This window comes from Mauremys reevesii, linkage group 6 (genome assembly GCF_016161935.1).
Source record: "Mauremys reevesii isolate NIE-2019 linkage group 6, ASM1616193v1, whole genome shotgun sequence".
Taxonomy (NCBI): domain Eukaryota; kingdom Metazoa; phylum Chordata; order Testudines; family Geoemydidae; genus Mauremys; species Mauremys reevesii.
The window spans coordinates 60,492,536-60,564,624 of record NC_052628.1 but is presented as its reverse complement, the minus strand read 5'-3'; the positions used below and the strand labels follow the sequence as shown (position 1 = coordinate 60,564,624).

General features: G+C 42.8%; 1 protein-coding gene across 2 annotated transcripts; it reads right to left on the bottom strand.

Moving 5' to 3' along the window:
* Positions 1–23,054: 23,054 nt before the first annotated feature.
* Positions 23,055–55,285, bottom strand: FAM174A (family with sequence similarity 174 member A). 2 transcript variants are annotated; one of them, XM_039545755.1, is made up of 3 exons: positions 54,985–55,285; positions 29,991–30,125; positions 23,055–23,637 (listed from the first exon to the last, which is right to left on the bottom strand). In XM_039545755.1, exons 1-3 carry the CDS (start codon positions 55,248–55,250, stop codon positions 23,634–23,636), a joined length of 405 nt encoding a protein of 134 aa, XP_039401689.1. In that variant the 5' UTR covers positions 55,251–55,285; the 3' UTR covers positions 23,055–23,633. The 2 variants fall into 2 exon arrangements, with proteins under 2 accessions (XP_039401689.1, XP_039401688.1); XM_039545754.1 differs by lacking the exon at positions 23,055–23,637 and adding an exon at positions 27,657–28,165.
* Between the last annotated feature and the right edge of the window lie 16,804 nt (positions 55,286–72,089).

Below are 72,089 nucleotides of genomic sequence, written 5' to 3'. Positions count from 1 at the left end.
CAAAAGTGATCCTTGAATGTCTAAATAGAGGAATATCCATTAGGAATATGAAGGTTATATTACTTCTGTATTTGTCACTGGAGTGACCACTATTGGAATACGTGTGTCCAGTTCTGGTGTCCATACTTCAAGAAGGCTTTAGAAAAATTGGAGAAGAGCCAGAAGAATGATTAAAGGACTGGAAATCATTTCTTATAGTGAATGATTTAAGGAACTCAATCTATTTACCTTATCAAAGAGAAGGCTGAGGGGTGACTTGGTCAGTCTTATAAGTATCTACATGGGGAGCAGATATGCAATAGTGGGGGGGTTGTCCTATCTAGCCGAAAAAATATAAGAAGATCCAATGCCTTGAAGCTAGATAAATTTAGACTAGAAATAAGGCACAATTTTTTAACAAGTGCAGTAATTAACTATTGGAACAATTTATGAAGGTCTGTGGTAGATTCTCCATCACTGACCATTTTTAAATCAAGATTGGATGTTTTTCTAAAAGAGATGCTCTGGTTAAAACAGGAATTAATTCAGATAAGTCCTATCGCTTGAGTTATGCAGATATCAGACCAGAGGATCAAAATGGTTCCTTCTGGCCTTATCCATGAATCTGTAAATCTCTGAAGCAATTCTAGACAGAACCATCTTTGTGTTACATGTAATTGTTCAGAATTGCTCTACAGCTAAAAACACACATTAAAAAAGATCAATGGAATACTTGGAGCTGCATCATCAATTCAGGTGACCCCACTTGCATACAACTCCAACTGGCATAACACTGGAAGATAAGCAGTAAGATTGCAGTTTTGTATTCAAGTCTCTGTGGTTTCATATCCTCAGTGCACGGGTACATATTATTAAAGGGAAATAAACACATGAGCAATTAAATCTCAGTTGCATTTTTCTGTTGAGCTTCTCCAGAATCATCTCTTAACATTTCACGTTAAATAGCACAGTTATGTACAGAGTACTCTCAAAGGGATTTAGTGCATGACTATGATCAGGGATGTGACTTTGTAAAAATGGTAGCCTGAGTTTCCTGTGTTTTTCTTCATCACTGACTTCACCAACAGATTTGCTCATTTTATAAGTAAAAAAAAAAAGTTTGTTTTTTTTACAGCAAGCTCAATTTCCCATCCACAAAACAAGCTGTTCTTTCTGCTTCATATATCACTACCAGTGATCATAAGGAGAAAAATTCTGGAATCAAAATTTTAGCAGACTATTCGCTGCTACAGAAGGAAGGACAGTGTACAACTTGCTCTTCAGCAGCTATATTAACTCTGAATTGATAACAGTAAACAATGATTTTGTGAGCAAACTAAGTGAATAAAGCTTAGAAGACTCCTGAGGGCACAGATAAGTGGAAGTAAAGAATGTGCCTTGTTCAGAACAGTACCTCTCTGACCATGCCCACACTTTGGTGCTTCTAAATGACATTCTAAATAATTTGTACAAGATTTAGTACTAGTGGGAAAGGATTCTCAAGTGTCACACACACAAAAAAATGCAATTTGAAGAAAAGGAGAAAATAAAGTGAAACAAAGTGTTAGAACTCAGCAGCACAGTGGGAGATAGAGGAAGAAAGACTAAATAGAGTATAAGGAAATGTGGAAAATGACTGTCTTGATCTCTTTCAATATCCTTTCCTTGTATTTAACCTTTTAGCTTTTCAAATTCATTTTGACAGTCAGTGTATTTCTTTTTCTAAAAAAAACCCAACAAACCTCTCCATCTTTCCAGTGAAAAGGAACATCCCCTCCCTCTACCAGCCAGGCCCTCCTACTGAAGTATGTCTGTACCATGTCTAATAGCAAGGCTTATAATCAGCGGTGCAGCAACTAGAAAATGACTCTAATGTTAAGCATAAATGTGAAAAGTATCCAGGTGGTGCAGTATGCTTTTTTATGTCTGCTTTATGCCTGGACTTTGAAAGCACAGTATGAAGTGGCTGCAAGCATCTTGGCCTGCTTTCTACTTACTCGGATATTGAACAGGCTGAGTTTTATCCTAACAGAAATAAAACCAAGGAAAGACATGTGCAGATTATTGCTTTGAGTTTTCATGCTTTCGTCTCCTACTGGTTTTCTTCCTTTCCATTCCAAGGCTTTCTGCCTTAAGTGTCATATCCTCAGTCAGTTCTCTTCACTCTTCTCCGGCTCCCCTTCCCTCTGGCCTCTGTCTCAAGGAACTTGGTGCACCTCAGGATTTTTTTCTCTCAGTCCCATATCATCACTCTTTCACCTGTCATCATTATTTTGTCTTGTTACTCTGCTGTTACATTTTGACTGGAGGCTGGAGGAATTAAAATGACACTCCAACTCAAACTTCACATGCCAGCCCCAAAAGGCTAGCTACACTCATACTCTTACAGAAATTATTTCAAAACCTTCCATTCGGATTCATGTGGAACTATATGTCCCTTATTTATTCATACAGCAATCAAACCATGTTTCCCATTAAAATGTACCACTTCTAAAGACGGGCCTGAAGCAAAACAGAAGAGATAACACACCTCTGGCACTGAGGGAATTGAAAACCTTATGTTACTCCAGATCCAATTTTTTCAATTGTTCCTGGTCCTTATAATGGATCAAACCAGAAACCCAGACTGCAAACACCTCAAACTTTGGCAAGCTCAAAATCCACATGTGAATTTTGTAGTTTGAGTCCTCTCTACAGCATATAGTCTGGTCTTAAAATAATAGAAGTAAACAATGTACTTAACAATACAATACATAGTTTTCAATGGCAATATTCTTTAGATATATTAGAGCTGATAGAAGTATTTGTTTCAAATATTAGCCTTTATGCTGAGCTGTACTGTGTTGGCACAAAGACCTAAATTTGAGCTCTCTCCTCTTATAGGGGAATTCTTACATACTGTCTACAGCCTCTACCCCACATGCCCTGCTGCTGGCAGTATATCGGTGGAGCTCCCTTCTCCCCAGCAATCCCTGGCGGCTGTAGCAGTCTTTTATGTGGTTGGCAGTTGGCACAGATTAGAGCAGCCTTAGAAGGAGAGGTGCTTCTTCGGCATCAGTACTGGGGAAGCTGAAAGGACACCTTTGTGACCCTCTTCCTTTGTGCTCCTTGGCTGCAGCTTATGATCTATTCCCCTATATGTCATTAGTTTAGCCCTTTTTTCCTGTTAGCAAATGATTTGTGAACTGATCCTGATTTACTGCATACTGATGAACAGTCATCAGTCTATGGATTGCAACCTTCATTTTGATTCTGTACTATTAATGAATGATAAGTGATTGTTTGATGACTGAAACTATTTAAATCCAAGAATACAAAATATTGAGTGACAAACCATGAATAGCACGTACTCCTACTCATGTGCTATTATTTCTGGTTACATTAAACTCCAGGAATGTTTATAAAGAAAACCCATGACCTAAACATTTGGGTGAAATGAACCGTATTGGTGTGAATGTTTGTTAATAGTGAATAAAAAGGCATGAACGTAATCAACCAAACAGCCGTTTATGATCTGAATGATTTTTGTTACTACTCTTACGATGTTTGACCAGCTCTGATATCAGTTGTTTCTTTCCTGAAGCAAAACTTTTAAAATTAAACATAAGACCAAGGTTCAAATACAGGAGCTCTAGAGGGAATATCTACAGTAATTAGCTTAGTATTTCTAGGGAGAGGTGGGAAGAATTCTTGTTCTGAATGTTTACAGTTCCAGTTCAGATTTAGACTATAGGGTATATATTAAAGCAGATCAGAAATTTAATTGTTTAATACACATTGACTTACACAGGGAGGAGATTGAATATTACATGGCAGTTTAATACCTTGCGGGGTCTGGCTAGAGTATTATTCAAAGCAGATCAGAAATGTAATTGCTTAATACACATTGACTTACACAGGGAGGAGACTGAATATTACTTGGAGGGTCTGGCTAGTTTCTTAGGGTTCAGCAAAAGGAAGAATGTCACATCAGGATGTTAGCTTGAGGCCAGTGAATAAATCACATGGGATACAGAAATATATGGGGGAAGCAGCTGAGAGGAAGTGTGTGGGGAGTGCAAGGCTTACTAGATGCATCAGTACATGTGTGGCAGAAAGAGGAAGGGCTTAGTGGGTGCTAAATGGTGAGAAAGGAGAAGAAGGAAGAGAGCAGAGGAGAAGAAGGAAGCAGGATTCCTGCTGTGGGGGAGGATTAGAGACGAAAGCTCAGTGCCAATCCTCCAGGAAACAGTATTACGACACTAAACTTTAATGATCTAAGTATTCATAGTAGTATCACTATAAACAGCTAAAAGTCTTTTTGCTGCTTTAAAAATGCAGAGTACAGTCATTGTTTATGCTGCGTTCAATCATTTTATTATTGTTTTGCAGTTTTTCTTTTGTCATCTTTCTCTTTCCCATTCTAGTATTTTAAATGGGTTCTGTTCATTTTCTCCTTCACTGTCTTTTTAGGCATGAACAGAATGCAGCAATGTCATTTTGAGATTGCAATATAAGGCACAAGAAGGAATCATCCCATGCGAATCAAAACTACCTGTTTAGCAATTACATCTGAAGTAAAACCAAGCATGTAGAACTAATTGCTCACTACACCTCCAGGTATCAATAGCGTATGTTTCCTGCAGTGCATTAAATAAGAGTGTAACAGTCTGTTGTGTTTATATATTAAATTACTGAGGGCACTGCTACAAAAAATGAGGTTCTGCTGTCTTCCTGGGTTGCAGAGTCACTGGAGACCCTCCTAGTTTTGATGAGACATTCCCCCTTTCTGCTAACCACACAGAAACAGACAGAGATAGGTGACCAGGATTTTCAGAGATTAGTGACTTTTGGATGCCTCAGCTTTTGCCCAACTTAAAGGGTTCATCCTTGGCTAACTGATGCAAAGTTAGTCAGGGCACAACTTTAAAGGAGCCATGGCCCCATACTCTGCAACTTTCTCTGCAGGGTAGCTCAGACTAGGAGAGGAAGCGCTCTGTAATTACCCACAATCTAAACACCAGTGACTGAGAAAGGGCCTCTGTGGAAGTAAAAGAAAGGATCTTTTCAAGCCAATTAAGGAGACCTCCCAAAGCAGGCTGTTCACATGTGGTTACAGCCTCCAACAAGAACATAGGAGCTTGCTCTGGGTGGGAAGATGGATGGCCCCCAGAGGTAAAACTGATTAGACTAAACATTATAATGGAACAAGTCTCAGCAAGGACAACACAGAACTCAAAGGAGTTTGAAAGGAAAAAGGAAACACTCAATTATTTAAAAATACATATGACTTACCCCTTCCATACCCCTTCTTTGGAAATCATGATATAGGTATAATGCAATTTAGATGTCATTGAAAACAAAAGAAAAGAATTATCAACATATCTATTCTTGTAATGTTTGCAATAAAGAGTGTTTAAAAAAAAGATCAGGATGGTATAAAATTACATGAGTATTTCTTCCCAAGCCAGGTTCCTGTAATATGTTTACTATTTATTTTTTCTTACCATAAGAACCACTCTCATTGTGGCCCAAGCTTCTAACCTCTGAATTTGCCGACATCCTAATGATACATGAGTGCCACAACTGATTTCAGCTGTCACCAGGATATCAATTCCTTAAACCCACCTTCTAGGGGAAGAAGAATAGTCTTATGCTTAAAGCATAGGCCTGTATCCCAGAACAAGTTAGAGAAGTTTAAGAGACACAAAAAAGTAACCTCCAAAGCAATAATAATTACATCAAGGCAAGGCGGTTTTTCTGCACTTGTGTACAGGCCTACAGCAACTCACCCAGAATACGTCTAAACTCCAGACAGGCAGGGTTGGCTGTTAATTCAGTTATTCATCACAATGAAAACTAGAGGAATCAATATGCCTTATTTAAGATATCTAAAATACTGATGATATTTAGGTCACGAAGCAGCAGCACATATAAAGGAAAAGTAACATTTCATATTATCACATGATAAGGAGTCACAACACAGAGGAATAGGAATGCTTTATAAAGCAGCAAAACACAGTGGGGATGCAAATTGAAGGGAAAGGTCTGGATCTCAATGGCACTGCTTGTGATAGTTCTGCTTTGTTAAATTTCACATGTGTATGTTATAAAGTTAACAATTGCAGAAGCACACAAAACACATTGTTGAGTCTCACAGCCTGAGCAAATAAATAAAAGCTACACAGATAAGTGGATTAAAGACACCCACTGCAACTTTATTAGAGGTTTAACTTAGTCTGATAGAAAACTGGCCTCTCCCTACCAATACTACTGCAAGACATATCAGTGACCCCTGCCCCCATCAGCTGAAGACTGAGTACCACAAATGGCAAGTTCCATCTACAAAAAGTGCCTCATAACGTAGCCCATTACTGAGGCTTGTCCATGTCACTCACATAAACATTATGGGCCAGGTCCCTATCTGGTGTAAATCAGCATAGCTACATATAGTCAATTGAGCTATCCTGATTTACACAAGTTGAGGATATTCTAGGCCAGGGATCGGCAACCTTTGGCACGCGGCCCACCAGGGTAAGCACCCTGGCGGGCTGGGCCAGTTTGTTTACATGCTGCGCCTGCAAGTTTGGCCGATTGCGCCTCCTACTGGCTGCGGTTCGCCGTCCCAGGCCAATGGGGGCTGCAGGAAGCGGTACAGGCTGAAGGATGTGCTGGCCCACATTTGTTTAGTTTTTCCCTCCTCTCCATTCTCCTAGTTCAAAACTGGATTTTAGACTACTGGGCTTAATGTTGTCTTTCCACACGGAACTTGTATACCAAAACTGGAAAGTCATAACATGAGGAATATATGCATTTTCATGCTAGTACAGATCAGCAGTCCATCTAGTCCACAGCAGAGTTGTGTCTGTGAAACATTGACATTAGTAAATGTTTTTGTAGAGTCACACTATTTATTAAACTGTTTCAGTTAAACCATTGTCTAACTATTTTAGCCCTAATTAAGAGTCCTCCCTTCCTATTTCAGAGCCCATTGTGTGAGGTATGAAAGGAACTGTTACACATTTTAAACGTGTCATACAAACAGAATTAAATCAATCATGCACTGAAAACATACACAATTAGGTTTCTCTGAGAGACACATCATCTCTGCATGTTGTATGCCCTAACAGCTTCCACAATCTATTCAGTGAGGCCTGCGTGATTCAGCATTGAAGGCTCTTCCTGCTGAATATGAAGTTTGCTTATAATAAATAATATGAATCAAATCATGTGATTCATGGGCCAAATTAAAAAGCTGACATTCATGGATGGAGAGATGATAAATCTGCAGCTTCTACGTTCAGGAGCACATGAGTACCAGCACAGCTTATTTGGCAGTAAAAGTCATGGTGATAACACTTAAATAATTGATGACAGCATGGTTGTTTGTAAATTCCTAATCTGCCATTTGCAATCATACCTAAGAAAATCCATTGATCTTCTGTGAAAATTGCTTTCTTTCCTGAGTTAATTGTATCGTTTATAATTCATTGTGTAGCAATTTGAGAGTCCTCTTAAAAGAAGGGCTCTCTGTGTATCTGAGGTATAGTAATGTTATATACAGAATATGCTTCTGGGAATTTCCAGAGTAGTGGAGTTGTGGCTTTTTGTGCTTTTAATGAGGTGCATTCATATTGTTCCTTTAGAAGTCATGTATGGATCTGAGTGCAGGCACTCTGCATAACATAGGATAAAAGTGAACATTTATAGTACAATTTACTTGACTTTTTTATGAGAAGTAGCACAATCCCATTCTGAGTTCCTCACATTGTTTTCCCCCAGTTATCCAATTGTTAGATATTCTTCACACTCAGTGCCTCCACCAAGTAGCCAGGTACATAAACTAACAGATGTTCCCTATGATCTGTAAGACATTACTCATAATGAAGGAAGAAAATCAAGGGCTGACAGATTATAAAGCTAAACAAGCATTTTATTCCCAGAAAGGATAAGGGAAAACAAAAAAAAGGAAAGGGAACAGACAACTTCATGCTATCAACAATTGCACAACAATAAATGTGAACTACTCTCAAGTTAAGTAAAAAATAACTAAAATGCCCCCGAAGTGTCCCCACAGGACTTGCTGGTTGATGGCGCTGGAGCAAAATGAGAAGGGCTGGCATCTCTTGCGTGAAAACTGACAAGTCACCCTTTCAGATGAAGGGCTTCCTTGGCTGCATTAAACTCTGGCTGTCCCTTGGTATAGGGGAGGCCTAAGAGGCAGGGTTGGCAGGTTTGTATAATTTTTGGTGGTGCCCAGAATGGGTCCGAGTCCCACCCCCGACACACACCTGCCTTGTAAGCCAATATATATTTTTAAAAATAATATAAAAATGGACTGGAAACAGTAAGCATTTAACAGTTTCCCTATATTGCACAATATCAGTATCATAAGAAAATTTTAAATAAGAATTTCAACTTTATTAATACTCCTTTGAATAAGGAACCAGCCAAGCACACTTGGATCAATAACCCTCAAAAGCAAATACTTTCTAAAATTAAAACAAAATGTAGCCCCTTCTTTTGCAATGTTCTTCAGGAGGCAGAAAACATTTTTCGTCGTTGTTTAGTGGAGGATGGGGCTGCCCCTTCCCCAGCGTGGGGCAGGAGTGGTGACTGGGCGGGGGGGCAGGGTGTCACAAGTTCAACACTCACCCAAGCCCCAGCTGCTCAGGTCCAGACACCAGGAACCTCCTCAGAGTTGGAGTCATCTACTGGTGGGTGCTGGGAGAGGGGGGCTGCCATCACGTGTGTGTCTTCTCCCCTCCTCCCTCCACAGGCACAGCAGCCGCCTCAGCCTGCTACCAGCACCACTCCCTTTGCTGAAGCCAGCAGCAGCCAGTGAATTAGCGCAGCGCGGAGCAGCAGGGCAGCCCAGGGCGAGGGCAGGGATGCTCCAGGGGAGGTGCGCGGGGGCAGCAGGTGGGGCCAGGGGAGAGACCTAGCCCCGAACATTGGTGGAGCCAGGCCCCCAGGCCCTGAATATTGCAGGAGCATGGGCACCACGGGCCCATATAACTCGCCGCCCCTGCTAATCGGCACAGTTGGCAATCAGTCCTTCCAGGTGTAGCTGAGTCTTGAGGTTCATTTTCTCATTTGTGTAGCTGGGGGCTCTGAATCAGACTCAAGCCCTGTGGCTGAGAGAGAGACAAAATAGCACCTCCCTTTCTGCTGCAGGGAGCAACACCTGGGCTGCTTCTCTCCAACCCCAACAGCTCTGTCCCCACAAACACTGTCCCTCTCCATGTGCAGGCTGCCAAAGGCCTGTAGTTTGGTCATGTGGGCTTGTCACTTGGTATCCGGTCCATTAGCTATTCCTCCCAAACAGGGAGTCTGTTTAGGCTCAATTTGCATGTTGGGGCAGCCTAGCCATGTGCAAGGCTATCCTGTTTTGCAGTTTTTTGCCTCACTCATATGCGAATTCTGGGGTAGAGGGGTTCCTTAGCAGTACCTGAGGGCAGAATGGGGTCTGATATGTTCAAATATGGAAGAAATACACTCAAGCAAATCAGTGCAATGGAAGTGTGGTGCTCTGGGAATAAATCAGTGTTGTGTAGTGAATTAGGCTGTTGTCTATAAGACCTCTGCCTTATTTGTTGTAGAAGTTGGAAGGTGTGTACCTATGGAGTATGTGGGAACGTGTGGGCCAAGACCCTTCCAAAACATAAGGCCCACCCACCCTAAACCAACGGAGAGGAACTATTGAGCTCAGGCACCAAATGATTACTTAGGGCAACAATGAAAAACAAGGAATGGGAGTGGAGGTCAAAGGTTGAAAATTATGGAACCAGAATGGGACACTCCAGGCAGTGCCTGCCCCTCCTCAGAAGCGTCTAAGGTGGCAGTGGACACTGTCCACAAAAACTGCACTCGGTGACATGATTTGACAAGAGACTAAAAATACACACCACAGTCATGGAGTACCACTGCCCCCACTCTAGCTTCCCTTGTTGTGTGATGGATGGCCATCTTGGCCAGTGCCAGGAAGAGGTTGATGACTTCGTGGGACCATGGATGGGTGTGCTGGGATAAAAACAAGAGGAGTAAAGTGCAGCCAGAACCTCAGTAAGGGAGTGTCAGAAGGAGATAGAAGAGGGGCTGCAGCCTGATGCACACTACTTCAATGTGCACCAGGGTCTCCCTCTTGCTGCAGAAGGGACAGGTATCAGGGGGCTCCATAAACCATGCCAGATACAAGCTATGGAGGAGCTGCCAACTACTATCCCTGGTGGGACGTGGAACTAGAGTGGAGTACAGACTGGACCACTAGGGTTTCCTGCTTTCTGCAGGTGGTAACAATACTACCTGTTGGTGTCGGGGCAGGACATGAGGGCAAGGAAGTGGATGGTATGAAGCATAAGCATGATATTGTTGAAGATGGTCCTGCCTGGGACGGTGTAGGTCTGGCTGAGGTGGAGTCACCAGGCCAGAGTTAAAGGAATCACAAGGCCAGGTCCTGTAAACAAGAGTCATTGTCAGAGTCAGACTGAGATCGTGGTCGGAGATCAGAGAACAGAGGCAGTACTGGGTTAGAAGTGAGAATCAGGAATCAGGGTCAAAGTCAGGATGTAGTCAGAAACCAGAGATCAGGCGATGACCTTGTCCTGCTTCTCCTGACACTCTTTGCAGGGGCATGGATCTAACTCCAAAACCTTCCACTCCAACTGCTCTATTATGCGGCATATGTACAAGGGGGCTAAGTTAAGGTTGCACAGGCTGTCATGTACTTCTTGCATGTGGTAGGTTGCAGGGTTTCTACTAGCAGGTCAGGTTTCTGCATCAGATATAAACTGGTGACAGAGCTTACTTTTCAAAGAGATACACACCAGATGGGTTCACTATTAAATCCTTGAATGATCTACCAGGTGTGGCTAAGGTTAGCTTAAATAAGATATTTTACACACAGCACCACCTAGTGCCTTAACAGTATAATACACTTTAGCATTCTATTACATCTGCCTCTAACTTCTACGTTCCTATCATTTACAAAATATACACTATCACGTCAACTTTGAAGTCCAGTACATATCGGTCTGTTAAGTGCCTCTGAATCATGCTGTATTTCTAATTACACAGTTCAAATGTGTAACAACTTGGCCATCTGGCTGTCCATTAGTTGCAATGAGTTTCAATGCATTCCTATCAGGAGTTGTGTTGATCTGAAATTCAGAAGAGGAAGAAATAGTTTTTCCTGCTGTAGGATTTCCTTCACTGTCTGTACAGTCAATGGCTGCCAGTACAATAAAGTGGGCTGCTAGTAGTATGAACAAAATAATATTTCATTCCCAATGACAAATTCTGCTGCAATGAATTATGGCCCATTGTCCATCACTAATTGTTATGGAATACCGAAATGACCAAAAGTGCACTTTAGTTTCTCAATAACACTGTGAAATATTATGTCTTTCAAGTATATTATTTCTATATACCAGGAAAACTAGTCAACAGCAATCAGGGAATACTGTCCTCTGAATTCATACGCATCTGCAGTTAGTCTCTCCCAAGGTCTGGTAAAAAAATGCACTTTCATAAACCTCATTTTTTTATATAAAATATGCATCAAACATAGGCAGAACACTTTCACAGGCATTTTTGTGACTGTGTTCAGTAAAGTCAAAGGATTCAAAGTGATGCTCTTCCTGTTTTCCCTGTAGCATAAATTAGATTCCTGAATATCTCCAGTTTCCTGGTGGAGCTTTGTAGCAATTTGAAATGTTGCAAAAATACTGCTTCCAGGCTGTCCATTGTGAAGGTTTATCAAAGTTTATGTTCTCTGGGGCATGCTGATGGGATCCTGCAAACTTTGTTGCTTTGTTCCTTCTCTTTGCAACCGTTGTTGCTTTGTTCTTTCTATTTGTTCTTCCCTGGCTCTAGTTTGCTTCTGACATCATGTCATTTACTTCTTGTAAGCAGAAGGTTGCAGGGCTTCTACTAGCAGGTCAGGCTTCAGTATATGGATATAGACTGACTATAGAGCTTAGTTTTCAGAAAGATATACACCAGATGTGTCTTCCATAAGATCTTTTAATGCTTTCTTAGGTATGGGTAAGGTTAGGTTCAATAAGGTATTTTACACACAGCACCACCTGATCGTTGAACAGTATAATATAGTTTAGCATTCCATTACATAGATTATCTTAATTTGGCGCGTGTGTGTGTGTGTGTGTGTGTGTGTGTGTGTGTGTGTGTGTGTGTGTGTGTGTGTGTGTGTGTGTGAGAGAGAGAGAGATTTACATACATACACTGACATGCTTTCAGGTTTGACTTCAGTGTGTCTTTATATTTGTTATGTTATATATTTGCTATATTATATTTGCTATATAGATATGTTAGTACAGAGAGTGAACACCTGATTGTCTCTGTGCTGCTTCCATAAGAGCCTATGGTGTGGTTACCCAATAGTCAGTTTCAGGTGAAAGGACTGCTTGTGTATGAGAAGTTTTTATTCCAGATCAGAAATGAGTACAAACTGAGAAACATCTTCAGTTTTGGACCAACAAAATATTGTTACTCAAAGCAAATGTACAGAAACAACAAAAACCCTAATAAAAATCCCCATAAAATAGGACCAGAGAACATCATGATTAATAACTATGAGGACCAATGAGAACAAACAGAGACATACTTTCACACACAGAGAGAAGTACCTAGCCCACCAAAAAACAACCCCACAACACCCCTCCCCCCAAAAAATCCAAGCAAAAACCAGAGTTTGTTCCCTATCAAATCTTTTGGACACTATGGATTCTTACTGATCCAATAAGTATGCCGACCCTCCCTTTTCAGTTTATATTAATTACAAACTCAAAACAAACAAAAGCTCCCTAGTAAACTAATTTCTGTTTCAAGAAATCAAGTAACATCCTTACCAGCAAACAGAAGCTGGTTAAAATTTTGCTGTACTCTTGGCACAGGAGACAATAAGGCCAAACACTCCAAGTGCCTGAATTTTCAGCATCGTATGTGGGAAATTAAATATGCAGCTGCCATTTTTAAGTTGAGAGAATGATGCTTATTTTACTCTGCTAGAAATGCATACAAGAGCACCCATCCTACTGAACATGCATTGTGTATAGAGTTTGTCAACTGTCAATGTAAGAGTATTTAAAAAACACTATGGGTAAATGCGAGGTCAGAAACATGCATGAATCACAAACAGTTACATGTGGGACAGACAAGATTGTCCAGGACCATTACAGGCTGTTGTATCCTTGCTTTGCACTCTTCACATTTTTCACATAAATGTTAACATGACTTGCTTCAAAGCGGTTAATAGAGACATGACAAATCTGCTGCCACCATACTCTGTTGTGGGGTGTTGCTTATGAGTTGCTGGGTCCAATCTGACATACTTTCAAGCTTGACTTCAGTGTATCTTTTTATTATTTGTACTGGCCACCGTGAGAATGAATGTCTTGCTATAGCTGACCATAAAATAGGGCTTTGAATATTCTCGAGCTGGCCTTGTGAAAAAGATGCACAGGCCAACACAGCTGAGCTAGAGATCCAACAATGATTAAGGATTTTGATATTGGGACTCTTGTCCCACCATTTGACCTTGCAAACAGACGGAAGGCAGTAAGTATGGATCTCACAACCCTATAGAAGCATTGGGAACACAACTCTCCCACAGACATTTAGCTAAGGGTACATCTGTACTACCCGCTGGATTGTACTACCCGTTCGATGTATCAGGGATCGATTTATCACGTCTCGTCTTGATGCGATAAATCAATCCGCTAATCGATGCCCATACTCCACCTTGGCAGGAGGAGTAAGCACAGTCGACGGGGGTGCTGCAGCAGTCGACTCACCGCCGTGAGGACAGCCAGGTAAGTCGAACTAAGATACTTCGACTTCAACTACGCAAATAGCGTTGCTGAAGTTGCGTATCTTAGTTCGAACCCCCTTCTCCTCCAGTGTAGACCAGCCCTTAGTGCTTGTTTTAACACTGCTATCATTCTATAGGTGGTGAGACAGCATTCCAAATGCAGAGCTGGCCTTGGCCATACAATGGGTAATCTCATAAACAACTGTGGTATTCTGTGGCAGCATACTCCCTAGGTAGCAAAACTTCCCCATGGACTTCAGAGGAGAGTTACCTATCTAATTATTAAGATCAACATGTACGTCCCTCAGAATAGGTTGGTCCAGTTCTTCCATTTCCTTTAGGCTAATTGTGAAACCAAATGAATTTACTGCACAAGTAAAGTGATCAGTTAAAAACTGAATATCATCTATCATGTGGGCAACCAGTGCACAAACATCAACAAATAACAAATTCAGACAAACAGACCAAACTCCAACAGAAACTCATGGAAGTATTTCCCTTAGCTATAGAAGCCTCAGTGGAAGTTGAGACAGACTGGAAACATTTTCAAGATACAACCTATATTCTGGCTGCTGAAGTTCTCAGCTTCGTTAAGAGGAAACATCAGGACTAATTTGATGAGAATGACCTGAAATATGTCAGCTCTTGAACTCATTGCATGCTACCCATCGAGCATACAAGGAAGCCTGGGAGCTAGGAAGGCTACATATCTATTGAGCAAAACAGATGATCCAGCCCAGACTTTGAAAAATGAAAATCTTGTGCTAGGAAAAGAAAGTGGTGGAGTTACAACTGGAAGCAGACCAGACACCGAAAGCTTTTTTACTGGCCTTTGTGCTATCTACGGCCACAGATTCAATGGGATAACCCCTATATGCACACTGGACAACAGTCAACTCTTAACTGACAAAAAATAAATATTTTCCCAATGATGAAACATTTCAGTTAACTTCTTAATCACAATTCCAACTTTTCTTCCACAACAGCTATTAAAAAGAAGACCTTGCAGTAGCACTATCATATGAAAGACCATAAGAGCAATCAAGCAGATGTCACAAGGGAAAGCATCTGGACAGGATGACATTTCAGCAAAGATACATATGCAGGGTGGCTTCCACATTGCCAGGCACCTCACCTGGCTCTCCCTGCATTATCTGGGACCAAAAGTCAGTACCATCAGTATTCAAGGATGCCAACCTTGTCCACCTCTATAAACATAACAGTGATAGGGCAAACTGTGGTAAGCACAGATTGCTCTACTCTCTCTTGCTGGGAGAATTGTTGCACAGGTCAGACTGAATAGACTTAACACCCATCTTATGGAAACTATCCTCCCCAAGTCTCAGTTGGATTTCAGTCTGGACAGGGCACTTTAGACAGGGGCGGCTCTACGTTTTTGGCCGCCCCAAGCAGTCATGCGCGGGAGGCGCACCGGAGCCGCGGGAGCAGCGGCCCTCCCGCGGGCATGACTGCAGAGGGACCGCTGGTCCCGCGTGGCTCGGCTGGACCTCCCGCGGCTCCGGACGGGTCGCGGGTCCGGCGGCTCCGCTTGAGCTGCCGCAGTCATGCCTGCGGGAGGTCCAGCCGAGCCGCGGGACGAGCGCCCCGTCCGCAGTCTTGCCTACGGCAGGTCCAGTCGTCCCGGGACTCCGGTGGACCTCCCGCAGGCATGACTGCAGCAGGTCCGCCGGCCCAGCCTGCCGCCCCCCCCCGCGGCAGGGGACGCCCCCTAGATTTTGCCGCCCTAGGCACCAGCTTGTTTTGCTGGTGCCTAGAGCCGCCCCTGACTTTAGACATAATCTTCACAGCCCATCAGCTTCAGGAAAAGTGCTGGGTGCAAAACCATGGTCTTTATATGGTGTTTGTCAACCTAACTAAAGCTTTTGGCGCTGTAAATCATGAGGGACTCTGGAAATGTTTGTTCATCTTTGGATGCCCTGCAAAGTTTATTTCTATAATTTGGACCTTCTATGATGGGACGATGGACAGACAGAATATTTATCCGGTTCCACACCGATGGGAAGTTGTTAAATCTCCAATGCTTGTGCTCATGCAAAAGTACCAGATTTACTCAATACGGAGCATTGACTATTCAACTATATTAAATGTGGGGCACGGATCTATTTTCATATTGCAAGTTTTCATTTAAATACACTTGCTTCAAAATGGGTCAAAATTCCATAGTTTGTTAAATTGTTTTGCTTTAAGCTTGTAAGTAAATACAATGAATAGAAATGGAAAGGAGATTGTGTCTGTCTACGTACCTCCAGAGATAGCTGCATTCCAACAGTACAGCTGGTATCCCACAAACCAGAAATGATCTCAACGAAGTTCTTGAGTTACAACAGTAAACCTTTTTGTTTGAACTATCCCAGTCTTCATTTTGTACCTTTTCCCATTAACATTTGTTATGGTGGTTACAACATTATATAAACTTTTATCCACTTTCTTACAGTTGAACTCACTAACTGGAACCTGACAGTCTACCCCAATTCTACAATAGTGCTTAAGCCCCATTGAAGTAAATTGGACTTAAGTATGTGCTTAAGTGCTTTACTGAATCCAGACCTAAATACTGATTAGCTGATGAGGTTGCAATATTGAAAATAATATTGAGTTATTGCTGGTGTGGGAAGCAGAGTTATTTTGAAGTTAACTAAAGCACATCATTTGCAACTAAAAAAGATTTCTCCTCTAAATACACCAGGTTGAGTATAGAAGAATCCATCTTAACTAGAGCTGTTAGAGAAAGAATTGAATACTTCTGGGGATTGATAATGAGATATAAAGCCTTTCATGTCTAAGTAATCAGTTCAAATCAAGACCAGCTGACAATGAAGGTGTTATCTGATGGCTGTTTGGGGTTATATCTCTGTGAACTGAATCTGGGTATCTCAGACTAGTTCTTTGTAGATCGGCTTGGCACAATTTGATTTTGATTTTTTAAAAATAATGTTAGTAGATAATGTCAACAGCTTTTAAAGCATATTTTTCTATTATCGTAGATTTAAATTTTCAGTTGCACAAAATTATGGGTTTTAATCAATTTTTGATTTTTATCAATTTAAATGACCACAGTTGCAGGAAATTATGAGGTGGTCAGACAACTATTTAATGACGATAGATGTTGAGATTCAAAAAGTTAAAGCTTTACAACAGCTAAAACACAAAGTATCAACATCACATGTCAAAATATACAAAATAAATATCCTTCAATCAAACTATAACATTCTCAAGCAACATTTTTCTTACTTTGCCTATCCATACATTTCAGTTATCAACGGAAATGTTTTTTAATCCGTTTGTGTGTGCACAGTGAAATCTATGTCTGCTAAATTAAAATCTAAGCCTTCCAAGTTTATTATTTGTAGGCAATGTATTTATTTTATCAAACAAGAGAATACCATCAAACCCACAATGGGCACCCCCTTTGGTGGGCTCAACAGAAATATCAGGGCTGAACATGTGTAAAGCTTAAACTACCTTATCATTAGAGGTCAGCGCTATGGTATATAGTGCAGCGTGGGGAAGCTTGATCCTATTCTGCTCAGAGGCCTTCAGGCTACAGGGCTGTCAATCTGGTCCTTTCCCTGCACTAAATTCACTTTAAAAAGTCAATGAAAAGGAAGCCCAAAGATATAAACTACTATCACCACTGTAATTTGACTAAGAATAGATTTAGAGTATCAGAGGGGTAGCCGTGTTAGTCTGGTTCTGTAGAAGCAGCAAAGAATCCTGTGGCACCTTATAGACTAACAGATGTTTTGCAGCATGAGCTTTCGTGGGTGAATACCCACTTCTTCGGATGCAAGCAGTGGAAATTTCCAGGGGCAGGTGTGTATATATAAGCCAGCAAGAAGCAGGCTAGAGATTGATCTAACCTCGTTATCTCTAGCCTGCTTCTTGCTGGCTTATATATACACACCTGCCCCTGGAAATTTCCACTGCTTGCATCCGAAGAAGTGGGTATTCACCCACGAAAGCTCATGCTGCAAAACATCTGTTAGTCTATAAGGTGCCACAGGATTCTTTGCTGCTTCAATAGATTTAGAGAAACACTCGACTTTGATGATATGGACATAGTAACTTTTGCAAACAAAGGGCTAGAGTCACAAGAGGACTTAGGCACCATTCGCAAAAAGAAGGTAGAGGGGGTGCAGGTGCTGCCACCCCTCTCCCCAACAGCTCAGCAGTTAGGGCATTCACCTGGGATGTGGGATACCCAGATTTGTATCTCCACTCTGGAGCAGACACTTGAACCGTAGTTGTTCCCCTTCCCAGGTTAGAGCCCTAACCACCTAGCTTAGAGCCACTCTCTCTCTGCCTCAATGACTGTATAGGCATATACTAGCAGCTGGAAGCCTGTGCTGTCACACAGATAGAATTCATAAAGTCCTGTGTGTAAAAAAGCCAAAAATTGCTGAGAACTAAAAAATGGGATAGTAACAGAATGTGAATCCCAGTGATGGCTGAAGTTGGTGATATTCTAAACAAAAACACTCTGCCATTCTTTAGCTGTTTCCATCTCTTCACATTGAAGTACCAGTAATTATTCTAGGCTTTGGTGTGATATTGTGATGCATGGCTTGTGTTGTGCTGGGAGAGTTGTGTGGATTTGTGTGAGAGACAAACAGGGTGTGTGCTGCCATGAGTGGCTCTGTGCATTTGGGGTTATGGGTGCTTGTTGTGTTGTTGTGTGGGTGGTTGTGCTGATTTGTGTCTAGGAAGTTGTGCTGGGATATTTGTGTAGATGACAATTATGCATATGGATGTGGCAGGTGGGCCAGGTAATCCATCATTTGTGCAATCTCCTTCATATAGCCAATGAAATTGGTGCATGCAGGTTTGCAGTAGAATAGGAGTGGTAATAGGTTGAGTTACCTCTGATATCACAATGGTCTAGGACAGTGGTTTTCAAACTTTTTTTTCTGGAGACCCAGTTGAAGAAAATTGTTTATGCCCGTGACCCAACAGAGCTGGGGATGAGGGATTTGGGAGGGGCTCAGGGCTGGGCCAGAGGGTTGGGGTGCAGGAGTGAGGGCTGTGGGGTGGGGCTGGGAATGAGGGGTTCAGGGTGTGGGAGTGGGCTCTGGGCTGGGGTAGAGGTTTGGGGTGCAGGAGAGGGTAGGGCTCTGGGCTGTGGGTGCAAGCTCTGGGGTGGGGCTGAGGATGAGGGGCTTGGGGTGCAGGAGGGGGCTCCGCGTTTGGGGGGGCTTAGGACTGGGGGTTGGGATGATGGAGGTCAGGACTCTGGGTGAGGTCAGGGATGAGGGGCTTGGGGTACAGGAAGGGGTTCCGGGTTGGTGGGGGCTCAGAGGTGGGGTGGGGGATTGGGATGCAGGATTGGGTCACGGACTTACCTCCAGTGGCTCCCGGTCAGCGGTGCAGCCCAGGTGCAGAGAAAGGCTTCCCGCCCGTGCTGGCACTGCGGACCACACTGTGCCTGAAGCAGCCAGCAGCAGGTCCACTCCTAGGTGGAAGGCAGGCACCGCCTTCCCATCCCCAACTCCGCCAATGGGATTGTGGAGCTGGTGCTCAGGGCAGGGGCAGCATGTGGAGCCCCGTGGCCCTCCTGCCTAGAAGTCGGACCTGCTGCTGGCCACTTCCGGGGTGCAGCACGGTGTCAGAACAGGTAGCTGGGCAGCACCGCTGACAGGACTTTTAACATCCCGGTCGGCGGTGCTGACCAGAGCGACCCAGTACTGGGTTGCGAGCTGCACTTTGAAAAACGCTGGTCTAGGACTTTTGGCTTAACAGATTACATGCCTTAATGTAGCTGTATTCTACATAGATGTAATTCACAAAGTCAAAATGGCTACGAATTTTAACACTGGATGGAAACAGACAATTAATCCCAGTGATGATTCAACCTCGTGATACTGAATAAAGAAAGCCCTCAGCTGTAATTTTAGCTGTTTCTTTCACTTCACACTGACCTCTACAGACATAATAGGTTTCAGAGTGACAATCCTGTAACCATATTATATAGCTACAAAGTGCAACAGCTCAAACATCAAAATACCGCATAGCTTCTTAGTGATTAAGGCACTCACCTGGGAGACTGTTGGGTATAAGTGTGTGGAATCACCATTACCCTACCTGACCCTCTGCTATGTGAATGGCATCTAAGTTCCCTTATAAATCTACTGCCTTCCCCCCAACACACATCAAAATGTTCTGTACATGTCAAAATTAACTGTTTTGACATTTGCTTTTTTCACCCTTCTTTCCATCTGAAACAATTTGCTGAAATCAACATGAATTCATGAAGTATTTCAGTAGACTCAAATCTGCATTTCTCAGCCAAAAAAGTTTCAGTCGAAAAATTCAGCCCAGGTCTAACTAGAAGTAGAAGAGCATTTCTCCCCATGGAGATTTCTAGAAATACTGTAATGCAACAATTGGAGAAAAAGCAGGCATTCCTATTCCATTAAACACACTGACTATTTTCATGTGCTTTCAATAAATATCACTAGTAAATCTCCATATCACATTGAGACACCATAGCTATTCATATGGGCAGATTACTATCATTGTTTAACAGTGCGATTAAGTGTAATTTTTTTTTAATCGCTTGACAGCCATAATTAGTTTGTTTGCACTCTTTAATTATGGACTTCAGCTCTGCTAGCTACATAATTTGTGTGCTCTTAAATGAGGTCATAGATTCCAAGGCCAGCAGGGACTATGGTGATCATGTAGTCCAGGGGCCATTGACCCACAGAAAAAACATCAATCGCAGCCCACACACAAGTAAAAAGCAAGGGTCTGATCCAAAACTGACTACCCCGGTCTCTGGATCAGATGCTGTGATGCGGTTCTCACCATTAATCAGCCCTACCATCCCCTGGTGCTGTTGTGTGGCTCTTCTCTGAATTTCCCCCAGTTTGTCAGTATGTTTCTGGGGGGCCGAGAGCTGAGTGCAGAATCCCTGCGATGTTGGGGGAGGTGGGAGAATAGGACTCCTCCCCAGAACTGGACCGAGAGGGGCTGTCCTCTCCCTGCTCCGGGGTGGTCGGCCCAGTGGTGTAGCCAGGATGGGACACTTGGGTGGACCCCGACTTCAGGTGGGTGGGCAATGACGGGGGGAGGGGTCAGAGGGATTGGGGCCACCTCCTTCCCACCTCCTCCAGCTGGCCTTGCGGAGGGAGATTGACACTCTGGACAGGGGCCCTCTGGGGCACCAGGTGCACACCCAGCTCTGAGAGGAAACACCGCTTTCCAATGGCAACAGCTCCCATCCCACTGCCCCATGCCGGGCCTGGCTCTCCAAGCAACAGGCCTTTTTTGAGCATTCCTCTGCCGCCGCTGGGATGCTGCTCACTCGCTTGCCCTCCTCCTCCCCATGGTAATTTAGCCACTGGGCCAATTGGGGGGCCCTGGAAAAATGGGCACTCCTGTGCCCCCACTTGCTCTGACCCCCTGCCCAGTGCTCCTGCTGGGGAATGGGGTCAGGATGAGGGGCTTGCCCCACTCTGCCCACCTGGTGCTCCAGCCAGGGAGTGGGGTGGGGGGCTTGTGGGCTGGCAAGCCCCAGCACCTCCACCCTGCTCTCCGGCTGGAGTGCCAGGTGGGCAGGCGGAGTGGGACGAGCCCCCCACTCCGCAGGCCAGATGAAATTAAGCAACAGGCCGGATCCAGCACAGGGGATGTAGGTCCCCCACCCCCGATGTAGTCTGACCTTCAGTATAACACAGGCCATAGGACTTCCTCTGATAATTCATAGATAAGATTTTCTAGTCTAACATCCAATCTTGATTTAAAAATTGTCACTGATGGAGCATCCATCATAACCCTTGGTAAATTCTAACAGTTATTTACTCTTGCTGTTAAACGTTTACACCTTATTTGTCTTGCTTCAGCTTCCAGCCCTTGGATCATGTTATACCTTTCTCTGCTAGACTGCACATCCCATTATTAAATATTTGCTCACATGAAGAGACTTACAGCTTGTAATCAAGTCAGCTCTTAACCTTTTCTTTGTTAAGCTAAATAGACTCAAGAAGCAGCTCAATCTTTCACTATAAGGCATGTGTTCTAATCCTTTATTCATTCTCATGGCTCTTCTCTGAACACTCTTCAATTTATTAACATCTTTCTTGAATTGTGGGCATCAGAACTGCACACAGTATTCCAGCAGCAGTCACACTAGTGACAAATACAGAAATAAAATAACCTCTTTACTCCTACTTATGATCCTTCGATGCATAAACACAGGAGTCTTATTAACCCTTTTGGCCACAGCGGAGCTCATGTTCAGCTGATTATAACCACAAACCCCAGAGTCACTTCTTCCCAGGATCCAGTCCCACATCCTGTATGGCCTACATTCTTTGTTCCTAGATGTATACATTTATATTAATCATTAAAATGCATATTGTTTGCTTGTGCCCAGCTTACCAAGTAATCCAGATCGCCCTGTATCAATGATCTACCGTCTTTGCTATTAACCTCTCCCCCAATCTGTCTCATCTGCAACCTTTCAGTGATAATTGTGTTTTCTTCGGGTCCCTGATAAAAATTTGAAATGGCATAAGGCGAAGAACCGATCCCTGTGGGACCCTACTAGAAACAGGTCCTTTCGATGCTGATTCCCAGTTTACAATTACATTTCAAGACCTATCAGTTAGCCATCTTTCAATCCGTGTAATGTGAGCCATATTAATTTTCTATCATTCTAATTTTTTTTTTAAATCAAAATGTCATGAAGTACCAAGTCAAACGTACTTAGATTTCTGTAAGGAACTACATAAACACTACTACCTTTATCAACCAAACTTGTAATCTCATTAAAAAAACATCAACTTAGTTTGACAGGATCTTTTTTCCATAAACCCATGTTGACTGACATTAGTTATATGCCCCTCCTTTAACTCTTTACTTACTGAGTCCTATATCAGCCACTCCATTATTGGAATATCTTAAAGAAAGGATTACAGGCTTAAATAAAGGCTTCCTGCTCTACCTTTGTTGGGTGGCTTTGAATACCAAGGACCAGATCTTCAGCATGTGGAAGTCAGAGTAGCTTCACTGATGTCAATGTAGCTATACTGATTTACATTAACTGAGAAAGTGGCCCCTGGAGCCAGATTAGCCACTCTGTTACACCAGCATTATGTCAGTATGACTGCATTTGTTAGAGAAGCCAATGAAACCATTATCAGTCATAACTGGTTGACTAGAATGGCCATAACATTTCCGTATTTCTCAGGATCCTATCAAAGGCAACTTTAAAACCTGCATAAATAAAGTGTCATACAAAATGTTAGGAATATTGTAAACATTTTATTGGTGCACTTGGCAGTTTTAAATAATGTTTACATACAGCAACTCACATTCATTTAGTTAAAAATTTCAAACAAAAAGAGGCAGTAGTTTGGCACAGAGCTTTTTCAAGATAGGGAAAGAATCTCAACTAAACTACAGAAAATCTAGCCATACTACAGAATTCACGCATACGTAAGATGATGTTGTTTAAACGGACTTAAAATATTACATTGGCAAAAACAAGTGAACATATTCCAGATTGGTATAGAAAAGTATACCATACATATACACAAATAGGGAATTAAAATAAGCAGAAAATACCCTGTTTTAAAAGGGAATCTCTTTTCCAAATAGTTTTGAATGTTAGTGTACACCCCTCTGAATTTAGAGTATTTCTGTATATACAAAGAGGTACAACAAATTGTTATAGTATTTATTGCAACAAACTAAGTATACCATAATATACATAATTTTAATACCCCCCCGACCCTGTTGATATATTGGCTTCTTATTCCTCCTGCATAACCTCCTCTTTCTGTTGATTTAAGATTAATTTTTCTCAATGAAAGGCACATACTTATCTGCAACAGAAGAAACAGAGGTGGTAATCTTTAAACACATACATTTTTAAACATCTTTAAAAACAAAAGATATTAAAATAGTTTTGCTCTGACTAGTTAAACTTGTCCAAAAACCTGATAACTTCTGGTACTGATAAAAGGAGTCTGCCTCATACAGAATACTGCACACAGAATACTGTGTGCAGTTCTGATGCCTTCCCTAGATCTGTTATACTGTATAATAATGAAATAGTGCATTTTGAAGTATGATTATTTCTCCATGCTAGGTTTATCTTTACAAAAAGAATAGTTTAAAGACTTAAGATTCTATAGTATGTACTGCACAGTATGTATTGTATTTAAGAACCAAGGATTTGTCAATTTGATTTCTTTTAAACTCTAATATTGGGTTTCCACAAGTTTCAAATACACCGAGTCTGATTACTTTCAATCCAAACATGTTCACTATTATGATCTACTGAAATGCCCTATTTCTAGGTAATAATGGCTTTTTTTGTTTGTTTGTTTTTTCTTTGATTCACAACTTCAGCAGTAAACTTCATGGCTGGCTCACATCAGGATGTTTCAGCTGCACAAAGCAGATGCTTGCTCTTGTAAATCTTGTTGATGAGGATACTCTGAGGGTTATATTCTAACCTCTGGGACTTTTGTAAGTAATATGAATGCCAACAAGTATTCTCTAACGCAAGTTGTCAGGTGTTTGTTTTACACTGTGTTCTGTTATTTTAGAGAACTAGTGTGGCAAATCTTTCTGAAGGAGCAATTTACAGCTTTGTATTTTAGCTGTTCTGTAAAATAAGATAAAAACACCTACTTCTTCATGACATTTGTCTACAGCTATCAAAGTATCCCACAACTGACTGTTATCGGGAACATGGTTTCAGTTTTCAGTACTGCTGGCTGGCTACTTACGTATGTCAAATTGCAGTTCCAAATCATCCTCAACTAACTCTACTGGCGTAACCATTTGTTTCAGTACACAGTTCCAAATTGCCCTCCTTGTTAATAAGGCCTGAATGCACAAACTCACATACCTTTTCTTTAGTCTCCTTCTACGTAGCACCAGCCTCCCCACAGTTATGTCACACAAACTTGACATAGTGAAAGCACCTAAACCTTTGTAGTTCCTCCCAGCTAGAGCTAGAAAAACTTGTAGGCAATCTTAGCCTCAGGAACACCATTTATTTTCAAAAAGTTATTCTTTCTTATTTCTCTTGTTCACTTCCATTTTTTTATTTTAAATTAGGCAACTACTTAACTCTAATTTGTTTCTGGACAGTTAACAGATGCTATACAAAATGAAATCATACGTCAGTCACTAGATTCTTGCAATACTGAAGTACACCTACATACATTAGAGCCAGAGAATCATCCTTAAATATGAAATTTTGTTTCTTTTATGTTATAATTTTAATTTCACATGTGGTAATTTGTTTTTACCTAAACAATAAAAAAAAAGAATCAGTCTGTAAAACAGAAAAGAGTTTATCCATTAAAAAAAAAGTTTTCCTGTTCAATCTAGGTTGGAGTTGCAGCAGATCTCTATGATAAAGATTTTGTGCACATCAACAGCACCAATGATTAAAAAAAACTTTGGAAGTAAAATTACACCAGTAAGCCAGATGGTCAGATGCACCAGGCGCCTTCTCTACAGGCATTTGCAAGATTCTCCTCCCTCCCTAAATCAACTCTCCAGGCCTTTAAATCCTTACCTGCCATTCCTTTAAGAATAATACAGATCCTGATAATCATTAAAACATACTGATTGAAAAGTGATGAGTTTCAAAAGATTTAATTAATTACACCAGTGCTTTCCACGAACCTACCAAAAGTCTAACCAGAGTCAACATGCTCCTAATCATGAAATGACTTTTTAAGTATCCTACACCCAGGTTTCAAATTTCTGCACTAACCCTCCAAACAATGCCACTGAGCAGCAATGCACAGTAAAATACTGTGTGTAAATGGCAATGTTAATTTAGCAGCAACTATTTGAAATTTTACAGTATACAGATAACTCAAATGGTTTACCTGAACAAACAATGGAGGAAAACATTGCAAGACCAAAAAAAAAAAAAAGAGGGTGGGGGGGGGGGGTAGAAGAGAAGGAAGAGGAGAAAGAGGGGTCCTAATAAGCTGCTGAACCAACCTTTTGCAAAAGGTTGAGAATTTCTCTACTAGGTTAAATAAATTGTGCAGTATGAGAGAATGCAGAAATCATTTGAGTAACATAGATTTTCAAGATTAATCTTTTCTTATATTATTGACTGGATGAAATTGGAAGCCCCTGGAAGCCATTTGCCTTAGCTTTTCATCCTGAGATGGTGGCTCAAGGCACTTGAATAATGAATTAGGACTTTGTAGCTCTTTCCTTTGCAAGACACATAAAAGAACAAGTTCAGTTCTCTGCAACACTTTTACCTTAATATTTCTTAAATATGAATGTTTAGCAGGCTATAAACTTTTGGAGATATTATTTATGCTATGTCTGTGTTGTGTACATAGTACAACTATGATTTTCTAAATTGGTTAACTGAAACTCTAGGTAAGTGATACTCAGACTGAGGCTCATGAGCCGCAAGTGGCTCTTTAATGTGTGAAAAAAAATGCAAAAGACATGATATTAAAACAATCTATGATTTAATTATTAGTAAAAGCATCCTGATTGGTTATGTTATTAACCAAGTATAGTTGATAAAATAATAATACTTGGTCAGTTATTGTGCTGTAAGAATAATAGATAGATATAGTAAATGAAACAATTCACACTATCGTGGCTCTTTTGGGTAATGTTGATTGCTCATTTGGCTCTTAGGTCTGAGTATCACTGCTCTATGTTAACTTAAGTTTGATTAGGTTGTCCAGAGTTACTCTATCTCAAATCACTATTCTTGCAGAACTCAGACTCTGCAACCTAGTAAGCTCTTGAGGTTTCAGCCTTGTGGAGTAGAGCAACTCTACAGAGCAGACAGTAAGCTGCAGTCTCCTCTTACAAAAATGGAAGCAAGCACCTGTGATTTGCAAAACAGAGCATGAGCATGATATCACCATGATGCTGGTATATAATACAACAAGTATAGGATGGGTCAAAATCCCTTAATCCACGTAAGAATAAGAGTATTTAAAAAAAAAAAAAAAAAGACTAAATAAAGACTGAAGACAGACAAAACTGAAAAGAAATTTTGCTTTGGGCATGAAAACAACAGATTTTTAAAAATAAATACTTTTCTACCTACGTTCTGATACTGTTCCAGTCACTGTGGCACCTAAAGCACTTCAAACTGTGAAGTATATAACTGATTTCTAAGTGTGTATCACTTTCCATTGCATTGCTAGTATGGTGCTATAATCATTGTTTTACCATGGAGTAGTCACATTTTGTTACATTTTCTTATAAAAATGCCACCTCAAAGTAGTAGTGCGAATTTTACAATGGATAGTCTCTTTGTATCAAACAACTGCATCAAGGCACAACTCTTACTTTCAGATTCAGTATATGGTTGGTTCCCATAACCACCACTATTTTCTTTAGTTTTCTTAGATTCAGAACAAAATGGCTGGTTCTATTTTGTGGTTGAAGCATCTTAAAATCTTCAGCAGCAAGATATGTTCCCCATTGTGTTACTTGTTGAGAAAGTGGATAAGGAAAAGTTATTTACTTATTCCCATAATACAAGAACTAGGGGTCACCAAATGAAATTAATAGGCAGCAGGTTTAAAACAAATAAAAGGAAGTTCTTCTTCACGCAGCGCACAGTCAACTTGTGGAACTCCTTATCTGAGGAGGTTGTAAAGGCTAGGACTATAACAATGTTTAAAAGGGAACTGGATAAATTCTTGGTGGCTAAGTTCATAAATGGCTATTAGCCAGATGGGTAAGAATGGTGTCCCTAGCCTCTGTTCATCAGAGGATGGAGATGGATGGCAGGAGAGAGTTCTGTTAGGTTCACTCCCTCTGGGGCACCTGGCATTGGCCACTGTCGGTAGACAGATACTGGGCTAGATGGACCTTTGGTCTGACCCGGTACAGCCGTTCTTATTTACATTAATAGCTACCAGAATATATAGCTGTATAAGCAGATATATTAAATGTGGGTAACAGCTGTCTTTCTAAAGATAATAAAACGTTTTTCAAATGAGCAATGTTAATTATTTATTTTATGAATTTAATAGTTTATTATCTCTGAACTGTTGGAAGGAAGGTTCCAGCTTCTAGCCACTGCACTGGCAACCTAAGTTCCAGAGGTACATTTTGAAGGGGAACAAATATGATTTACAGTACTGAACATCTCATTAAAACTGACTAGATATTTGGTACAATCCCATTCAGATTTAATCAACTGTCAAATTTGTCCCTTTGGTTTTTGCACTGTACTGCAATATATTTAGCCCTCAGGCTGCTAAGGATGCCCTTATACACCCTTTACATCACACCTTTTTGGCTGGCAAAATGGAAAAATGAAGACAGCCTTGATTTTCCAACAGATTTGTGTCATCAGTTCTCTTCTCCGTTTCCTCCTCATTTATTCTGTCAAGGGAGAAAGATACACTGCTCTACTGCAGATACTGCAATCTGCTTTGCACACTTAGATTTAGGTACTTCATGACAGGTTGCATAGCTAAGAGGATTTGTGGCAATTTAACTGTTTTTAATTAAGATGCTTTGCTGAAGACCACCAAATTATAGGATGTGAGCAATCTCAGAAATGCCTAAGTCTAGAAAGTAATGACAGGAATACTATGCAAAATGAGATACAGTAGTATTAGTTAGTTATCATTAGTTAGTATTAGTTAGTTATATAATGGAATAATTTACTAAATCTAAACATACTGGTTTAGAAGACTTACAGTCTAAGTGTTAACATTGGGCAATTTGATCCATAAAGACAGAAAAAAATATATGGAGCAGTCATAAAAATAGAAGCCTTTCTAAATTCAAAGCACCAAAATAAAAAAAAATATTGAATAGTTACAATGACTTTGAAATCAAACTAATAACTACCAAAAAGACAAGACAAGTAAAGGTTTTAAAAAAATAGGGCACAGAAGATGGTTTCTTTTAGTGCACAGTAAACTTCAAGCTATGGATTTGATTTTTAGCATATTTGTAGAACGTGAATGAAGTTTAGAAAATGACCTAAAAAAATAGAAAGTGTGATAGTGAGAACATTTGATACATACACTTCAGTGTCAAAATCTAGAAAATCTAATATAATCTGCAAAAGATTTCTAAGAGGAAAAAAAATTAGACAGTCATGCCAAAACAAAGAAAAATATATACAGTAAATAGATGTGTATCTGTACTTTTGTTTTCCAAATGTAATTCCTGCACGTGACAGATTGTGGAACGTAATGCTGTAGACCAATCTGCCTCACCACTATGTGAGAGAGACAAGGTGGGTGAGGTAATATCTTTTTACTGGACCTACTTCTGTTGGTGAGAGAGAAGTTTAAGCTTACACATAGTTCTTCTTTATAGGTTGATCTTAGTATTTTAAGCTGTCTTGCACCAGCTACACATTCCTTTTAGATCAGATACTCTACTTCTCAGCATGTGAGATAACATTTAATCTCTTCATGAAGCAGAACTTGAAAGCATCTCAGATTCCTCCTTGCTTTACACAAGACTCATTTACAGGAATACAAAGTAACTTTACAGCCGCAGATGCTTGTATCTAAGCGCAGCTTAGACTCCTTGTCCACTTGAAAAAATTTTAATCATGCCAACTCGTTGGCATTTACTGGAAAGCCTATTAAATTACCTTCCCTATCTCTAGCTACAAGAGAGAAAATAAAATCTTCACATAACCCCCAAGCACTAGATTTAGGCACAGAATTGCGAACCACACATTTTTTTCTATGTAGAAGGGAGGAAGATTGTGGCACATACACCCCAAGGCAACAAAGTTAGATTTTTAATAATTGTGCCAGTTTCCCCTGCTATCTACCCCTGTGAAGTCTGAATTAAAAACAGGTTCCTATATGTAGATTAAAGTCTCTATGTTTAGCATCTCCAACTCACGTTGAAGCCAAGATTGTGGACATACACAACTTCTGAAAACTAAGCCACTTTAAAGAGTCCCTAAATTTAGGCTCACATTTATTGCATTTACATGGCCCACCAGACTTTCAGAATATAAACTGAGAGTCCAGATAAAGTAACCACATGTAAAAGCCACTGACCACATGTAAAATTGTAATTTGTCGAATAAGTGTGATGCTCCTGACCTAACTACTTCATCTGAAAATTAGTACGTACAATGCGTGCTGCGCTCTCGAATATGTAGTGAAGTTGCTTGACCATCATCATTCCTCCACTCCTATAAGAGTACAATGAACTTCTAAACACTAACCTTCGAGGATGATTAGCATCAAACAATGTTGTATCATCATCATCATCATCTTGTTCTAATGGCGTCAACTCCATATTTTCTATGTTGGTGTCCAAAACTCCATACCTTCGGGTCTTTTTGTTTCTTTTTCTGAGGCTGAAATATAATGTTTTTAAAGTTTTAATCTTTAAAATAGCTGAAATAGAAAATTATAACTGTGAGATTACTGTATTAAAGAGCAACCAGGAGTCCGGTGGCACCTTAAAGACTAACAGATTTATTTGGGCATAAGCTTTCGTGGGTAAAAAACCTCACTTCTTCAGATGCATTGTATTAAAGAGAACAGTTTTAGTTCCTTAAATTTTAGATCTGTATTTAAATTCTTCATATTTGCATGTTATTTAATATATGCTAATCATTTAAAATATTTTCTTTATCTCAGTGGAGTAAAAGTAAAATATCAAAGAGTAACATTCCCCTGAGAGCCAAGTTCTCAAAACAGGAAGCCTAAAACGGCACAAAAATATGTATAAAATTGTGCACCTACATTTTTGTGAATAATTACTGTAACAATGGATCAAAGATAGGAAATCGCAGACCCACATGTTTTTTGAGGCACCTACCTAGCTATGTGCAAATGCCATCCATGATTTGTAGTAATTTCAGGGCAGGTCTACACTACGGCAGGGATTGATGCTCTAAGATCAATCCACTGGTGGTCGACTTAGTGGGTCTAGTAAAGACCCACCAAATCGACTGCAATTGCTCTCCAGTTGACCCCTGTACTCTACCTCCAACGAGAAGAGTAAGGTAAGTCAACGGGAGATTTTCTCCCATCAATCCCCAATGGTGTAGACCCCGTGGTAACTCAACCTACGGTACGTCGACTCCAGCTACGTTACTCATGTAGCTGGAGTTGCATAGCGAAGGTCAACTTACGCAGTTGTGTAGACATAGCCATACATACAAATGTAAGTACACAATTAAGTATGGACGTCTGGTTCTGAAAACTCTCTAAACTGGTAATGATGGCCAAAGTGGAAAATCCTGTTAATCTTTACGTCACATACTATACACTTCTATACCAAAGAACAGATACACAATGCAGAGACAAGGTGTTTGACAAAAAAAAAAAAAAATCTAAGGAAATCGTATCTTTTAAAAAAATGCAAAATGAGCAGAACTGTGGATGCTGTAGTGTTTTCACTCATTATCTGCAACTAGACTAGTAGTAAAGATTTAAAAATTTTATTAAACGTAATGTTTATAATTAAATATACACAAGTAAAGAGGGAAGGTACTGTACATCTGGGGTCCGACTTGAGTTATGAGGGATTACATATCACATAACCAGCATAGACCCAGATTGGAATGCGGGGTTTTTTAAAGTGTCAGTGGATAAGTGGGCTCGGGTACGCCACCGATGGAATGTATAAAGAGACCAAGTCAGTATCAGTGTCGCGAATAAGTACATGGGTGGGGTGCATCTCTTGGCTCGTCAGGGAAGGAAGTGGGTTACTTCCCTGGGTCAGTGGTCTTGATTACTTAACGTGGTATTGATGGTGTCCGGTGATGTGTTCCGCATAGCTGTCTCTGGACCACCTCATGGTGCCAGACACCATGAGCTGTCTCACGAGACGGGCGTAGCATCGCCCCAGTCCACACACTCTCAGTACTGGCTCGTTGTGGGGGTCCCATGAGCCCAGGGCTCCCATGATCAGGGCGTGTATCTGGACTTCTACAACTCTTATTAGGCAACTATTTGTTACTGAGCCAAACAATCACTATTACTAAGCTAAATGCCAGACAAAAGCACGTAGCTGAACACCTGCAAAGTATAGCAATCTATTCTTTATAGCACTGTTTCTCAAACTTGGGATGCCGCTTGTGTAGGGAAAGCCCCTGGCGGGCCGGGCCAGTTTGTTTACCTGCCTCATCCGCAGGTTCAGCCGATCGCGGCTCCCACTGGCCGCAATTCGCTGCTCCAGGCCAATGGGAGCTGCTGGAAGGGGCGTGGGCCGAGAGACGTACTGGCTGCCGCTTCCAGCAGCTCCCATTGGCCTGAAGCAGTGAACCGCAGCCAGTGGGAGCGACAATCGGCCGAACCTGCGGATGAGGCAGGTAAACAAACTGGCCCGGCCCGCCAGGGCCTTTCCCTGCACAAGCAGTGTCCCAAGTTTGGGAAACACTGCTTTATAGAAATAAGGACTCATGATCAGATACTTTATATCAATGGCATCATTTACACACCTGCACATTCAGATTATTCCACAGTTTGCATTACAAGTCTCTTTTTCTAGGAGTTTAGCATATTAGGGTAAACATACATTTCAGACTGAAACTTTAAACATGTAATAAAACAAACTGTTCAGTCAAAGTTCATGCTGAGGGATGGCAAGACGACAAGACTGTACATGAAGACTACAGGCCCCATATCCAGGAAACAGGATCCTACCTCTGAACACCAACACCTGCTACTTGGCTATTTTTTCTTTTTGTTTGTCTGTCATACTCAGCTCTAAATCTCTGTTTTAAAGGAGGACTTTCTGTATTTAGGAGGAACAACAACAGGCAGCAAGGCTGCTGAAGTACACATTTTGAGGCACTAGCACACATGGGAAAAACGAATTAAGTCAGTTATATTGAAATAAAGTCAAGAAATTGACAAGACTTATGCCTATCATCACAGATCAAAACACAAACTATTTTGACTTCTCTCACATTACCTATTTAGGCTCTGGTCCTGCAAAAATTTACATGTGCTTAATTTTATGCACATGAATAGGCTCATTCAACTTAGGGGGGGACCACTCATCTACCTATGTGCAGCGGGGAACTTCACAAGTCTTTGCAGGATTGGAACCTTCAACAGTAAGCTTTTTGGAGCATGGTACACATCGCTACTGTTCTGTGAGATGCTAGATTCATAAATAATAATACTGCAAAAGAACTGCAATTTTTGAAGACTTTTTCTATTTTTAACTCCAATAATGACTTCCTTTTTTTTTTAAACTATTATTTGATAGGCATTTAGTCCTCATTGTTACATATTGACTCTCTTTTCAAAAAGTGCAAAGTAAATTGGTAGAAACAGCATTATAGAACACCAGGATCAACATGTGATCAAACAGAGATAAAGAAAATTGTGCTGTTCAAATCCATTATTAGTATCTGTACTGCAGTAGCACCTATAAGCCCCAGGACACACATAAACCATTCTTCTTCTGAAGGGCTTACAAATTAGTCTACTGGAATTTTTTAAGAAGGTCAATAAAACAATGGATAAAGGAGAAGTGGTTGATACAATTTATTTGTGGTTTTAAAATGCCTCCTAAAAATCTATTAGGGAAACTAACTATTCATGGGTAGAGCCCTCTGTAGATACAAAATTTATATCCACAGATATAAATCGGATACCTGTGGAGCTGCAGGGCTCTGCCGGGAAACTTAGTGGCAAAAGCAGCAGCATGTTGAGCCACCGCTCACAGGAGCCAGAGCCTTGCATGGGCAGCTCCTCCAGTGTGGCTGTACCGCCCTGCCAACCAACTCATTGGCAGCTGTCCCAGGTTGCACTGTGTATGCAAGCAGCTCACACACTTCCGGACAAGAGTCCCTTCCATGCAGTGGTGTCTCTCTCCTGTCCAGGAGTGTGCAAGATGCTTGAATGGTGAATGGTCCATTATTAGGAGATGAAATTCAGTCTTACTAAACACTAGGTGATACATACTGGAAGGAAAAAAATGAAGTACTCATGCACATTGTTGGGCTGCAAGTTAGCTGTGATCACTCAGGGGCAAAAAAAACCAGGATAAAATCCTGGCTTCACTGAAGTCCACAACAAAACACTCACTGATTTAATGGAGCCAAGATTTTACCTCTGGACATTACTGTGGATAGCACAATATGCACCACTGGTCAAATAAGTAAGCAAGAGGATAAAATTATAAAAGAATGGGATAGAAAAATGATACTAAAAATGTTTTACTATTATATAAGTAAATGGACCTCGTCTTTAATACCATGATTAGCTCTGATCACCCTGCCTCAAAATAGATATAACGGAAGTAGAAGGGGACCAAATATTTGTGACAAAGGATTAGATATATAGAAAGAGTGACATACGAGACACTGAAAATACTGAGACCATTAAGTTTAGGGAGGAGCTAAAAGAAAAAACATGACAAAAGTACGTAACAATGAATGGCATACAGAAGGTAAGTTGGGAGTTTCTATTTACCCTTTTCAAATACAAATTAGCATCCAATGTAAAGACAAATTTAAAACTGAAAAGCTTGTTTGTTTTTTTAAAAAGAGCCATAATGTATATTCAGCCTATAGAAGTCACCATCCCAAGATACTGAGGTCAACATAGAGTACAAGAAAGGATTAGACTTCACATGGGTGACAACAACTTCTATAGTTACACGAGTATATGGTGGGTTTTTTTGGTTGTTTTTTTTTAAGAAAAACCACACACAGCTACTGAAAGAGCAACATGTCAATATCACATATTAAAGAGTTTAGGCTATTAGCCTAGTACTGTTTTGTTAGCAGAGACATACCTTGTTCAAACAATTAGATGGCTTGGCCAAGAGTCTTACGCCCTCTTTCACCCCTGTCCACTAAGTCAAGAGGCAGCAGGAGCATAAATGGGCTCTGAAAAATCCTGATCCAACTGGAGAGAATTCACTTGGGGTAGAAACTGAAGACAGCATGTTGGTGGCAGGGCTGCAGCACTGGGACTGAGCAGCACTGCTGCCCGTACCATGAGCAACCGGAAACAGGTTGACATAGCTTAGGTAGCTTGTCAAGAATGTACAAGTTACATCAGGACTGTTTTGCTCATATAGCAACCCTGAACTGGGTAGGCACAAAGGTGGCTTGAGGCCTCCTTAGGGCTTGGCTACACTTGCAAGTTAGAGCATATTAAAGCAGCCCCGGGAGCCCTAACTCCTGAGGTGTCCACACTGGCAAGGCACATAGAACGCCTGGACTCTGCATTTGGAGCGCTCCTGGTAATCCACCTCCACAAGAAGCATAAAGCTTGCTGTACCCTGCCTGAAGTGCCTACGTGTCAGTTTGGATGACATGTGGCATTACCACACTGTGGTTGGCCTTCAGAAACATCCCATAATCCCCTGAAGTCAAGTGGCCACTCTTATCATTGTTTTGAAATCGGCTGCAGGCATGCGGATATCCCCTTTCAAAACTCTGTTTCTGATGTCCGGCATGCTTATCTGCTCCAAGACAAAGCAAACCATTAGTGTGGAATGCTGCTGTTGTGAGTGGTGTGTGTGTGTAAGTGTAGGGGGGGGTCAGTTGCTGTCTGAACTTACAAGACAGCATACTGACATGCTCTCAGCCCCCCCAAAACAAAACTGTCTCTCCCCCCACATACACACAACACACTCCCTGTCTCTCTCTCTCACACACACACACTCCCCATTTGAAAAGCATGTTGCAGCCACTTGCACACTGGGATAGCTATCACAATGCACTGCTCTTTGTGGCACTGCAAGAGCTGCTAATGTGGCCACATCAGTGCGCTTGCAGCTGAGAGTGTAAACACATGGCAGTGTTTTCCCTTCTGCGGTCCCCGAAGGCTGGTTTAACTCTCAGTACTCTACATTTGCAAGTGTAGCCAAGCCCTAAATCCAGGGCCGCCCAGAGGATTCCGGGGGCCTGGAATCTTTGGCGGGGGGGGCCCCCGCTTCGGTGGTAATTCGTTGGTGAGGGGCCCTTCCATTCCGGGACCTGCCGCCGAAGTGCCCCGAAGACCCGCGGCGGGGGCCCCCCTGCTGCCGAATTGCCACCGAAGCGGGACCCGCCGCCGAAGTGCAGCCGGGTCGTCAGCGGTAATTCTGTGGTGGGGGCCCCCACCGGGGGTCTTTGGGGCACTTTGGCGGTGGGTCCCGGAACGGAAGGGCCCCCTGCTGCTGAATTACCGCCGAAGACCCGGCTGCACTTCGGCGGCGGGTCCCACTTGGGCGGTAATTCGCCGGCGGGGGGTCCTTCCACCCCGGAGCAAAAGGACCCCCCGCCGGCGAAGACCGGGAGTGGAAGAAGCGCCAGGGGCTCGGGCCCCGCAAGAGTTTTCCGGCCCCCCCAGAGCGAGTGAAGAACCCCGCTCCAGGGGCCCTGAAAAACTCTCATGGGGGCCCCTGCGGGACCGGGGCCTAGAGCAAATTGCCCCTCTTGCCCGCCCCCCCCCCCCCGGGAGGCCCTGCCTAAATCCCATTCTCTCTGGACTGCAAGTTCTATCCTGCAGTGAAAAGGAGCAGCACAGAATCTCTCACTTCTTGGATTCATTCAGATTATCCATTTTTCCACTAAAGTAAAAATGAGTAACATTCCTAACAGCTAGATATTTATTACTACTCATCAATACATGTAAGCTCCACTGTCAAAGTAAATAAAATCACTAAAGCCAGTGTGTTAAAATGTTTTGAGAGAAAGTACTTTATACATCAGTGTGTGAATCATATTTCACATAACTTCTTGGTAAAAGGAGAGGGATACCTTGCTGTGATTGAGAAAAGCTCAACAGGTCTTTACAATTCACTTCAACTAGTAATTTTTCCAGGACTGGATACCTTCTGATCACGGGTTTAACTAAATAGCTTAGATGAGTACAATTAATGTGCCTGATTTTTCAAGTGCATATGCCAAATTCTTTTACAAACAAACAAACAAACAAACACACACCTAAAATCTGGAGGTCAAGACATTCAAAATTAAGACAGCACCTAGCCTCCCCCAAAAGCACACAAAGAATATGAACTTTGTCCTTTGTCCACTCTGTTCTCTCTCACTATAAGACAAGTATGTTCCTGACAATTATTACACCTAGATAACATGTTAAGAGCCAAAGACCTGTCTAGTTTAGCCAGAAACCTTGCTACTAGAGGCCTCAAATCCCATACACATCATGAATAGTAATCAGAGTCATACAGAGAACTAGAAGTAGATTCCATTACCTTAGGGGTCTGTTTTTCCTCATTCCCATCAGAGGAGAACTCATCCACCAGATAATGGATTGAGGAGGAGTGTGGTTTTTTGTTATTTTATTTTCTTAATGTAAGATTCTAGCTTAGAGCGACATTTAGGGGAAGGACATTTGTGGGAAGTTAATCACTTTTCTTGTGGCTACCTGGTATAACATTGTAAAGTCTGCCTCTTCAGTTATTGGCCAGGAGTTTCATAGAGCCCCAGAGTTTTACCTAAAATCATGCCAGAACCCCACAGCACTGCAGGGAAAAGTTTATTTAAGAAAGAGAATCAGTGGTACCTCTAAATAGAGAGCAAGAAACTTTAATATATGCAACTCTGGACTTCTGAGGCGGCTCCTCTTCTGGACAGGATTTATAAATCTGTTATCCCTTTACAGCATTAGAAAAAGATGCTAAAGCCAGGAGACAGGGCTAAGCAGATCTCAGATCCTTAGAAATTAAAGGAAGGATTAATTCAAGTGACCATTGTTCTGGAGGAGAGGAATGAATCCAAGTAGTTTTCATATAAACACTTTTCAAATGGTTGGGAGTTAATGACTGACTGAAAACTGACTGCACTGTAGAACAACCCTTATGGAAGAACACAGTGCACATATACGTTTAAACTACAGGATCAAAGACCATCAGAACTCGAGTGGGCTTTCTGAGCAGCCTTCCCCCAGTCTGATGGATCCATCTGTAACCCCTATTGTCCCTTGCTGAAATCAGCTCCATTTATCTGGTTTTAGAGAATAATTAATTCAGTTCTTAAAAAGAAATAAGTGGCTCTAAATAGTCTCAGAACTAGGACCTTCTGCCACTTACCCCTTCTTCCCTGGATAAACACAGAAATCTAATAAATGTACTTGTTAACAGGGCTAGGACAAAGACAGGTTTCATTAGTGTTGATAAATAAGGCCCTAACAAATTCATGGCCGTGAAAAACGCATCACGGACTGTGAAATCTGGTCTCCCTTGTGAAATCTGGTCTTCTGTGTACTTTTACCCTATACTATATAGATTTCACAGGGGAGACCAGCATTTCTCAAACTGGGGGTTGCTACCCAAATGGGGGGTCATGAGGTTATTGTAGGGGGATCATACTGACAACCTTACTTCTGCGCTGCCTACAGAGCTGGGCGGCCAGAGAGTAGCAGCTACTGGCTAGGCACCCGCACCCCTCCAGCAGCAGCGCACAAGTAAGCATGATAATACCATATTATGCCATCCTTACTTGTGCGCTGCTGCTGGAGGTGGTACTGCCTTCAGAGCTGGGCTTCCATCCAGCAGCCACCACTTTCTGGCCACCCAGCTCTGAAGGCAGCACCACCATCAGCAGCAGCGCACAAGGGTGGAAATACTGTGACACCCCCCACGCATCATAACCTTGCGACTCCCCTTCTCCCCCCCCCAACTCGCTTTTGGGTCAGTTACAGTTACAACTCTGACATTTCAGATTTAAATATCTGAAATCATGAAATTTAATTTTTTTTGAATTCTATGACCATGAAGTTGACCAAAATGGACTGTGAATTTGGTAGGGCCCGATTGAAAAGGCCTGCTTCCAAGATTATCTGCAGTGTCCTTTCTTAAATGGGACAGACTGTTGGGCTGCTATAGTCTGAGCTATAGCATTTCCCCATCCAGTTTTATTTATGTAGTGTAAACAAAACAGATTGTAGTTTTGTGCGTGTGTGACAAATCCTGGCTTGATGACAATTACAGATATGCAATGCATAACATACTGATTCTGCATAGTGGACTGATATTTCCTGGTACTCTGTACCTTGCGTAGTCATTTACATATGGCCAAAATGGGTGTAACACACTACTACTCCAGCTTGGTTGCATTTTACACTCCCTTTGCCTATGTGTAAATGACTACTCTTGATCCAGAGCAACAGAGAATTAAATCTACAAAGCTGAATTTGAAGTTTGCCTTCTTAAACACCACACTTCAGGAACACCAATTCCTCCCTATCCTTAAAAGTCAGAGTAAACTGGTAACTAATTTGTATAGAAGTCAGTTCTGTCTGATGAGCAGTCCTGAAATAACTTTCTATTGGAAAACAAATATTTTTCGTTATATACCCAACACAGAATAACACATACTGCCCCACTTCATTAATTTTCATTTTAAGATAATCCGGAGAGTTGCTTATTAAGATAACTTATAGGATTCAGCACGTGAATCCCAACTTGACACACTTATGATAGTTCTCATCAAACTAGCATGTTAAAAATAGTAGTGTAGCCACGGTAGCATGTCCAAGGTAGTCAGGCAGTGGGCAGCAGTGTGAGGGGCTAACTAGTATATACCCAGTAGGTACATATTCAGGTGCCCAGCCTGAGCTGTTGCCCAGGCTATTGCATCTGCACAACTATTAGCATGCTAGCTTGATGAAGCTAGCACAAGTTACGTTTCCTTAAGCTGGGAATCACACCTCAGCTTCAAGTGCAGACATGCCCACAGGCTGAAGATATTTGATAGCAATAGATTAGATGACACAGATTCACCACATGCGCCTTCTAATGTGAAACTCTTAACAGGATTTGATCAACAAATCTTTAGATATGCTCTTTACAAGTAGTAAGATGACTTGTGGGAGATATTGTAGTTAAGTAACTGCATAATTTAAATGTTTGGTGATCATCCATGAGGGAGAACAGCAGTTTAACTGTCTTGTAAAATAACTCAGTGTAAAGCAACTTATATGCAATACAGTTTAATGTTCCGACAGAACACACTACAAAATATCAACTACAGCTAATTTGAATTCTTCACTAACACATATTTTAACTAAATTGAATAGTTCACTATGCAGAAAAAAATTCAATTTACCTCAAAAAAGTTGTCATCTTATTTAAAAAACCCTATTCTATAAAATAAAAGTTATTCCTTGAAAGTGAGCAGAATCTCTCCTCCATGAAGGGCATTCACGAGGTGCAGGTTTTAAACCCTTGAGAGAAATTTAATGATCACCCTTCAAAAGAGATTTTAAATAGTTTCCTAGAAATTTCATTTTAAAATAAGTCCATGATAAGCAGTTTAATGCTGACATACATTTTGCATGCTCTATTCTGTTTTACTCAGTATGCCAAACTAAGTACTGCACACTGAAAACATCTAAAAAAAAATAAGAGTCAAAAGCCCTATTCATTTAATTTGCTACAATTTTATTTCCTCACCAACTTTAGAAAACCTATTTTCAGCACTAGGAGAGTTTTTATTTTCCTCACAAACAGGACCAAAAGAATCAGTAATTCTTCCTCTTCACCAGTAAACTAACCACAAAAGCTTGCCCATTACTGGTTGTCCTATGGCACCTCATTTGTATGGGGGTTTTTTTGGCTGATTACTTTGATAACTGATATCAGGGTTAACAGCTAGGGAGCAGACGGATTTGTTGCATGGTTGACAATATTAGACTGGGCCTAATATGAGAACTAGTTCTCATAAGGAAATAATAAAAAAAAATTAAGGGCCACAGTAGCTTTAAGCCTTGTATTTATTAAAATTACCTTGATACGAGATGATTAATTTTTATTATTGCTTAAAATGGTTACTGCAAACGCTGACTGAAAAGTAGTTTAGTTTTCTGGAAAGTGCAAGGCTAGTCACCCTAACTAATGAGGTTTCAAGTGTAAAATGCTGGCAAAAGCTAGCAATTCTGCCCTGTTTATTTGTGTCAAGTAGGCAAACATCGGTCTCTTCACCACTATTGAGTGAGATTTTCTTTTTTTAAACAAAAAACAGACACTTTAAAATTTGGCTAAGAATGTGTAGATATTGCACCTTCCAGAGCTTATCCCTGAATTAAGGGTTTACCATGCCTCTCTTCAGGGAAGCTTATTAAAAGTGGCAAACAAACTTGGTAAGACTGAGGAGGCCACTTTCTAAGGGCATGGCTATACTTGCAGATGTAGAGTGCTTTGAGTTAAACCAGCCTTTATAGAGCACAGTAGGGAAAGTGCTGCAATCTGTCCACACTGACAGCTGCAAGTGCACTGGCATGGACACATTAGCAGCTCTTGCAATGGCCACAGAAAGCAGTGCATTGTGGTAGCTATCCCAGCATGCAAGTGGCTGCAACGTGCTTTTCAAATGGAGGTGGGGTGGGGTGGAATGGAATGTGATAGGGAGTGTGTTGTGTGTATATGTGCGGGGAGAGAGAGTGGGTTTTGGGATGGCTGAGAAATGTCCGCATGCTGTCTTGTAAGTTCAAACAGCAGCAGACCCCTCCTCCTCCCCACCTCTCTTTCTCTCACACACAGCATTCAACAGTAATGGTTGCTTTGTCTTGGAGCAGACAAGCATGCCGGCTGTCAGAAACGGAGCTTTCGAAGGACATATCTGCATTCCTGCAGCGATTCCAAAACAATGACAAGAGTGGCCACTTGACTTCAGAGGATTATGGGATGTTTCCGGAGGCTGATCAGAGCACAGTAATGCAACATGTTGTTCACACTGATGCCCAGGCATTTCAGCCAAGGCATACCAAGCGTTAATCTTCTTGCAGAGGTGGAGTACCAGCAGCACTGTAGCTGCGGAGTCAGAGCACTCTACGTGCCTTGCCAATATGGACAGGTAGTGAGCTAGGGCACCCGGGGCTGTTTTAATGCGCTCTAACTCACAAGTGTAGCCAAGCCCTAAGACAGGCTTTTGGTTAAAGTGGGAGGGTTGAATCAAAGTTTATTTTCTTTATTTACCAGATTATTAGGGGAGTAACTCAGGGACATGCAAGTTACAACACCTGTAATTCTAAATACTGTCAAAGTCACCTACAGCCACACATAGGTGCTCTTTTAGTCTTTTTTATGTATAAACCAAAATAAGAAAGTCAAAATAGATAACCAAATTGGCAGGGCACCAGAATAAAAGTCAGGTCACCTGGGTTCTATTACTCCTGATTCTGTCACTGACTTGCTGTGACCTTGGGCCTCAGTTCTCCCACCTGTAGCACGGTTATACCTACCCACCAGTGTAAAGCAGTTTGAGATCTACAGGAGACAAGCATTAAACAAACCAACTATATTTTACTGTAATTTTGGCAAATTATTGCTGCAGCTAAAATGCCAGAAGGAAGATGTTTGGAGAGACTTTGGAGAAGGCTGTTGGGGAATGTGTGTGGGAGGGGAAAAAAGTATGCTTTCAGGTCTACAGAGGCGAAGGAGAGTGGGCACCTGTGTACTTACACCAATGTAGCAGGAATAGTGAGCCCCTAATGTATATTCACTGCAATGATATAGGTTACCTTGGCTTCCAGCCAGGGAATGCAGCACAAGTGCAAGTCAGTCACTTTTTACATTGGTGCCGAATCCTCCTGTGTAGACAAGGCCTCAGTTCTCAGGGACTCCAGAGAGGAAGTTTTTGGGTTATAAAAGAAAAAAAAATAGATCAAGCAGAGGAGATTGAGAATTAAAACTGTGTTTGGTCAGACCTTGAGAACCTTGGCATGGATGCATGTTCTGCATTCCCAAGACCACTACCATAATTAATGAACGACCTTCCAATCAAGCTATGACCACAACAAACTAATATTTAATTACTTTGCAGAAATATGTTGCCACTCGCCATCTATCATTTTTACTCTAGCCAACTGCCAAACAGCCAGTAAAAAAACAAACAGGAATCTAGACAGCTCTCTACTATACAAAGGACAGCAAAAGAATAAGTTTCAGTCTAAAATTGGTAGACAGAAGGAACAAAGGACTATGAACAGTGCTAGACCGGAAGCCTTTCAGGAACATAATGACTATATTTTTGGATGGAAATGCTGAAAGTCATAATAAACAATTTCACCATTCATGAATCTGCAATATCCATCATCATTCCTTCGTTTTGGAGGTCTGTTTCTGTTACGGGAACAAGCATTACAACCTATGTACTGTTGCCAGAATTCCTAGTGATGCTATAGCAGCTCTCAGAAAAGGGAGACTCCATCTTTAAAAGGCATTCTCAAAAGCGTCATCCTCAAAAGAAGCAAGGTTAGCCATGGGTCTGATGATGGAATAAAAAGAGTAATCTGGTTCCTACAATGAGCTGGTTCACTTGTATTACATGAATTCCATGTTTCTGGAATTGTTTAAAGAGTAATAATAAGAGTTATGGGTAGTTTACAATCAAATTAAAAAAGTAAGAAGAAAATCCTTCACAATGTTACATTTTTACTGCACCATCTTTTACAGCACTTACAAATTACTGAAAATAGTGGTTTATGATCCAAACACAAACTTCACTGTAGCAGTGAATAATAATGACTGAAAAATAAACCCATAACTCTCAGAACTAGAGAAGAGCAAACTAGAATCTACACGTACAAGTGGACACACACTATCCAAGATTAACAGCAGTGCATTTTTTTTAATAGGACTTAAGGGCACATTTGCTGTTGCACATTTCAATCACCACGAAACTAGCTTTAATCAGAATGCCAAGAGGGGTACTGGTGAATATACTCTGGGCAGCTATTGTTTGGAAGAAAATTTTTATTTTTAAAAGGGGACTCGTCTTTTGCAGATCAAGTCCACTTTCTCAATGAGTCACCAACAGAGGGGGAAAAGAGACTAATAAATCAAATAATCTTTCATTACCTCACAGACAGTACTTTGAAAGAGTTAAGCAGCCTTGACTAGGCAGCCTTATTAAACTTCATCAAATGCTTGCAAACTGAAATGTTTTATTGAAAAACTCTCCAAACATATCAAGAGCTGGTGGAAGATGTCATTTTATTTATTAGAGCTGAGTGAATTTAAGATTAATAGTTTATCTGTGAAAAATGAAGTTTCAGGTTGACCAAAAGTATTCATGAATTTGACTCAAATTCACTGAATAGTTCCAACCAATTTTCTTTTCCAGCCTAGAGTCAGAAGGCAACTTAGGTGCTATTCACAAAACCATCATAGAAGGGGGAGGCATTGCCACCCTTTTAGCACGGTGGTTGGGGAACTTACCTGGGATACAGGAGACTTGGGTTCAAGTCCCCATTCTTCTTGAGTCAACAAAATTCTGAATTTAGGTCTCCCACATTGCAGGTGATGACCCTAACAACTGGACTACAGAGTATGTGGGGGTGGGTCACAATCTCTCCAGTTGAAGCTATGCCATGTTGGATAAATAATTAAATATCCATTGGAGCAAGGACTGAAACGGAGGTGACCAACCCTGTATCCTCCAGGATGAGTACTCTAACCACCAGGCTAATCCAGAGTCATTCTGTATGAATATTTACAGTACGTGGAACAGCTTCAATAGAGAGCTCCACCCCAGAATACCCCAGAGTTTACTGGTTATTGCATTCACCTGCAATGTGGGAAAGCCAAGTTCAAAATTTTGTTGTGAATCAGGAAGAATGGGGACTTGAATGCAAGCCTCCAACATCCCAGGTGAGTCCTCTAACCACAAGGCTATAGGGTATAATTGCTGCAGCACCAACACCAGTTTTGTGAATGGCATTTCCAAAATTTGCTTTGCTCTTAATTAAAAAATAAAAGTTAAAAATGCTGGAAAACAAAACTTATCATTTGACCAAAACCTAATTGTTTTCCAGGCTTTTGTTTTACAGAGAAAGCAATACAAAAATTATTTGTGGTCAATGCAAGGTGATTGTTTTCATTTGACCAGCAAACAAACAAAACAAAAAAAACACCACCACCACCAAATCCCCCCTCCTCACCCCAACAATTATTTGGGCAGCTCTACGTATTACACACTCAATTGAATGAGATGCCAAGGGCCCTCAATCCCACTGACTTTAATGGATCCAAGGGCGAAATGCTCAAGCTTGCATTCCAAAATGGCACATAAGGCCTCAGTCCTGCAAACACACACATACTTAACTAATGAAATCAGACGAGTTATGCACATGCTTAAGGTTAGCATGTGTTAAGCATGTGTCTGTTTACAGCATTGGAGCCTAATCCACAAATTTCCATTATTCACATGAAAGAATCCTATTCAGCTCAATAAGGTTACTCTCATAAGTAAGGGCTTGTAATACTGGGCCCTGAAAATCTGTCAATCTATATTTGTTTAATTTGCTCTGAGGGATATATTAACCACTGTAACAGTATGGCAAATTTCCAGATATCAATCTAACAATATCCCTCTAAATATCCAGGAATAAAGAGTGATATTCTTCAGAAAAGAGATTATTTATACTAAAAGTAGAGTCTTGGATAACTAAGGATAGAAAGGTTTCTTAAATTCAGCATTAAAAAGTGAGGCTGTAATATGAAACTATCACTCATGTGCCAGTTTTATTCAGATGTGACAGAACATGCAGTACATAACATTAAGGAACTTTTACCCCATATTAGGACAGTGAACATCTATTCTGTAATCTAACTTTGTTTCCACTTGTAAAGCCTTTGCTTTTTGAAGTTATTTTTCAGTTGGATACAATGCATGAATTGTCCACGTTCATTGTTCAAGGTGCTATGGTGATGGACACTATTATAAGAACCCATACAGATAGGTCAAGACCACCTTAGATCAAGGAGGGGTTGGAAGAATTGTATATTGCCTCCTTCAATGACTGATTTTACACTAAGGCCAACAGAAGTGTATGTATATAGTTTAAAGGCAGCATTCTGACCCTTTTGGGTTGTCCAAAACCAGTTTTGCACTTTCATTTCTTCTCTTATGGAAGAAGGATATATTTAAAATACATGACTTGCTGGTTGGTACAAGGATATTAGAGACAAGGTGGGAGAGATATAACCTTTTATTGGATCAACTTCTTGTTAATATCTATTAGTAAATATTCATCCTTCTAGTCCTTTCTTTCTGTATATTTGATTCATTTATATATCAACTATTCCTCAGAATCTTTATAATATTAACAAAGAATAAGTTGAATTATAAGGCCCAGAACACTGACCGACAAGTAACCCTACTCAGGAATTTTATGCATTAGGACAGGGGTGGGCACCCTTTTTGGCCTGAGGGCCACACCTGGGAATAGAAATTGTATGGCGGGCCATGAATGCTCACAAAATTGGGGTTGGGGTGCAGGAGGGTGTGAGGGCTCCAGGGTGGGGCCAGAAATGAGGAGTTTAGGGTGCAGGAGGAGGCTCTAGGCTGAGGCAGGGAAGTGAGGTCCGGGGAAGAGGGGTGAGGACTCTGGCGTTGGGCTAGGGATGGGGGGCTCCAGCCTGGGACTGAGGGGTTCGGAGGACAGGAGGGGGATCAGGGCTCGGGCAGAGGTTTGGGGTACAGGGAGAGGCTCAGGGGTGAAGGCTCCAGGCAGCGCTTACCTCAAGCATCTCCCGGAAGCAGTGGCATGTCTCTTCTCCGGCTCCTATGCAGAGACATGGGCCAGGCAGCTCTGCACGCTGCCCCATCCGCAGGCACCGCTTCTGTAGCTCCCATTGGCTGAAGTTCAGGCCAATGGGAGCTGCAGGGGTAACACTTGGGGCAGGAGCAGTGTAGGAGCCGGAGGGGGGCCATGTTGCTGCTTCTGGGAGTCGCATGGAGCGGCCCCCGAACCTGCTCCCCCCCGGAGCGTCGGATTGGGGCAAGCCCCAGACTCTGCTCCCCAGCGCTAGCTTGAGGGCCGGATTAAAATTGCCGGTGAGCTGGATCCAGCCCGCGGGAAGTAGTTTGCCCACCCCTGCATTAGGCTGTATTTAATAATTCATGGCATCTTCATGGCTATTAAACTTCAGATATTCTAGGAAACCTTCTCCCCGTTGTTAAAATATAGCATTACATAAGCATATACAAAGACTTGGGAAATTAATAAGGGGTGATTGTTACAGCAGATGTTTTCTGTTGGGGAATCAACAGAGAAAAATGATCATGGGATCAGAAGGACCCACTAAGAGATACTACATTGAAGAATTGTTGGTCCTCTCAGCTGTAAATAAATTAATCACTTCACATATAAATCAGGTAAACCAAGAATGTATAGAAATGACATCAGAACATACATTTATTTGGCAAAACCCTATATGATGACACTGGTATGAGAAGTTAGTTGGGGAATGAAACTGCATACCCTTCCAGATACAGTGAAGGAAAAAGACAAGAGCCACCTTAGATCTGACAACAGAAGGGTAATGTATCTTTTCTTTCTGTACTCTATATAGTCCTGTACTAATCTCTGGTTGATAATCTTTGATTAAATAATTCCAATTGAGCCTATTTTTCAACAATCTTGAGCCGTTACTAACTCAGACATGCAACATTCTGCTGGTAAAAGTAACAAGCTTTTGGGTTTACAAAGAACTCTTCTTCTGGTCTGAAAAGCTACTCAGAGTATCACAGCTAATAGAAGGTAGAACAGATTGTTTAATATAAGGAATTAACATGCTATAAAAGACCATACAAGGTGAAGTGGGCAGTTTAACATCTCTGCAGTTCTAGGACAAAGGAGGGTTAGTGAGGCCTGGTCTACACTACGCGTTTATACCTAATTTAGCAGCGTTAAACCGATTTAACGCTGCACCCGTCCACATAATGAAGCCCTTTATATTGATATAAAGGGCTCTTAAAACCGATTTCTGTACTCCTCCCCGACAAGGGGAGTAGCGCTGAAATCAGTATTGCCATGTCGGATTAGGGTTAGTGTGGCCGCAATTCGATGGTATTGGCCTCCGGGAGCTATCCCACAGTGCACCATTGTGACTGCTCTGGACAGCAATCTGGAGTCGGATGCACTGGCCAGGTAGACAGGAAAAGCCCTGCGAACTTTTGAATTTCATTTCCTGCCCAGCATGGTGAACTGATCAGCACAGGTGACCACGCAGAGCTCATCAGCACAGGTAACTATGCAGTCTGAGAATCAAAAAAGAGCTCCAGCATGGACAGCGTGGGAGGTACTGGATTTGATTGCTATATGGGGAAGGATTCCGTGCTAACAGAACTCTGTTCCAAAAGACGAAATGAAAAAACATTTGAAAAAATTTCCAAGTCCATGATGGAGAGAGGCCACAGCAGGGACTCAGTACAGTGCCGTGTGAAAGTTAAGGAGCTCAGACAAGCCTACCAGAAAACCAAAGAAGCAAACAGAAGGTCCGGGGCAGGGCCGCAAACATGCCACTTCTACGCTGAGCTGCATGCAATTCCAGGGGCTCCGCCACCACTACCCCACCCCTGTCCATAGATTCTGAGGTGGGGGTAATCTTAGCCTTGCCTGAGGATTCTGCGGACGGAGAAGATAAGGAGGAGGAAGAGGAGGACGAGCTTGCAGAGAGCACACAGCACTCCGTTCTCCCCAACAGCCAGGAGCTTTTTCTCAGCCTGACAGAAGTACCCTCCCAGCCTTCCCAAGCCACTATCCCAGACAATGAAGCCATGGAAGGGACCTCTGGTGAATGTACCTTTGTAAATATAAAACATGGTTTAAAAGCAAGCGTTTTTTAATGATTAATTTGCCCTGAGGACTTGGGATGCATTCGCGGCCAGTACAGTTACTGGAAAAGTCCGTTAACATGTCTGGGGATGGAGCGGAAATCCTCCAGGGGCATCTCCATGAAGCTTTCCTGGACGTACTCCAAAAGCCTTTGCAGAAGGTTTCTGGGTAGGATAGCCTTATTCCGTACTCCATGGTAGGACACTTGACCACGCCATGCATGTAGAAAGTAATCTGGTATCATTGCATGACAAAGCCTAGCTGCGTATCCTCCCGGTGTTTGCTGGCATTCAAGCAACATCCGTTCTTTATCTCGCCGTGTTATCCTCAGGAGAGTGATATTGTTCATGGTAACCTGGTTGAAATACGGGAATTTAATTAAGGGGACAGAGATGGCTGGGCTGTTTGCCTGTGGCTTAAAAGAAATCCTTCCCTGCATTTAGCCAAGCAGGGGAAGGTGTGGGGGGGGGATTGGCGCTGAGCTTTTTGGCGTTTGGCTAGCTGGGATCTTCCCTGCTACCAGCCACGTGGTGGGGGGGAGGGTGGCTAGCAGCGATCTTCCATGATACCAGCCACGCGGTGGGGGGAGGGGTAAAGCAATCATCCCAGAGAATTGGATGGGGGCAGTTCTGGTGCTGCAAGTTAACAAGAAAGAAGCAGCACTCAATGGGCTTTGCTTGCTATTTGGGAAAGGAGGGCGCTGGATATATGAAGGCTGCAGAAGCCGAAAGACAATGGCTTACCATGGCCGCATGCAAGCCAAATTCTGATGCCCGGACCCGTGTCTGTGATCTCTAAACACCAGAGCCGCAGGCACTCAATATTAAGATGCAAAATGCGACCTTGTAGTGAGATCACATGTGCTATGTAAGGTGAACAGTGTTGTTCACCGTGAAAGAGTATAACCGTTGTTCTGTAAAATGTATCTTTTAAAATACTTCTCTCCCTTTTTTCCCCTCCCTCCTGCAGCTGCACATTTTTCAAGTCTCCCTTCTCCATCCCAAAGGCTATCTCAGATAAGGTGGCGGAAAAAAAAGACGCGAGACAAAATGTTCTCGGAAATCATGGAAGTGACCCACAATGAAAGAGATCATCTGAATGAGTGGAAGGACGTGGTATCAAAGTACAGGAAAGATGCCAGTGACCATGAGGACAGGAGGGACCAACGTGAGGATAGGAGGGACGCTTGAGATGAGAGGTGGTGGCAGGAAGATCTGAGGTGTCAGGATGCAATTCTGTGGCTGCTGCGTGATCAAACAGACATGCTCCAGCATCTGGTGGAGCTTCAGGAACAGCAGCAGGATCACAGAGTGCCGCTACAGCCCCTGTATAACCACCCTCCCCCCCCCCCACCATGTTCCTTAGCCTCCTCACCCACCAGATGACTAAGAATGCGTGGGGGGAGGCTCTGTGCACCCACCCATTCCACCCCAGTGGACAGCCCAACCAAAAAGCTGTCATTATTGTGACTTTTTTTAGTGGCCTTTTCCTTCCCTCCTATCCTCCTCCCAAACCCCACCCGGGCTACCTTGTCAGTTCTCGACCTCTTTTTATAATTAATTAATAAAGAATACATGATTTTTAAATGAGAGTGATTTTATTTCCTTAGGAAGCAAGCGGTAATCGAAGGGGGAGGGTGGGTAGCTTACAGGGAATGAGTCAATGGGGGATGGGGGGAAAGGGTTCATCAAGGAGAAACAAACACAGCAGTCACACCGTACCCTGGCCCATGATGAAACCAGTTTTCAAAGCCTCTCTGATGCGCACCGCTTCCTGGTGTGCTCTTCTAATCACCCTGGTGTCTGGCTGCGCGTAATCAGCGGCCAGGTGATTTGCCTCAGCCTCCCACCCCGCCATAAAGGTCTCCCCCTTACTCTCACAGAGATTGTGAAGCACACAGCAAGCAGCAATAACAAAGGGGACATTGGTTTGGCTGAGGTCTGAGCGAGCCAGTAATGTGCGCCAGCGCGCCTTTAAACAGACAAATACACATTCTACCACCATTCTGCACTTGCTCAGCCTGTAGTTGAACAACTCCTGACTACTGTCCAGGCTGCCTGTGTATGGCTTCATGAGCCATGGCATCAAGGGGTAGGCTGGGTCCCCCAGGATAACTACAGGCATTTCAACATCCCCAACTGTTAATTTCTGGTCTGGGAAGTAATTCCCTTGCTACAGCCGTTTAAACAGAGTAGTGTTCCTGAAGACGTGAGCGTCATGAACCCTTCCCGGCCATCCCACGTGGATGTTGGTGAAACGGCACTTGTGATCCACCAGTGCTTGCAGCACCATGGAAAAGTACCCCTTTCGGTTTATGTAATGGGTGCCCTTGTGCTCCGGTGCCAAGATAGGGATATGGGTTCCACCTATCGCCCCACCAGTTAGGGAATCCCATTGCAGCAAAGCCATCCACTATGACATGCACATTTCCCAGAGTCACTACCTTTGGTAGCAGCAGCTTAATGATTGCTTTGGCTACTTGCATCACAGCAGCCCCCACAGTAGATTTGCCCACTCCAAATTGATTCCCGACTGACCGGTAGCTGTCTGGCATTGCAAGCTTCCAGAGGGCTATTGCCACTCACTTCTCAACTGTGAGGGCTGCTCTCATCTTGGTATTCTGGCGTTTCAGGGCAGGGGAAAGCAAGTCACAAAGTTCCATGAAAGTGCCCTTATGCATGCGAAAGTTTTGCAGGCACTGGAAATCGTCCCACACCTGCAACACTATGTGGTCCCACCAGTCTGTGCTTGTTTCCCAGGCCCAAAATCAGCGTTCCATGGCTAGAACCTGCCCCATTACCAGCATGATCTCCAAAGTGCAGGGGCAAGCGGTTTGAGAGAAGTCTGTGTCCGTGTTCATGTCCTCATCACTCTCGTTGCCGCGCTGCCATAGCTGTCTCCTCCTCGACTGGTGTTTACAACGTTCATGATTGCTGTCTTGAGCTGAGCAGGGTCCATGCTTGCCGTGCTATGGCGTCTGCACAGTTCACCGAGGGAAAAAGGCACGAAACGGTTGTCTGCTACTTGCACGGAGGGAGGGGTGAGGCAGGGGTGAGGCTGTACCCAGAACCACCCGCGACAATGTTTTTTGCCCCATCAGGCACTGGGATCTCAACCCAGAAGTCCAATGGGTGGGGGAGACTGCGGGAACTATGGGATAGCTACCCATAGTGCAATGCTCCGGAAATCGACACTAGCCTCGGTACATGGACGCACACTGCTGAATTAATGTGCTTAGTGTGGCCACGTGCAATCGACTTTATACAATCTGTTTTAAAAAAAAAGTTTCTGTAAAATTGGAATAATCCCGTAGTGTAGACATACCCTGAGTTATAGATTGTTCTAACTAAGCCATAAATCCAGTGTCTTTGAGTCCATGAATTTTAGGCTATGTCTACACTACAGCTTCTGTTGGCAAAATTTATGTCACTTAGGGTGTGAATATTTCACCCCTTTGAGCAACATAAATTAAACTGACATAAGCATTCATGTGAGAGCTTCTCCCACCAACATCACTTATGCTGCTTGCAGAGGTGTTTTTTTTAAGCTGATGGGAGAGCTCTTTCTCCCGTCGGCGTAGAGTGTTTTCACTAAATGTGCTGCAGGGCAAAGCTGTATCGGTACCTGTATCAAAAAACCTGCTTCATTACAGAAAAAAAACTCTGTAATCGCACACCCCTAGCTGTCACCTACCACCCTATGCTGGAAACCATATAGGGTATCATTAAACAATTAGAATCTGTGCTTGACAGGGACTACATCCTGAAAGAATCTTTCCCAAACTCCCTCTTCTGGCCTTCAAACACCCCGCAACTTCGGCAAATTCATTAACAGAAGCAAGTTTCCCACAGTCCAAGACAAACACAAACTCAAAGCAGCACCAGACGCTGCCAGAACAACAGATGCAAAACTTGCAGACATATCTCCACTGCTACAATGATTAATACCCACCCAAACATACCTTTCAAAACAAGTGGTGTACCTAATCCATTGAACTAAATAGCCCAATAACAAGAATTACTTGTAACAAAAGTAAATAAGAAATTTTCAGAGTGGAGTCAATTTAAAATTGACAGGTCCCCTTCAAGAATCACATCTGAAGTTTGACGGTACTTGGTGCATGAAAATATGCCTCTCCTCCAAAACAAAACAATAAGCACCCCTGCAATATTTCTGCAAACATATAAAAGTAACTGGATTTAAAAATAAAGTAATTTTACACTATATAGTGCTTTCATTCTCCATGTATCTCCAAGCTTTCCAACAAGCGATAAGTGCATATTTTCCACATATGCAAATATATATACTTGCTATTTTATTAATGAAAGGAAAATCAGCACGGACTCTGAGCTATCAAAAAGAGTGAATAGGGAAAACTAATGTCACAGAAAACAATCCAAGATGCAAAATGCCAGTTGTGCTAGACTATAGCTGAAAGAAAGTTTTAGGACTACTTAAGCCAGGGGTTCCCAACGCGGTGCCCGCTGGGACGTCTAAGTGCACCCGCGTACTGACTGGCGGATGAGCATCTGCCGAAATGCTGCCAACAAGCAGCGTCATCCAGAGGCATCGCCACCAAAATACCACTGAAAATCAGAGGCATTTCAGCTGTGACGCATCTGGATGACGCAATTTGTTGGCGGATGCTCATCTGTCACCATGGTCCTCCATGCCTTGTCGTCTGGCACCCGAAAAAGGTTAGAGACCACTGACTTAAGCAATTACGTCACTCATCTTAATGCACCTGAGTGTTTTTAGAAGAGATGTAAGCTTCAAAGTTAATATGCATTATGTAACATCTTTTAATGAACAATGATCAATTTATCACAAAAGTGAATCAACTTGGGGTATATGTTGAATCTTTAAGACATTTGCAAGTTAAAGATTGGCAATCACACAGCGCAGCTCTGCACTGGATCATCTATGCAAGATTCACTCTTTGGTGACTCAAGACAAACCAAAGGCATTAAATTGAAATATTGGTTCTTCAGTCTAGCAGAGAAAGATACAACATGATCTAATGGCTAGACACTGAAGCCAGACAAATTCTGTGAAAATAATTAACCACTGGAACAATTTCCCAAGAGGTTGTGGTGGATTCTTCATCACTGGCAATTTTAAAATCAAGATTGGATGTTTGTCTAAAAGATACACTCTGGAAATAATTTGGGAGAAGTTCTATGGTCTGTGCTATACAGGAGGTAAGACTAGATGATCACAATGGTCCTTTCCAGCCTTAGAATCTATTAAACATATCAGATTGTATTTATGTATCTCTTTCTCTCATATATACATATGTTATCTTGAATGAAAACTAGTAACCCTATTTTAAATAAATATGCTGAACTCGCAAAATATAGTAAAAAGGCATTGCTCCAGCACTGGTTTAGATTAATAGATTCTAAGGTTAGAAGGGACCACTCCGATTATCTCCTGCCAAACACAGGCTTTAGAGCTTCTATAAAATAATTCTTACTTGAGCTACAGCATATCTTTCAGAAAAAAAAAATCCAATCTTGGTTTAAAAACTGCCAATGATAGAGAATCTAATACAACCCTTGGTAAATTGTTCCAAAAGTTAACTACCCTTTCTGGTTTTATGATACAGATCATCTTCAATTTAATGTAAAAAGGATTTGAAAAATAATGACAAGTGAGCAATGAAGAGCAGCATTATTGATTTGACAACATACAAGGGCAAGTCTACACCTACAGCGCTACATTGGCGCAATTGCACCATCTCAGCTGTGCCACTGTAGTACCTGTGCCGAGGGGAGAGTGCGCTCCCATTGGCATAGCGTGTCTTCACCAGACACGCTATACCAATGGTATATGCCAACAGGAGAGTGCTCTCTGCTCGGCACAAATACTCCACCTCCGAGAGAGGCGGAAGCTATATCAGCAAGAGAGAGTCTCCTGCTGATATAGTGCTGGAGTGGACAGTGCTTAGGTCGCTGTAACTTGTCTTGTCTTTTTCATACCCCTGAGTGATGTAAGTTACATTGACTTAAACAGTAGTGTAGACCAGCCTCAAGTCTCAAAAGGTAGCCAAGAATAAACCACAGAGGACTTTTAAATCAATGTTTCTGCACAAGGACATTAAAAGTGAAGACAAGTAGACATGTGCTTGAGTAGACACATGCAGAGGGGGTAACGTGGTCAAAACAATGAGGATTCTTACAGCAAGACTCCGATCAATGTGAGACATTGTATTTATGTTTAGGCATCTATAATTATGCGGTCAACATTTTAGAGCGGTACTTAACCTGTGACATTCAGTCCAAGGCAGATGGCAAAGGGCTGCTCCTCCCTAGAAAGCACTGCCCAAAGTACCTGCCATCAGTAAGAAGGCAAAACAGCTACGGAAGCGAAGGTGATGGGCACAGGAGGGTGCAAGGCTAGTGCCAGTGCAGTTTCTCCTGCAGAGGATGCACAGCGCGAGGTGTCCGTGTCGTGCCCCACGGGATGGCCCCGGGACAGGCTGCGCTGGGCACGCAGGGTTTGGCTCCGTACCACCTCACCTGAGCGCTCATTAGCAAATCCCCCGGCGTGTGCAGCGAGAAACCCTCGCACCACACGGCCAGCCCCGCTGCACCCGGGCCCGGAGGTGGGACCCCGCGCCCGGCACAGCCCGACAGGGCCTATATCCCCGCCCGCCTGGTCCCTCACCGCACGGTCCGGATCACGAAGTAGACGATGAGGGCGGCGCTGGCCACCACGAGCACAGCCAGGGCGCGCTGGGTCATGGGCTGGTCGGACACGGCCAGGCTGCTGCTGCTGCCATTGCTGCTCCGCGTCGCCTCCCCGGGGGTGCTGCCCTGCGGGAGCGTCGAGCGAGCCGGCGGGTCGCTGTTCGCCGCGGCAGCCCCCTCGCGCAGCGCTCCCACCACCAGCAGCAGCAGCGCGGCCAGGAGCCAGCGCAGCGGCGGCCGCATCGCGCCCTCCCTGCCCGGCCCGGGCGCGGCCTAGGCGCGGCCGGGCCCTGCACCGGCGGCAGAGGAAGCGGAAGTTTCGTCATGGCTCCGAGTCCGGCAGGGCCGCCGCTGCCATGGACGCTCCCCGGCCGCCGCCGTTGCTATCAGGTGACCGAGCCGCGGCGCTCCAAAGCCAAACTGGGGTCGGCGCATGCGCGATTGCAGCTCAAGCCTAAGGGCGCGCGCGTGCGTGCGTGGGGACTCGGGCAGGCTGGTTGCTGCTGGCTCTGGCAGAGGCCGGCTGCGGGCGGGAGTCAGGCGCCACGCCGGGCTCTGCGGACGCAGGGACGAGAGTGTGAGCAAAAAGGGGGATGCAATGGGGTGACCCCCCCCCAAACTCTGTGCTCCGGGACAAGGCAAGAGCCGGAGGTACCCGGCTCCCGCCTGGTGTCTTTGGCTCTCACCTCCTGCCCCAGTTGCAGCATCCACCACCTAGGGAACAAGCCTCGCTGTTCCTAGTGCAACTGCCCGCCCGCTCGCAGCCCGTAGCCTCCCAGATCACGAGCGCTGCCGCAGCCCAGATCTGGATCCATTCAGGGTTTGTCTCACCCCCAAGGCTCCCGGCAGGAACAGGGACCACGTGTACCAGCCCCTCCTACTGCGCCCTAAGCAGTCCAGGCCTTAAGTGTATGACAGTGCATGAGGCTGTGAAATACTGTAGATCCGGCACCTAGAGCAAGCTGGATCTTGGTCATTCACCCCCCCCCCCCCAACCCCCATACTGTAAAAAAAACTAAACAAATCAATTGCAGCTGTTTCTAGTTCATCATAAATATCTTCCTGATTCAGATAAAAATCTGCCCTCTGGCTGGTGTGTGTGTGTCTCTAATCGCATAAAACCAAACACTCTTGCCCTGCCCTGCTCCTTTCCTGAGGATCTGCCCCCGCTCCCTCCATCGCTCATTCTCCCCCACCCTCTCTCTCTTTCACTGGACTGGGGCAGGGGGTTGGGGTGTAGAACGGGATGAGGGCTCTGGTTGGGGGTTTGGGCTCCAGGGTGGGGCCAGAAATGAGGGGTTCAGGGTGCTGGAGGGGGCTCTGGCAGGGGGTTGGAGTATGGGGGGGTGAGTGCTCCTGCTGGGGTGTGAACTCTGGGGTGGGGCCAGAAATGAGGGGTGTAGGATGTGGGAGGGAGCTCCGGGATAGAGCAGGGGGTTGGGATATGGGGGGGGCTCAGGTGAGAGGTTTGGGGTGCAGGAGGGGGCTCTGGGCTGGAGCAGGAGAGCTGGGCACAGGAGGGAGTTTGGATGTGGGAGGGAGCTCGGGGCTGGGGCAGAGGATTGTGCAGGCTCCAGGAGTGAGTCTGGGTGCAGAAGGGGGCTCAGGGCTGGAACAGGGGTTGGGGCATGGGAGGGGGTGCAGGCTGCGCCGCTGCGGGAGGTTGTTTGGGTGCAGGAGGGGACTTAGGGATGGGGCAGGAGGTTGGGGGGCAGGCTCTGGGAGGAAGTTAGGGGGCAGGAGGGGGTTCCATCTTCTGACAGGAGGTTGGGGTGCGGGAGGGGATTTGGGGTGTAGGCTCCAGCCGAACAACGCTTACCTCAGGCAGCTCCTGGAAGTGGCCAGCATGTCCAGTTCCTAGGTGGAGGGGCCAGGAGGCTCTGTGTGCTGCTCACGCCTGCAGGTGCCACTCCCGCAGCTCCCAGTTACCAGCCAATGGGAGCTGTGGAGTCAGCACTCGGGCTGGGGGCAGCACTTGGAGCCCCTGTGCCCACCCCACACCTAGGAACCAGACATGTCGGCCGCTTCCGGGATCCACACGGAGCCAGGACAGGCAGGGAGCCTGCCTTAGTCCCACTGCACCACCGATCAGACACCTGGCAACCTCTACCGGATGCCGCTGACTGGATGCCTGGCAACCCTACCTCTGACGCATCTTTGTCCAATAGCACTGGAAAAATTACCAGCTGGTACCTAGCTCATGTTGGATCATGCCAGGTTTTAATCCCAATCTTCTGAATTCTACTATCTGAATAAAAAGTAATGTACCAAATCCTAATTACCTTAAATGCCTGTTGCAAAAGGTACAGCAGAATTGCAAAAACAAGCTGATTCTAGTGATTTCTTTTATCCCAATCCCCCAAATCCTACCAGCTAAGTGAAGAAGTGCAGTTTTTTCAGTACTGTTGGAAAAATGCAGACCTCCATACAGCAATTACAGTTTTGATTTCATGAGAGCCCCATTTTCTGTTGAAAAAACACTGATGGAAAATTTCCAGCTTCTCTATCCAAGATATTTGCAGTGGAGAAGTGAAGGTAGAATTAACTTTTCAATTAACTCTTCAGAAATCAGAAATTAGGCAATGAGTAATAGTTTTTTGAGTCCTGACTAGAATGGTGAGTACTTTCTGATGGACAGTAGATTCCCCTCTTTAAAGGAAATATTGACAACTTCTATTGGTAGTGTTGCCGGCACAAGGCCTGAGGCTACAGCAAACAGTGATTCGTTGCCCGGAGTGCCTTGCTCCAATTAGACACACCAGGGTGGAGAAGCAAAAAAAGTTTATTTGAGATCTCAAAGCGCAGGATGCTTGGAGGTACACACCTCAGATCAAGCACACCCCAGACAAGCAGCTCTCTGTCTTTATACATAATCTTAGCTAAGCATGTCTATTACCCCCAATGCCCAGCTCCCCTCTCCCCCCCCCCCTCTTCTCCCTCCTTTTCAGTTCCCATACAGCAAATACATTATGAAGCAGCAATTACTCTAAACAGGTTAGATCATACTTGGCAAAAAACATATTATCTCGTTAGTAACTTTTCTTGACCGGTCATTCTGTTTCACTCCCTTTAGCCAGGTGCAAGCAGGCTGTATAATTGCCTTCTGGTACTGATAACTAGTTGCCACACATTCCATTCTTTCCATCTAGCCTGTGGAGTTAATTAAAGTTTAAACATGGAAGCGGTTCAGACAAGCAGAGGCCTAATACAGGGAGCCTTCATTGGCACTGTCATTTTCCACCCCTCTGTCAACACTGGGTCATGCCTGGTGCCACCAACAGTAGGGTTCCAATATATTCTCTATTTTTTTCCCCAACAGCCACAGATTTCATGAATCAGTTTAATTAAGTGGCTTTGATTTCTTTCTGTACATTACACTTTCTGTGCCAAAATCTGGGATGGAGAGTGTCGTTATCAGTCTGGATTTTTCCGGTCAAGCATGAACATGTATTCCATTTTGACAGTACAATTTGGAGACTATGAGCCAAAATAATCTAAAATCCAACAGGGTTCAGGAACTGGAAATATCTTTGTGGTGCTATTGGGGTTTTTTGTTTGTTTGTTTCAATGTGTGGCTTCCACAAAATCAACATTTTCCAGTTTTTTTTATTTTTCCAAATTTCTTTTATGTTGAGAAAAATTAAACTAATTATTTAATTTCACCTAAGGTTGTCCCGTATTGAAACAGTTTGGTTTGTTCAGACAAAGAGAAACATTTACTTTCAGACCAATTTGACATTAAACTGTCTGCCTGAACTGTTGTGGCAGCTCACTGGAGTTGTAGTTCAGGTGCCTCATGCACCCATTTTCCCCTACCGGCTAGGCTCCCTTACCAGACTACATCTCCCATGATGCATTGCAGATGTATTATGGTCTCCCTTCTGACTGAATTGCTATAGTGCATCATGGGTGTCCATGATTGCAATGTATCACTGAAATATTTTGAGACTTTTAATTCCATCCAAAGTTAATATTTCAACATTTCATCCTGGTTTTAAGATGTACACAGATGTAGAAATATTGGAATTTCCTATCGGATGTAAATTTTGATTTTTGATCACCTCTAATCTTGGACCCTGTGTACAAGAAAGGTGATAATTAGTGTCACTGCTGTTACCACTGTTATACAATTACCATAAATCTTATACAAAGTGTATCATGTAAAGCAGTGGTTCTTAACCTTTACTGCAGCCTGCACTCCTTTGGTTCTCAAAATATGTTCTCGCACCCCTTATCAAAAACCAAAATATGTTCTCGCACCCCTTAAAGCTAAAAAATATGTTCTCGCACCCCTTAAACCTAGATATATTTTTGTTTGTATATTACAGTAATCATTACAAAATGTATAATGTTAATAAATACATAGGTTTGATGAAACAAAGTAGTTGTACTTACATGCCTGTGCTTAATTTGTGTTTTTGATGATCTACCTTCTAAAAAAATCTGGCATGTCTCACACCTTCAGAAAGGGTATCTCACACCCCGGGGGGTGCATGCACCCCAGGTTAAGAACCACTGATGTAAAGTGTCAATGGAAAATGTATTTGCTAAGTACTATTATCCTGTTTATATATACACATGTATCATCTTTGTATCTGACGTTATGAATATTGGCTGTGTGCTTGTATCTTAAACCTGTGTTTTGTTCCTGGGTGACACCCTCCAGATACAATTACATCAAGGCTAGACTGCTGTGTATGGATAGCCGATCAAGGACTCTCAACTCTCACAATGGGCCATTGAAAAAAACTCATCTCACCCAGATAGCTCTTCCTGAGGCTGCTTCAGACAATGAAGATCCAATGGCCACCCCCCTGTGATTCAGCAAACCATGCAAGGACATGTGATGTGCTTTTGTAACCCTGGACTCCATCTTGGGCCAGTAATTTTCCAAAGACAGGGGCTGTGGGCTTTGTTTGGGACAGTAAACTTCCATGCACTTGACAAAGGATATAAAAGTCCTCTGAGACTCCTCCATTTTGCCTCTTTTTGCTCTAATTCACTGGACGGTGGATTTACAACTAAAAGGAGCATCTCAAACTCTGGGCTGAGGACCTTCCAATCTTTTGGAAGTTACCAGAGAGACTTTAGAAGCCAGCAGTCAATTCCATCATTGTTACAAATCTGATATAAGGACTTTACAATACTTTGTATAGTTGTATATTATCAATAACCATTTATAACTCTCCCCTTTTATTAATAAATCTTTAGTTAGTTTACTAAGGATTGGCTGACAGCGTGGTATTTGTGTAAGATCTGAAATACATACTGATATGAGGGTAAGTGTCTAATCCTTTGAGATTGGTAGAACATCATGTATGGTGAATTAGGTTTTCAATAACCCCTCTTAGACCTATTTATCTGGATGGGAGCCAAGGGCTAGAATGCCTAAAAAGGATTGCGTTTGGTTTCTGGTTAGCCATTGTGGTACTGCAGAAGTTCTTTTGTTATGGGCTTGGTGAATCTAATTATAGAATAAACCACCAGTTTGGGGGGATTGTCTGCCATATTTCTTGAAGTCTGCTCTGAGTATGGCATTCTCAGTGTCACCCTTCCAGGAACCCAGTCATAGACCCCTCTCAGGCAACTTTCAGGTAGCCTATAGCATACAGACTGTCTTGCTCATGCTAGTGGATTGTCTCCTTTATGGCCAAGGAGCATACAACTATACTCACATTATTGGATCTCTCCATAGTATTCCTTTCAGTGGTTTGTAGAATGCTGCTCTCCAGTAACATAGGGATGTACCAGAGTTTAATGGAAATAATCCAAAATGGCTTTGATCCTTCATCGCAGATTGGTTCTAGAGCAGTGGTGGGCAACCTGCGGCCCCTCAGGGTAATCTGCTGGCGGACCGTGAGACATTTTGTTCATATTGACCATCTGCAGGCACAGCCACCCACACCGCTTCTCACAGCTCCCATTGGCCGGAAACAGCAAACCGCGGCCACTGGGAGCTGAAGGTGGCCATGCTTGTGGACTGTCAATGTAAACAAACTGTCTGATGGCCCGCCAACAGATTACTCTGATGGGCCGCAGGTTGCCCACCAGTGTTCTAGAGGGTCAGCATGGGGAACTGCTCCTTTGCCTCCAGAGTTCTAAAAGGCTCAACCCTTTCTTCCCACAAAAGTTTATGCTCCAATACGTCTGTTAGTCTATAAGGTGCCACAGGACTCTTTGTCTCTGTCTCCCACAGTATTCTTGCCAGCCAGCAAGTTAAAGAAATATGGATTGAAAGAATGAACTATAAGGTGAATAGAAAGTTGGCTAGATTGTCAGGCTCAGTGAGTAATGATCAACAGCTCAATGTCTAGTTGGCAGCCGGTTCCAGTCTAGTGCCCCAGGGGTCAGTCCTGGGGCCAGTTTTGTTCAACATCTTTATTAATGAGCTGGATGATGGGATGAATTGCACCGTCAGCAAGTTCGCAGATGACACTAAGCTGAGGGGAGAGGTAGATACACTGGAGGGTAGGAATAGGGTCCTGAGTGACCTAGACAAATTGGAGGATTGGGCCAAAAGAAATCTGATGAGGTTCAACAAGAACAAGTGCAGAGTCCTGCACTTAGGAAGGAAGAATCCCATGCCCTGCTACAGGCTGGGGACCAACTGGCTAAGCAGCAGTTCTGCAGAAAAGGACCTGGGGATTACAGTGGACGAGAAGCTAGATATGAGTCAGCAGTGTGCCCTTGTTGCCAAGAAGGCCAACGGCATATTGGGCTATATTAGTAGGAGCATTGTCAGCAGATCAAGGGAAGTGATTATTCCCCTCTATTCGGCACTGGTGAGGCCACATCTGGAGTATTGTGTCAGTTTTGGTGCCCCCACTACAGAAGGGATCTGGACAAATTGGAGAGAGTCCAGCGGAGGGCAACAAAAGTGATTAGGTGGCTGGAGACAATTATTTACGAGGAGAGGCTGAGGGAACTGGAATTATTTAGTCTGCAGAAGAAAAGAGTGAGGGAGAATTTGATAGCAGCCTTCAACTACCTGAATGGGGGTTCCAAAGAGGGTGGAGCTAGGTTTTTCTCCGTGGTGGCAGATGACAGAACAAGAAGCAGTGGTCTCAAATTGCAGTGGGGGAGGTCTAGGTTGGATATTAGGAAAAACTTTTTCACTAGGAGGGTGGTGAAGCACTGGAATGGGTTACCTAGGGAGGTGGTGTAATCTTCATCCTTGGGGGTTTTTAAGGCCTGGCTTGACAAAGCCCCGGCTGGGATGATTTAGTTGGTGTTGGTCCTGCTTTGAGCATGGGATTGGAATGGATGACCTCCTGAGGTCTCTTTCAACTCTAATGTTCTATGATTCTATACAGTGGCTGAATAAAGAATAATTGGATGAAGGAAAACCTGAGAAAGGTGTAGATGATGATAGTGGGTAAAGGGAAGCACTTGATTAAATTGTTTATACTCTGTATGATAGAGGCTGAGATGACTAGCTTTCCAACTAGATTAAAATTATCTAATCGGATTAAGATCATTTAAATAATAATTTATAATAAATAAATTAATTTTGATCTGGAGGGATTGGGGAAGGAAATTTACATTTCTATTTAAGACTATTAATTGTACTCTAGTATGATTTAATATTATTTTTATAGATACAAAATGACTGCCCCAGGTTCACTGCCAGGGAGTCGGTGTGGATTCTGGCAAGGCCCCTACTGACAGAAAGACTTTTGAGGTGGAGAGTTTGCAGTGACAGAAAGCAGCCACTACTTTCGCCTCATTGGGAGGCCTAGAAGTGTGCAACACAGACTTAAAACAAATAGTTCACAGCCAGGGAGGACAGGGTATATGCTATTTTAATGTATCTTAGACATCTCTGCCACGGGGCTTTTTTGACAGCCACAATTTTGAGATGCTTTCCTAAACAGAAACCCTGAGGGAGAAGGTGGAAATACTGCCTGTCTTTCCTAAGGGTGAATCCCCCAAAGGCATGTGCTGGTGATGAGATGTAATTTACTGTGCCAGTCTGAGTAAATCAATCCAGCTGATTCTAAATATTATGCTGTCACATTTTGGGGTGCAATTCAGACCAGTGAAAAGTTGTGTTACTTCCTGCCTTGTAACCCTGGGTGCCTTCAGTGCTCTGCTGCGGTGGGTCACAGCCCAGATACCAACAGCCCACAGACAAGCATGCAGTTTCCTGAGCATCTGTGTGCTGTGCAACCCTGGTTCAGCACTCTGACCCCAGCAGCCTGCCAGCAACACAACAGCCCCACCCTGGTCTTCACCTGCTGTAATTACTATATGCAGGGCAACCCCAATAAACTCCTTGTCCTAAATTTCCCCCAAACCCTCAGCCCTGGAATGTACAGCCCTCTTCTGGAATACTCAGAGAAGTAATAAGGTTTATTGCTTCTTTAACGAGACAAAAGCACGGCTTACTACTTTAACTGGAGTTAACAATAATTTCAGTCCAAACACAGCATTGGCTTAGTTTAGATTAACAGTAAAACAAGTTTATTAACAAAAATTAATAAGAGAGATTTTCAGTGAGTTCTAGTACAAAGGACAAAGACAAAATGGTTACCAGCAAATAAAAGTAAAACACGCTTTCTAACGGCTAAGACTTAACAAGCTACAACCTTGTTCAAGGTAGATTTCGTACTGATCTTTTTCTTTGCAGCCATGGCTGATTCTCTCTCTCAGTCAGAGAGAAGTACAGAAGTACAAGGTTCTGGTTTCCCTTGTTTACTTAGGTGAAAGATCTTTGCCTAAGCATGTTTCTCACCCACATTCAGTTCCCAGAGACTTCCGCCCCCAAAAGACCAATCTTTCTCAGCTTGCAAGAGCTCTGGCCCCTTGTGTCTGTCCAGTGATGGATGCTAAGATGGCTACTTCTCTCATCTTATATTTTAGCAAGCTCACTGTTTTGGTCCCCAGACGCAGGATGATCTCATGCCGTTCTTCCTCTGCTGTGGAATGCCCATCCCCCTGTTGATTCATATGTAAATGGAGTTTCCATTGTTTGTGGTTACACTTTACTTATTTTCATTGGGAGCAGAGGTGAAAGTAAGCCAGTCTGGTCCAGTACGGCATACCGGCAAGAGCCAGTACACTGTGCTGGACCGCACCGGCTTCCACGGCGGGGATTGAAAGGGCTCAGAGCATCCCGCGGCTGTGGGCAGCCCAGAGCCCTTTGAATCCCGGCTGTGGCTGAGATTTAAAGGGCTCAGAGCTCCCGCCGCTGTGGGCAGCCCTGAGCCCTTTAAATTCCAGCCGCGGCTCCGGCGGCCGGGCAAGGGCTGGGATTTAAAGGGCTCAAAGCTCCCCGCGGCTGTGGGCAGCCCAGAGCCCTTTGAATCCCGGCCACGGCTGAGATTTAAAGGGCTCAGAGCTCCCCACCGCTGCGGGCAGCCCAGAGCCCTTTGAATCCTGGCTGCGGCTCTGGTGGCCGGGCTGGGGCAGGATTTAAAGGGCTCGGGGCTCCCCTCAGCGGCAGGAGCTCTAGGCCCCTTAAATCTCTGCTCCAGGCCCGCAAAGCTCAGGGTTCCCCCGGTGGCAGGAGCCCTGGGCCCTTTAATTTGCCCCTGAGCCCGGGGGGGCTCCCAGCCACCTCTTCATCTGGGAGCCCCTGGTTGATTTAAAGGCCCTGGGGCTCCCAGCCACAGCCAGTGCCCCAGGGCCTTTAAATCTTGAGAGGCCCCGTCTCTTCCAGATGGGGCCACGCCACCCTCAGGACTCTGGCAGTACCGGTAAGTCCTGCAAGTTACTTTCACCCCTGATTGAGAGAAAAGTAGATATCTGCTTTCTCTCTTGTCTGGAGAGAACTGTTTCTCTCCCTTTGTTTGGTCACAGACTTTAAAGCATAATATTAGTGATTAGCCACAATTCCTTAGATAGCGTTAATACATACCTTTCAAATTATATTAATGACCATTGTGTCATTAGCTTTAATAAAAGCCCCTATCTGATACACTTTTATAATACAGTACTATTATATATACTCAGTTGATTCAATTACTTATCATTTGAGATTTACCCCCAGTCTTTATAGTTAAGAGGCTATCTTCCCCCTCAGTAAGTTGATGGCTTTGTTTACCTTTTATGTAAATGTGCCTTAATTTTCTCTGCCTGACTACCAAGTTGGTCAGACAAATACACATTCCATTGTCTAAGGCAGATTGGGTTTACACATTGCTTACCAAACCCATATTAAGGACGTAATTCTAACACATATCAATAATTCTTTGTACACACAGCATACATACATCATGCAAGAATATTAATGACCAGCGAATCACTAGTTTTCTAGTAATATATTATATGCCACCTTTTGGGTATATATCAGTGTGCTAGGTATAGTGAGCATGTCAGGCCTGACATGAGTTTCAAACACAGAGTAGGAGTACTTGTGGCACCTTAGAGACTAACAAATTTATTTGATCATGAGCTTTCATGGGCTATAGCCCACTTCATCAGATGCATAGACTGGAACATACAGGAAGAAGATATTTATACATACAGAGAACATGAAAAGATGGAAGTAGTCATACCAATGTAAGAGGCCAATCAATTGAGATGAGCTATCATCAGCAGGAGGAAAAAAAACTTTTGAAGTGATAATCGAGATGATGCATAGAAGGCGTGAGGATACTTAACATGGGGAAATAGATTTAATTAGTGTAATGGCCCAACCATTCCCAGTCTCTGTTCAAACCGAAGTTAATTTGCATATTAATTCAAGTTCAGCAGTCTCTCTTTGGAGTCTGTTTTTGAAGTTTTTTTGTTGTAAAATTGCCACCTTCAAGTTTGTCACTGAGTGGTTAGAGAGGTTGAAGTGTTCTCTCATTGGTTTTTGAATGTTATGATTCCTGATGTCAGATTTGTGTCCATTTATTCTTTTGCATAGAGACTGTCCAGTTTGGCCTATGTATATGGCAGAGGGGCAATGCTGGCACATGATGGCATATATCACATTGGTAGATGTGCAGGTGAACGAGCCCCTGATTGCGTGGCTGATGTGACTTCACAAAAGTAAGAATTGTAATTTGTAAGTAAATTCTCTGTCACAGTCTGTTTAAGGCACTTATAACCACCTTTCAAGTGGTTAAATTCAGATATCTGGAGAGTGCAGGGCTGACAAATGGTCACACTATATTTGAATGAGATTTAAAAAACTTACAAGTGAAATTTTTAATGTCTCAGTGAAACACATTGCAAATTCCTTCATTGCCGAATTGAGATAAAACTGGTTTAAAGCTGAAATGTGGGAGAGTTGGAGGTAGGTCTGAGAGCTAAATATGAAGTTAGCCAAGTTTGTAAGCTTGTTAGAAATACTGATTTATTGTTTGGGAGCTGAAGAAAGAAAATGAGCAGTAAACAAAATGGTGACATTCTGCAATTATTCTAGCATATACAGTTTTTGAAAGGAATGTCCTGGATTTATATTCCTCCCTTCTCTGTGTAAATTGTAGAACTCATCTTGCCTACAATGGAAACAGAACTTTCACTTTCATATGTCTTAACTCCAAAGAATGACAAATCTTGAGTGCCAGTAAAAGACCTTGAGACCTTTATCCATTAAAATTAATGGAACTTTCTTGACGTTTACCTTTGGGAAAAAGCAAAATTAGGTTCTCTTTTTTTTTTTTTTGAATTCTGCAAAATAGGTCTTATAGAGGAATTGTAAGAACTGAAAAATTAGATTGCAGATCATTATGTGTTTGTCAAGGATGTCTGGGAAGGGGGGCCTTTCATCAGGAAATGAAGTGATAACTCAGAGCAAGACACTTAGCAACTCTGAAATGATGTATGTTACAGCTCTTTTCACCTTTTTGCTAGTTTAGCTACAACTTCACTGTGTGCTTTTTAGATACCAGCAGATACAGAGAGCATTATGAGGAAGACATCTGTTCTTGCCTCTGTCCTGTCAGTCTGTGGAGCTGGACTCCTATGAAGTCAACACCAACAGTGTGGCTCCCCATCCTTGTGCATATCTTACCACCATCCGTCCAAGAGAAGCAGCAGTAATACAAGAATATGACTGCACAATAAGGAACCCAGACTTGCCCATCTATGAGGACCACCAGAATCACCTGAGATGCCTCCTTAAGTCCAAGAACCCCTTCTGGTTAGCAGCCAAAGCTCTCAAAACTCTGGACTGTCACCAAAAGACATGTGGCAGAGGCTGTGGGAAAATAGTGGGGATAAGAATCAAAACCTGATTGCAGATCCTACAGAGCCACTACCTGGATTTACGTCAATTATGGATTTCAGCAAACTGCATCAGAACCTCATATGGGTGTAATTACCTACTACACAAATGGAAAAATGAAGGACAGCCCAATATGTGAATGTAGAGAAGACATTCAAACCATGAAATGTCTAGCAAACCACTGCTCTCTAAGATCCTTCTTTGGAGGGACAACCTTGATTCATTCCATGTCACTGGAAGCCATAGAATGGATAACAAACTTGGGCGTCAACCCTGAATTTGCTTTTCAAGTTGCCAAATGAACGAAAAAGAAGAATGAAGTCCCTACAAAGTGGCTTACATGGGACCATGCAAAATGAGGAAGTGTACTGTGGAGATGGCACTCCTTTAATCCGTGTCCTTACCTTCAGTTAGTATTTGCAGATGCAGGCTCCCCTCATAGGAAGAAATATTAGGCTGTGAAACAACAGCATGAAATTCTACAGGTATGTCATCCAAGTTTTAACCATGATTATTTTATAATATCGCTCTAAGTTGACATGGCTTCAGGCACAAAAGCTGCATTATGAGAATCCAGTATATGTTTTTCATCTGACTGCATTATACACCTGAGGGCATTTTTGCCAAAGAGAGGAACAATAGGCAATGTAATTAATTATTCTTTACAAAGAAGGAAACAATAATCTATTTTGCCTACATAATAGCTGTTTTTTTTAAAAAAAAAAAAAAGACTACTGTAGATACAAAGCATTACATCTTGTAAACTTTTTGCTATTACAGTGGTTTACAGTTGACCTTACTTCAGTCCCATTGTGATGTGAAATTATCAATGGACCTATTCAGGATTCCAGTAGAATATCTAGCATTGACAAAACTATATAGAAAAGAATACAGCATAAACAAATGAATGAAAGTGAAAGTTCTTCTCCACTAGCTCCAAAAACATTTCTGCATTTAAAAAAGTTAAAATAATGTTTGGATTCTATACACACAGTATATTCAGTTAATGTAGATTAAGGACCTTCAATGGAAATATATTGTATTTCAAATTGCAGCTGCAAGCACATGTGGATCACAACACGTATGTTCAGAAACTGAAACACAAGATGATGTTAAATATAGTGTGAGCTACAGAACATAAATACATAAGGGGTTAATGCATGACTATCTTAATGCTGTAGCCCTTCTGCTTACTCCCTGATGTTATATTAATGCATTTAACTAATTATCCAAATGAATATGTTGATTAAATATGCACTTCCTCTCAAACATTTGACTGTGTGCTGTTAAACAGCTGTTGTCTTTCATTCAGATCTGACTGCATTTTTGTAGTGGGTAGAGTGATCCCTTCCTTCATGTAATTGGTATGTCAAGTCTTTGAAGGAAATCTGTAGGATCTCGATTAATGGAAGGAACTATGGGCCAGATTTTTAAAGGTATTCAGGGCTCAGACTTTTAAAGTTATTGAGGTGCCTAAAGATGCAGATAGGAGCCTATTGGGATTTTTATAAGCACATAGGCCCCTAACTCCGATTAAAATAAATGGGAGTTAGGCATATAGGCACTTTTGAAAATCCCAGAAAGTGCCTATCTGCATCTTTTTGTGCCTAAATACCTTTGAAAATTTGCCCCAATGACTAAATTTATTTTATTTTTAAAGTCTGCAAAGCTACTGTTCAGACTAATGATGTTATTAAAATATAAGGAAGGCAAAAGGACAGTAAAAATAGCAGTAAAAAATAGGTATAGACAAGGTGAGGTGAGGAATCTTTCCTCAGCTTTAGAAAATAATATCTAAATAGTCCATTGCTTTTCCTTAGAAGTTCAGGACCAGCTGCCTTCAAGCAGTTGGTTCAGCTAAAAATTTTAACATCACATTATCATATGTATTATCTGTATTACCATAGTGCCTCAATGCTCTGGCCAGGATCAGCTTCCCACTGTGCTCAGCAACGTACAAAAAATAAGACATGGTCCTGCCCCAGAGACAGGCCCGCTGACAGCAATTCCGGGCTCCAAAGCAGAACAGTCATTGGGCCCACACACATGCACAAGCTGCGCCCACACGGACGCGGTCCGCCTGACATTTGGGTGGTGCTGTGCCTGCGCTGGCTGGTGCCCAGCAAGCTGCTGGCTGCGCTGCTAGGCGCGCTCTTCCAGCACAGCCAGGGCTTCCCCATGCCCATCCCGTAGGGTTGCCAACTGTCTAATTGCGCAAACCCAAAGACCCTTGCCCTGCCCCACCCCTTCCCTGAGGCCTTGCCCCAGTCCTGCCCCTTCTCGGAGGCCCCTCCCTTTGTCACTCGCTCTCCCCACCCTCACTCACTTTCACCAGGCTGGGGCAAGGAATTGGGGTGAGGGAGGGAGTGCGGGGTGCAGGCTCTAGGAGGGAGTTGGGTGCAGAAAGGGTGTGGGGTGCAGGCCCTGGGAGGGAGTTTGGGTGCAGGAAGGGGTGAGGGGTCAGGCAGTCTGGACAGTATCACTAAGGGTATGTCTACTCAGCATTTTGGAGTGAGCCTCCCTGACCTGGGCTGGCACGGCTCACACTAGCACACTAAAAATATCTGTGTTGACAGCATTTTTCCCCTTTCTAGGTTTCCAGCCTGAGCTGCAACTTCAAAGCACTGTCTATACACCTATTTTTAGAGCACTAGCACAAGCCTCACTAGCCCTAGTCTATCAACCCAGGCTAAGGGGCTCGCTCCAAAATATCATGTAGACATCAAGTAGACAAGATCTGCTTCTTGTGCCTTTTTTTGTAAAGAATTGTAATGTACTCTTAAGAGCACCCCATAATATTTTAAAGTGTTTTTCAGATGAGTGGTTTTTGAGAGATTTTTTCTATTAAATTGCAGCATATTATGCATTGTTTGAGTTTTGCTTTTTGTCTTAAGTATCTATATAGAGAGTTAACAATAATGTTGCTCTGTTACAGCAATTTTGTAGATTTGGGTTGCTGAATGCAGTCTACTTTTAGTGTAATGGCATATTGCTGAAGGTAGGCAAGTTAGTTTTATTTGTTGCAGAGAAGAAAACATTTTATATACAACTATAAAAAATTCCATGCATTACTACTATAATAGTTTATAGTACCCATAAATTGGCTTAAGGATTGTAAAAATGAATTCTTATTATTGGTCTGAACAAATGTTGCTTTGTAAAGTTTTCAGATAACACAGTTTCTTCTAGTTCTACAGTCAACATTATGTAGTCTCGCAATATTCTCACATGAACCTCAGATATAGATTCAAATCCTTGGGTCTGACCAAGCTGTACTGGGCTGAAGGAAGAGGGACAAAACAAGGTGTCAGTATGCCATATTTGCAACCCTTTGATCACCAGTACAAGTCAGAGCAGTCTTTGGGGTAGTGATACTATCCTGAGGGGCCATTATGTTAGCTGGGGATCACCGGAGCTACGGCATCTCTCCTGCTCTGGCCACATTGCTGACACATTCTCTATACCAGAAGTCCAAAGAGGGAATGTGTAGAGTCAGGGAATCCATAGTTGCCTGACTAGGGCAATTTTATGGTCTCTTTGTGGTATCAGAGCAGTGTTTGGCAATCATACATGAGCCAAGGATCTTGCCCAGAAACTGTAAAAGAAAGGCACTAGGAGGCCTATATTTTCCTGCTTTTATAATGATTTTTTCATCCCTCAATCATGTGAAAATGAGGGGCAGTGGAAGACAAGGAAGTATTCTAAAAAGTCATTATATGGAAATTGTTTTTTAAAAGTGTTTTCGAGAGATCATGCTGCTGCATTCTGAGTCAACAATACATTTATGTTTTGGAATGTAGGAAAAAACTGACATGTCAAATCACACCACTGATCCATCTAGATTGCCATCCTGTCTCCAGTGGAGCCTAGCAGTAGGTGCTTCAAGAGAAGGCATAACTCCCCCCTCCTCCAAATGCTCATCGTATGACTACGATGAAGTTTCTTTCTAACCCTAGCTGTTAGTGGTTGTCTTTTTCCTGACGCATGAAAGTTGGTATTCTTTATACGTTTTTATCTTAGTATAGCCATGGCTGATATTTTTCTTAGTCATTAAATGCCTAATTCTTTCCTGAATCTACTGAATGTTTTGCATCAATAATAATCTTAACCTGTGAATTCCACTGCCACAACATTGCACTGTGTGAAAAAGCATTCTTTTTATGCTGTTTTAATGTTACCTTTTAACTTGAATGGCCCCTTGTCCTTTTATTCTTAGAGTGTAAATAGGGAGCTCCAATTTACCCTCTCTGTACCATTCATTGTTTGGTATAGTATGCCTCTTTTATGCACCTCATTTGCCTCCTTTTTGAACAAAATTCTCTTAGGGTTTAATTCACTCCAGGCTATAGCCTCCTGAGAGGGTAAGCTTACTTGGAATTGGGACACAGTGACACAAGCTGCCCATGTTCCTGCTTCCCTAGGGATCTGGAGCAGACTGCACAATCCTAAAAGTGGGCAGGGCTGAGCAAGAAAGAGTGCTGACTCAGTACATCTTCTGAGTATGTTCCACTAAAGAGGCCCCTCATGAGACCCCAACTACATTTTATGGCTGTCTTTCCATGACAGAGCTCCTGGGGTTTACCACTGATAAATAATAATACTGTAATAACATTAATTCCATATATATTAATTACTGCTGATGGACACTAAACAGAGACTTAACTGTGCTGTGCAAATGCCTCACAAGTCTTCTCTCTGAGTCGTTACCACTCATTTAGAACCTACAGTATATATAAGTAGTTCAACAATTTCTTCCACTGTGCATTATCTGAATTGAATTTTATCTATCATGTTAACTACTGTTAGTATTAGATCCTTCCAAAGTTTATCAGATTCCTCTCTGGAATTGAGCAATTTAAATAATTCAGGGCCACATTGTCCCCTCTGGAGTCACACTTGGCATGGGGAAGAGGAAAAGTTTC

What these genes read in the sequence shown, in the direction of transcription:
- FAM174A (XM_039545754.1), bottom strand. Translation starts at nt 55,250, where the DNA reads ATGCGGCCGCCGCTGCGCTGGCTCCTGGCCGCGCTGCTGCTGCTGGTG. An exon ending in TTCGTGATCCGGACCGTGCG is followed by an intron (nt 30,126 to 54,984) that starts GTGAGGGACCAG and finishes ATTATATTTCAG; the next exon opens with CCTCAGAAAAAGAAACAAAA. An exon ending in GATGCTAATCATCCTCGAAG is followed by an intron (nt 28,166 to 29,990) that starts GTTAGTGTTTAG and finishes CTCCCTTGACAG; the next exon opens with AATAAATGAGGAGGAAACGG.